We start from the raw sequence: 72,089 nt of genomic DNA on the forward strand, positions 1-72,089 counted from the left end.
AATAGATTCTTGTCACCAGTCATGTGGTTTGTACATCCACTATCGAGGACCCACTCAGTGGCTTTGGGTTGATCATCCTACAGACGAATTAGTGCAGCTTACAAACTCATATACTTCATCAGTGAAGAATATGACATCAATTCATCAGATCAATTTCATCAAGTAAAAGAACTGATAAAGCAATATGAGGACGTGAGAAATGAAAGTTCATTTCTTCATGATTAGCCTGCGTCCTATCAGGCATGCTCAGGTCTCTAGCAAATTCTTCAGACGATTACGTGCGTCTGGAGACCTGACCCTGCAGAAAAGATTAGTTCTTTTTTTCACCACCCACATCTCAAGGGGTGGCAAAGAGTTCATCATTCTGCGAGCTCCATACGAGAAGGATGGCATAGAAGCCAGTCCATTTCGTTTCACATAAGAGGGGTTAGAGTAAGCATAAGAGTATGTAGAGAAATTCTTCGAGGACTTATGGACATAATGATTTGAAGAATAATGCACATATCCATAATCCTTATATCTTCCCTGCGAAACAGACGGGTTACACGATGATGTTCATATGAGGATTTTGATCCATATGAGGAATTTGGTCCGTATGAGGACTTGAATCCATATGAAGAATTTGGTCCATATGAAGAATTTGATCTGGGGTTCCTATTCTTCATAGGTGGCGTCATGATGACATTCACGTGAAGATTTTCAAGGCATCTTTTGGGAACCCAGATTTTCTTCATCGGGGAGCCTTCCTGCAGTTAGTGCCAATATATCTAGCAAATACTTCACCATTCTAATTTTTGAACAGTTTATAGTTGGAATCAATTGACTCATCATTAGAATGAGGAGATTCACATGCAAATCCAAATAAGTTAGATGGATCAACTGGAGGTCCCTTTGCAGCAACCCATGTAGTTTTGGGGTACTACTCAGGCTTCCAATATGTACCACCAGCATTGAGTTTCCTCTCAAAGGCGATACCCTCTTTCCTAGGGTTCTTGTTGAGGATCTGCTTTTTAAGCACATCACAAAGAGCCTGATGCCCTTTGAGGCTTTTGTACATGCCTTTCGTGTACAATTCCTTCAGCCATGCATCGTCAGTGATACTAGCAATGTCCTCAGATGAGGAATTAGTGATAGCAGAGGCATATGAAGAATTTGAAACATTAGCAGCATTTGAACATTCAGGTGAAGAATTAGCAGATTCACGTTCAATGCACTTCAAGCATGGAGGAACAAATTCTTCCTGAGAAGCGCTGATTTGTTGAGCAAGTAATGAATCGCGCTCCATCTGAAGATCTTCATAACTCACTCTTAGCTTCTCAAGGTCTTGCTTTCTTTGAAGAAATTCATAAGAAAGCTTCTCATGATCAGATAAGAGAGTGTTATGTTGATCTTGAAGGGTGTCGTACTTAGTATGAAGTCTCTAAAGACTTTCAGCCAAAGCTTTTGACTGATCCATTTCTTCACCCAACATATCATCGCTCTTGTTTAGCATATAGTGAACTCTTTCCAAAGCTCTTTGTTGTTTAGTGGCAAGGGAAGCAAGTTTGACATAGCTGGGTCCAAATTCATCACCAGATTCATCATCACTAGACTCGGATAGGTAGCATTCAGTTACCTCAGCATCTTTTGCCATAAGGCATGATGCAGAAGATGATGATTCTGGTTCGAATGTCATCGCTTTGAGAGATTCCTTGAAGTCCTCAAACCAAGGACCATGACAGGTTCGATGACCTTCATAGACCTTAGAGAGACGGTCCCAAATGAGCTTCGCATGATCAAGATGCATGATATTCCTGAACTGATTTTGTGACAGACTGGATCAGATGACATCCTTCGCCGTGAGGTTGAGAAGAGTGTACTTGCGAATGTCATCAGCTTCCGCTATCTTGCACAAATCGGTCAGACCAATCTCAGTGACGGTCCACAGCTCACCGTTCATCGCCATGAGGCGTTTCTTCATCATGGCCTTCCAATTGGGATACTCGTGACCGTCAAAGATGGGGCATGTCACTTTTGTCATACCTGCGGTCGACATAACCAAAACTCCAGGCGGTTAAACCAAAATCACACAGAACAAGGGAGTACCTTGCTCTGATACCAATTGAAAGTGCGTTATATCGACTAGAGGGGGGTGAATAGGCGATTTTTATGAAATTCTTCACTGAGGAATTTGTCGGTGAGGAAATTCCTTAGCGAAGAACTACTAGCAGCAGAATAAGTACTCAAAAGTAAACATAACAGAATACAAGCATAGTCATCATGATGAAATGAAGACAGGTACAGAGTACAGGAAGCGCAATCACAGGATAACACGGGATGAAGACAAACAGACTGAAGAAATTGAACTGAGGAAATTGAGAAAGTCTTCAGTCAAAGTCTTCAAACACAGATATGAAAAAACACACAGCACAGTTATGAGGAAATGAAAGAGTTGAGGGAATAGAACCAGTAAGCTTGGTGAAGACAATGATTTGGTAGACCAGTTCCAACTGTTGTCTCAGTTGTACGTCTGGTTGGAGCGGCTGAGTATTTAAACTCGAGGACACACAGTCCCGAACACCCAGTCCTGAACACGCAGCTCAGGACACCCAGTCCTCGCCATATTCTCCTTGAACTAAGGTCACACAGACCTCGTCCAATCACTCGTGGTAAGTCTTCAGGTGACTTCCAAACCTTCACAAACTTGGTCACTCGGCGATCCACAATTCCTCTTGGATGCTCTAGACCATGACGCCTAACCGTCTGGAAGAAGCACAGTATTCAAAGGTAACAAGCGTCGGATCCACGCAGGATCAATCTCTTCAGTGATGCTCAATCACTTGGGGTTTGTAGGTGTTTGGGTTTTGGGTTTTTGGTTTTTCCTCACTTGATGATTTTCGCTCAAAGTCCTCAAAGGATGGGTTGCTCTCAAATGACAAGTGTCGGTTTCTCTTGGAGCAGCCAACCAGCTAGTGGTTGTAGGGGGCGGCTATTTATAGCCTAGGGAGCATCCCGACATGATAAGACATAAATGCCCTTCAATGATATGACCGTTAGGTGGATAGATATTTTGGGATAGCTGGCGCATAGCACAGCAACGGTCGGAATTTGGAGTAGCAAAATCCTCAGGGCTATCATGTTCTTCACTATGTAGGCAATCCGCACTGGCGAATTCCTAACTCCTCAGTCAGGACAAATTCCTCAGAGACCAGAAGAACTTCGTCTCTGTCACTGAAGAAATTGACTGAACTGTATGAGATTTCCAATGGCTTCACTCGAAGGGATTGGTAGGTATAGGATTTTGAGTTGAGCATCACATGGAAATTTTTCCTTAGTATTTCCTCGACCCCCTTTAACAGTACGGTGTTTCCTATGACTCAAGAAAGAGAAAAAACAAAACTATGAAAACGAAAGTCTTCAAGCTTCATATTCCTCGCATGAATATCAAGTCTTCATGGACACACCAATTTCTTCACTTTCAAAGTCTTCATGAAAGTCTTCAGAAATATCAAAATCTTCAGTCGAAGATATTTATTTTTAGGGGTCGATTTTTCTTATAAATATCAAACTCCTCATAGACTTATAGACCTGTGTACACTCACAAACGCATTAGTCCCTTAACCTATAAGTCTTCAATACACAAAAATCACTAAGGGGCACTAGATGCACTTACATACCCTCTTTCCTAGGGTTCCTGTTGAGGATATGCTTTTTAAGCACATCACAAAGAGCCTGATGCCCTTTGAGGCTTTTGTGCATGCCTGTCGTGTACAATTCCTTCAGCCCTGCATCGTCAATGATACTAGCAATGTCCTCAAATGAGGAATTAGTGATAGCAGAGGCATGTGAAGAATTTGAAACATTAACAGCATTTGAACATTCAGATGAAGAATTAGCAGTTTCACGTTCAATGCATTTCAAACATGGAGGAACAAATTCTTCCTGAGAAGCGATGATATGTTGAGCAAGTAATGAATCGCTCTCCTTCTGAAGATCTTCATAACTCACTCTTAGCTTTGCAAGATCTTGCTTTCTTTGAAGAAATTCATAAGAAAGCTTCTCATGATCTGATAAGAGAGTGTTATGATGACTTTGAAGATTGTCAAACCTAGTCTGAAATCTCTGAAGGTTTTCAGTCAAGGCTTTAGTGCGATCCATTTCTTCACCCAACATATCATCACTTTTTTCTAGCATGTTTTGAACCTTTTCTAAAGCCCTTTGTTGTTTTATAGCAATCTTAGCAAGTTTAGAATAGCTGGGCTTAAGGTTTTCATCAGATTCATTCTCACTTGATTCAGATGAGGTATATTTGAGTACCTTGGCACCCTTTGCCATGAAGCAATAGGTGGGAGCATAGTCATCATCCCCTTCATCAGCTTTGTTGGTGAGGTCATTTTCTTCAGTGTTGAAGATAGACTTGCTAACGAATGTAGTAGCGAGAGCTAGGCTCGCCACTCCGGATTCAGACTCCTCAGATGACTCCTCTTCCTCATTTTCTTCAGATTCAGCCTCAGAGTCCATTTCCTTGCCAATGAATGCCCTGGCCTTCTTGGAGCTGCTCTTCTTGTGATATGAAGGCCTTGAGGATTTTGTGGATTTCTTCTTTTTCTTCGCATCATCAAAACTGTAATCCTTGTATTTCTTCTTCTTTGATTTCTTTTCCCATTAAGGACAATCTTGAATGTAATGTCCAGGCTTCTTGCATTTGTGGCAGAGCCTCCTCTTATAGTCACTGGATGAGGAATCACTGCTCCTTGAGGGTCTTCCAAGGCGACCACGTCTTGAGAACTTTTGGAACTTCTTCACAAGCAGAGCTAGATCATGGCTTAGTTCTTCAGGATCACCAAGGCTGCTACCAGATTCTTCATCTTCGGACTCAGATACTGCCTTGGCCTTCAGTGCACGTGTTCTGCCATAGCTTGAACCATAGAGATCTCTCTTTTTAGCAAGTTGGAACTCATGAGTATTTAGCCTTTCAAGAATATCAGCGGGATCAAGTGACTTGTAATCATCACGTTCTTGTATCATCAATGCCAGAGTGTCAAATGAGGAATCAAGCGATCTCAGCAATTTCTTCACCACCTCATGGTTGGTGATGTCAGTGGCACCAAGTGCTTGAAGCTCATTTGAGATGTCAGTGAGGCGATCGAAGGTTTTTTGAACATTTTCATTGTCGAGTCTTTTGAAGCGGTTGAAGAGATTGCGAAGAACATCGACTCGAGAGTCACGCTGAGTTGAGACTCCTTCATTCACTTTGGACAACCTATCCCAGATAAGCTTCGCTGTCTCCAAAGCACTCACTCTGCCATACTGTCCTTTGCTCAGATGACCACATATGATATTATTCACTTGAGAGTTGAGTTGCTTGAATCTCTTCACGTCAGCAGCATTCAGAGAAGGTGTGACTGAGGGAACACCATTTTCCACAACATACCAGAGATCGTTATCAATTGCTTCAAGATGCATTCGCATCTTATTCTTCCAGTAGGGGTAGTCCGTCCCATCGAAGGTAGGACACCCAGCAGAGACCTTGATCATACCTGCGGTCGACATAACTAAAACTCCAGGCGGTTAAACCAAAATCACACGGAACAAGGGAGTGCCTTGCTCTGATACCAATTGAAAGTGTGTTATATCGACTAGAGGGGGGTGAATAGGCGATTTTTATGAAATTCTTCACTGAGGAATTTGCCGGTGAGGAAATTCCTTAGCGAAGAACTACTAGCAGCGGAATAAGTACTCAAAAGTAAACATAACAGAATACAAGCATAGTCATCATGATGAAATAAAGACAGGCACAGAGTACAGGAACCGTAAGCACAGAATAACACAGGATGAAGACAAACAGACTGAAAAAATTGAACTGAGGAAATTGAGAAAGTCTTCAGTCAAAGTCTTCAAACACAGATATAAACAAGTACACAACACAGTTATGAGGAAATGAAAGAGTTGAGGAAATGGAACCAGTAAGCTTGGTGAAGACAATGATTTGGTAGACCAGTTCCAACTTTTGTCTTAGTTGTATGTCTGGTTGGAGCGGCTGAGTGTTTAAACTCGAGGACACACACTCCTGGACACCCAGTCCTGAGCATGCAGCTCAGGACACCCAGTCCTCACCGTATTCTCCTTGAGCTAAGGTCACACAGACCTCACCTAATCACTCGTGGTAAGTCTTCATGTGACTTCCAAACCTTCACAAACTTGGTCACTCGGCGATCCACAATTCCTCTTAGATGCTCTAGACCATGACGCCTAACCGTCTGGAAGAAGCACAGTCTTCAAAGGTAACAAGCGTCGGATCCACGCAGGATCAATCTCTTTAGTGATGCTCAATCACTTGGGGTTTGTAGGTGTTTGGGTTTTGGGTTTTTGGTTTTTCCTCACTTGATGATTTTCGCTCAAAGTCCTCGGAGGATGGGTTGCTCTCAAATGACAAGTATCAGTTTCTCTCGGAGCAGCCAACCTGCTAGTGGTTGTAGGGGGGCGGCTATTTATAGCCTAGGGAGCAGCCCGACATGATAAGACATAAATGCCCTTCAATGATATGACCGTTAGGTGGATAGATATTTTGGGACAGCTAGCGCATAGCACAGCAACGGTCGGCATTTTGAGTAGCAAAATCCTCAGGGCTATCATGTTCCTCACTGTGTAGGAAATCCGCACTGGCGAATTCCTAACTCCTCAATCAGAACAAATTCCTCAGAGACCAGAAGAACTTCGTCTCTGTCGCTGAAGAATATGATTGGACTGTATGAGATTTCCAATGGCTTCACTCGAAGGGATTGGTAGGTGTAGGATTTTGAGTTGAGCATCACATAGAAATTTTTCCTTAGTATTTCCTCGACCCCCTTTAACAGTACGGTGTTTCCTATGACTTAAGAAAGAGAAAATGAAACTACAAAAACAAAAGGCTTCACGCTTCATGTTCCTCGAATGAATACTAAGTCTTCAAGGTCACACCATTTTCTTCACTTTCAAAGTCTTCAGAAAGTCTTCAGAAATACAAAGTCTTCAGTCGAAGAACTTAGTTTTTAAGGGTCGACTTTCTTTGTAAATATAAAACTCCTCATAGACTTATAGACCTGTGTACACTCATAAACGCATTAGTCCCTTAACCTATAAGTCTTCAATACACCAAAATCACTAAGGGCACTAGATGCACTTACAATTATTTCTATGTCAATATTAAAATTTTATCTTGAATCTTTCGGATCTGAACATTCATGCCACAATAAAGAAAAATTACATTAAGAAATATGTTAGAAAGTATTCCACATCAAAAATTCTTCTTTTATCATTTACGTACTCGAGGACGAGCAGGAATTAAGCTTGGGGATGCTTGATACATCTCCAACGTATCTATAATTTTTGATTGCTCCATGCTATTATATTATCTATTTCGGATGTCAATGGGCTTTATTTCACACTTTTATATCATTTTTGGGACTAACCTACTAATCGGATGCCCAACACAAATTGTTGTTTTTTGCCTATTTTAGGGTTTTGAAGAAAAGGAATATCAAACGGAGTCCAAACGGAATGAAACCTTCGGGAACGTGATTTTCTTAACAAACGTGATCCAGGAGACTTAGAGTGGGCGTCAAGAAACAACGGAGGAAGCCACGAGGCAGGGGGCGCGCCTATCCCCCTGGGCGCCCCTCCACCCTCGTGGGCCCCCTGTTGCTCCACCGACGTACTTCTTCCTCCTATATATATCCACGTACCCCCAAACATCCAGGAGCACCACGAAAACCTAATTCCACCGCCGCAACCTTCTGTACCCGAGAGATCCCATCTTGGGGCCTTTTCCGGAGCTCCGCCGGAGGGGGCATTGATCACGGTGGGCCTCTACATCAACTCCATGGCCTCTCCGGTGATGTGTGAGTAGTTTACTTCAGACCTACGGGTCCATAGTTATTAGCTAGATGGCTTCTTCTCTCTCTTTGGATCTCAATACAAAGTTCTCCTCGATCTTCTTGGAGATCTATTCGATGTAATCTTCTTTTGCGGTGTGTTTGTCAAGATCCGATGAATTGTGGGATTATGATCAAGTTTATCTATGAACAATATTTGAATCTCATCTGAATTCTTTTATGTATGATTGGTTTATCTTTGCAAGTCTCTTCGAATTATCCGTTCGGTTTGGCCTACTAGATTGATCTTTCTTGCAATGGGAGAAGTGCTTAGCTTGGGTTCAATCTTGTGGTGTCCTTTCCCATGGACAGCAGGGGCAGCAAGGCACGTATTGTATTGTTGCCATGCATGAGTTTATCCCTCTACATCATGTCATCTTCCTTAAAGCATTACTCTGTTCTTATGAACTTGATACTCTAGATGCATGCTGGATAGCGGTCGATGTGTGGAGTAATAGTAGTAGATGCAGAATCGTTTCGGTCTACTTGTCGCGGACGTGATGCCTATATACATGATCATACCTAGATATTCTCATAACTATACTCAATTCTATCAATTGCTCGACAGTAATTCGTTTACCCACCGTAATACTTATGCTCTTGAGAGAAGCCACTAGTGAAACCTATGGCCCCCGGGTCTACCTTTTGTCATATTAATCTTCCAACACTTAGTTATTTCCTTTGTCGTTTATTTTAATTTGCATCTTTATTTCTCTTTATAATAAAAATACCAAAAATAGTATCTTATCATATCTATCAGATCTCACTCTCGTAAGTGACCGTGAAGGGCTTGACAACCCCTTTATCGCGTTGGTTGCGAGGTTCTTGTTTGTTTGTGTAGGTGCGTGGGACTTGAGCGTGATCTCCTACTGGATTGATACCTTGGTTCTCAAAAACTGAGGGAAATACTTACGCTACTTTGTTGCATCACCCTTTCCTCTTCAAGAGAAAACCAACGCAGTGCTCAAGAGGTAGCAATTAGCCGGCAAGCCGGCCTCGATCTGCCTAGCACGGCGGCTATGTCAGGCGGCGGCAAGGGCGGCCACCACATGCTTCATCTCTGGCGATAGACTATCCCACAGTGCTTTCCCATTGGTGGCCATGGTGGATGCAGTGCAAGGGAGGAGGATGTGGAGGGGCTTGTGTTGCGGTGTGGAGTTAGCCAGGTGTGGCCGCCTTTATACAGCGGATTCCGGTGAGGCGAGGTGTCCCGGTGCGTCAATGCGCGACGCCGGAGTGGGTTTGTCGGACGACGAGCCTGCTTAATAGCGGCAGACGGACAGACACGACATTGAATGGGAGCGGTAGATATATGTCTTGTCCCGTCTAGTCACGCGTCTCCGGCACTGAACAGGCGCGGTCACCGGAGACGCGTCGCGGGCGGCGCCATCGGCCGGCACGCCGCTTCAATGGCGGAGGTAATGAGAGGCCGCGTCCACCCTGAGCCGTCTTCAATGTTGAGCGACATGCTCTACTGCGGCATGAATGCGGGCAGCTGGCGCCGGAGGGGAGCGCACGGGAGGGGGGAGGGGTTCTTGGTGGGCCAGGGTGGTTAGTAGCGGGCTTGGGATCGGTTCGTATTCCCGCACCGCCCCTTCCGTTTGTCTCCGGTTTGCGGGAGAAATCACATCCGGACCACCTCGTGAATCAATACAGGTCAGCGTTGGATGGCTTCTGCGGTCCAGACAGCGCGGTCCGGACGGTTGCGGGAGGTTTACTGGTCCGCCTTGGAGATGCCCTAAGAGCCATGGATCTTTTGTTCCTCTTTATATAAGATTTAGAATGTGCTAACATCTCAACTTCTATTCTAGTAGTAAAACAATATGAAGTGTTGAAGAAGTCCTCTTACAAAGCAGATTAGAAAACCCCAGCCAAATAAATTACAACGCAAAAACAATGCAAAATACATGCACTACCACACACCGGCATCTCAACGTCAAGCATGAGCACAGGAGGAGACATGTCGTAGGAAGAAGTGCCCGCGCACCAAAGAATCAAGAGCCCACGCCTCCCTAAAGGAACATTGTATCGCGCCACCGCGCCCTCGCCAAACTATCATCAAGGAGAACCCTCTGACCTGTCACTCAGGACCAAGGAGCGTCGTCCTTGCCATCGAACATCAAGCATGGAGGACGCAAATGCCACAAGTACGTTTAAAGGATAGGGGGCACCAAGAATGTCATACGTCAGCGCATATGCTTCAAGTTACGGTCCAAACCTGCCTGAAGATGTCGTCGCGGCACGACAAGAAAGGGCCCAAGCTCTAAGATGACGTCCCGAGAATGCCATAAAGCAACGACATAGCAGACAGGGGTTTTCACCTAGAGGACCACATTGACGCAAATAATAGTTTGTTGTAGAATATCACTTTAGGTTTTTGTTGCATTTGGTCCACAATCCTCCAAATATATCTCAGTTCTGCAAACTTATTGATGGAATGGTGTAGCCATGTTTGCTTGGATGTGAAACTTCGTCTACACATCTCTTCTTTGAACTTGTAGGCAATGTGGGAGGTTGGACATAAGGCTTCCTAGTTTGAAACAACCTTCTTTCATGCCTTAATGTCAACAAGTAGAAGATATAGGATTTGTCAAAAAAGAAAGATATAAGAGTAACGGTAAAATGTCATTCTTCATTTTTAGTAGCACAAGGTTTTTGGCTTATATTTTAATTTACATGCGTTCATTCACATCTGATCATTTATATCATTCCCGTATGTAATCTTATTCGTACTAATCGTCTTTGGAGATTATTTATAGAACGGATATTTGTTAGATGTGCTGCCCATATTGTTGTTTAACTTTCAAACACTTTCTGGCTATGGTTTCAAATAGTTTGCTTAACTTCTAGATGCGCATTTTTTTCGAGTTCCGGTATCCATCTGGCGGTTTATCTCATATCTTCATACTGTCACCTTCGCCCAGTGCAGATAATCTGGTATAAATGCTTCGACTCCCACTGCTCAAGAAACATTCATTTGTGGAGGTTGATATATCTGAGGTCTCGCTGCACAACATCATGCACTTGAGTTATCCTGCCCTTGAGTGCTTGCTGCTTGTTTGCAAAATAGACAACCATTGTCTCTGAATAAAGTCACTTAACCTTATAAGCATTGGAATACATTCTGACAAAGGGGGGCTGGTCATCGAGGATGTCCCGTCGCTTCAGAGGTTTCTCCATGATTTTCGTTACTTGTGTTTGCAAATAACCGTCATCTTTAGGCCTAAACTAGAGACCTTAGGCGAAATTTATGATTGGTCTAATGAATTCAAGATTGTGTTTGGCTCCACGATTATTCAGGTACTGTATATTATCATCTACACTTTTTGAATCATAAGATGCATTGATATAAGCTCCATTTAATTCAATCGCATAAGTTTCATATCATCTACACTTTTGACTGATATTATGTTCCATGCTCAATGAAGAGATTGCCCATAAATGGCCTATCAAAGGTGTAGTGGTGGATTCTATCAAGGTCTTATGTATCATCATGAAATGTCTTGATTTGGATAAACTTATTGACTTGATGTGATGCTTTTCATGTTTGAAGAAATTGTATATAAAGGTAATGATTTCACGCATATTGACTGACCATATATAGTGTACCAGAATTAACAGTTCAACCGATCTTTTGACATACTCTTTTTTAGACCTTAAGTGTTTTTATTCTTACTGTCTATTTAGGAAACCATCAAGGTTTTCTCACCTCTCATGACATTCGTTTGAAGAATATAACGCTGAGAAACCATGATGCCACCCGGCAAAAATTGACTTTGTCACATTATTTCTTCTGTATTAAATGGTACTAGAGTCCATCGGCTTTAAGTTTCTCTGCACCAAAGATTTCACGGATGAATATTTCAAAGAGCAACAAAGGGGGCTTCATGTAGGAAAAAGGTCTTGTGAAGGTGCTTAACTTCAATTTACAACAAGTTGTCGTCATATATATTTAAATTTAATAACCAGACATGTTGAATATCCAGGATTGACCAATCCATTTGCTTGTGAGTGCTTAAAATAGGGTCGTTTCAAATCTAGGTTTTGTCCAAACCTGACAAATTAGTCGTCGCACTTTCGTATTATTTGTAAGCTTGTGTTTAAACAGAAATCTTTATGATATGAATGACGTGGTCTTTATTACAAGATTCATTTTGTGTTTGTGGAGCCATGCACGGTTCCGTGGAACAAAAGAAAAGAGTGAGGCAATACACTGTCAAACAAAAGTTTAGTTCCAACAAAGGCCACATTAACCTAAACTTGAACTCAGTTAAGGCAACACGCTGCGGGTGCGTTGCGTGAAGTGTGTGAGTGACCGCACACGTATTTTATCTCTTACTAGCGCAATCTCTGCACGTTACTATGAAATTATATAATACGAGGAGTTTGATCACTGGTTTAGGAAGTCATGAAAATATTGTGTTAGGGTATTTTCAACGGCACCCCGTAATTTTTCTTTATGTATCCGTCCGCAAAAAGAGAAGACCAGTTCGCAGACACGGATGAGGGAGGAGGTCATCCAACACTAGCCGCATACATTTCAAACTCTTTTTCAGCAAACCGGATGAAACTCATGCAAACATGACCGGATTTCATACAAACATGACGGATTACATACAAACACAACGGATTTAATTACATTTCGAACATTTAGAACAAAATGACCCGCTCCTAAACCTATCCTACAGCGGCGGTGCCTAGCGTCCAAGCCCGTATCGTCCTCCTTCCGTCGTTTTCATGAGCACCGGAGACAAGACTGATGAAGTGAAGATGCAGTCTCCGGCGAGGAAGAGTAGAACACGGGTGACGGACCGGCCCACACGGGACACCAGGCCCCGCCGCCTCCAGTGGCCTACTCATCCTTAGAGGAGTCTGCACCTTGTCCACCGCCGGTGGATGTGAGGTCCACGAGGAAAATGGTGGCGCCGGCACTATCGTCGTCCACCGGACCGGCTACTGGTTCGTCGGCAACGCGTAGGAGACGCAACTGGCGTTGTTCTCCTCCGTGATCGCCTGCAGTTGGGCCTCCGGCATCGTAGATGGCACGCTGCTCCGCGATGAAATTTGGGTTCGCCGCGGCCATGGCCTCCTCGCTCGCGCGCTCGCTGTAGATCTTGCCCTCCGCGCAACCGATGCTGCTCTAGGAGAAACAGGTTGTACCGTTGTTCCTCTTGCACTCGCTGGAACGTCAGCAAAGGCGTCGATGCAGGCTGCACCTCTGTCGTCACGGCATCGAAGTGCGCTTGTGCCTGCTTCATGGTGAAGCCGACGTGCACAGGAGGCGCGGGAGCCGAGGCGGACTCTTCGGAGCTCGTCTCCATAGTCGTGTCGTCCTCGTCGTCAGAGACCTCGAGCGAGCTGGCCGGCAAGCCGGCCTCAATCCGCCTGGCATGGCGGCTATGTGAGGCGGCGACAAGGGCGGCCACCGCGTGCTTCATCTCCGGCGACAGACTATCCCACAGTGCTTTCCCGCTAGCGGTCATGACAGATGCAGTGTAAGGGAGGAAGATGTGGAGGGGCTTATTTTTTGGTGTGGAGTTAGCCAGGTGTGGCCGCTTTTATATGGCGGATTTCGGTGAGGCGAGGCGTCCGGGTGCATCAATGCGCGACGCCGGAGTGGGTTTCTCGGACGGCGAGCCAACTTAATGACGGCATACGGACGGAGGGCGGCATTGAACGGGCGTGGTAGATGTCCGTCCCGTCCCGTTCAGTCACGCGTCTCTGGCATTGAACAGTCGCAGACACCGGAGACGCGTCCCGGGCGGCGCCCTCGGCCGGCGTGCAACTTCAATGGCGAAGGCAGTGAGAGGTCACGTCCGCCCTGAGCCGTCTTCAATGTTGAGCGGCGCGCTCTACAACGACATGAATGCGGGCAGCTGGCGTCGGACGGGAACGCGCACGGGCAAGGGAGGAGGGGTTTTGGAGGGTCAAGGCGGTCAGAAGCAGGCGTGAGATCAATCCTGACTCCCGCAAACAAATTCAAAGAATGCCAGGAATCCGACCTTTAAGTCTGGAAATACCAAGCCGGAAATGCCAGGACTCCAGCACGTTTGTCTCCGGTTTACGGGAGAAATCGCGTCTGCCCCGTGGATCAATACAGGACCGTGTTGATTGGTTTTCATGGTCCGGACGGCACAGTCCTAACGGTCGCAAGAGGTTTACGGGTCCACCTTAAAGATGCCCTCGTGCAACCTTTGCGTGTAGTTTACGATTAAAAGAACAAAAATACTATAAAAAATCATACAACGGGCATTGAATAATCTTTAGCGAGCATTGCAAAATATAATATTTCGAATGTTGAAACATATTGGAATAGACAATTAGTAAGTTAACTGTACAAGATATAAGGGTAGGAGTAGGACAATGGCTATCATCGTTTTGGAATTGCAATTTGTTCACTCTTATGATTCTGTGATATAAAACTGTGTTTTTTTTGCGGGGATATAAAACTGTGTTGGATAGCACAAAACATCCGGATCATGCAGTCCGGACGGTTGAGGGTGGTTTGAGGGTCTGATTTGGAGATGCCCTTGTACACATACATATAGTTACTATCTTTTTCAAATAAAAGATCATTTCAAATTGGTGCATTTGTCCAGATCAAAAAGGCAAAATTTGCCGTCCAGTGTGCCAACAGCACAGTTTGTTCCACTTAAACAAAGCAAACCGGTCGTCACGTCTCGGCTTAAACCACGCGTTCCAGAAAGAAGACGGGAAAGGAATCCACCAAAGCCTCCGCCGTTTCCATAGCTCTCGCCAGATCTCGGTGGCGGCGGCGGCATCACGGAGGCAGATGGCCGGCCGGCGCGAGCCCCCCTTGATGCGCACCGGCTTGGGCAGCGGGCAGCCGCCGTCCCGCGGGTCCCGCATCGCGGCGGCGGTGGCCGTCGGCGTTACTCTCGGCTGCGTCTGCGCGTTCTTCTACCCCGACGGCCTCATCTCCCGCTCCACCGACTCCGCCCTCCACTGGCGTCGCCGGGTAATCCATTCCTCCTTTCTTGCTTCCCTGTTCATTTCTTGGTAGACGGAAAGTAGATGACTTGTTGGTTTTGTGATGTATCTCGATTGAAAGGTTTTCTAGTGTTGGTCCGCTTAGTGTGAGATTAATATTCATATATGATTCTTGTTGGAAGCATGCAACCGTGTAACGACAATGGATGAATCTTAGAATCTAAGTCAACCAGGTATGCGTGAGAACTCAGATGTGTTAGGGAATGATGGCGTCCATTTTCCGTTTGGACCAATTATGAGCAGACTGTGGAGAATACTTAAGATGCTCCAGTTATATGAAGGTAATTGCCTAGATTAGCATAAAAAATGTCATAACCTCAGAACGGATACGCGATGCTCAAAGATTGCTAGCATTTTAGCTGTTGTACATCCAAAAATATGATTATTGTAGTGGAAGAAGGCGATGTCTGCATTTTGCTATATTCTTCTGGTTTCTGCTATGCTTTGTGATTACTTAAGGATGTCGTTGGGCTGGTTATTACATCTGCTTAAGTAGTCAGTGGAATGATTGAACACTTGTATGCTGGTCAGCGATGTTGGCAGCACATGCTGCTCGATTTGTGTTGCAGAAAATAATCACCTTTGCACAAGCACTACTATATTTTGCAATGGCTGCAGCCGGTAGCTTGTGCAGGGGTTCCTGTTAGCAACAAATTTTTTCATTATTTTGTCTATCTACGAATAAATGATATTTCGAGCGCTTGTTGTCAAGTGCCTATAGCTGTGCCATACAGTCAGGGTCCTAGCAGTGATCTGAATCAAATAACATAATGGGAATGAATTACACCGTAACAGGCAAAACTGAAAGGGCATTTATGCTCTTGATGATTTTTGGTATTTATGACAACATATCTTAGTGATCTAACCACATGCTCTAGTCTGTAAACAGTGCCACCATAACATGGAAGGATGCATGGATGGATGCCCCTCTACTCGTAAAAGGAAAAAGAAGCATTGCCTGATTTCCATTTTTGTTTACAGAGTTCATAGGGCAACCACATTATTAAGAGGGGGTGCACCCTGAAGATACAGTGGGAATCAACTTCACGTACACGTGCACATAAACATATGCACTGAATCTATTCTTCATGTCCGAGGAGAGAGCTTCTCTAAATCCTATGTTGGCCAGGGTTCTGTGAACCCCGGAACTTCCGGGGTAGGTCCGGCTAGCTTCCGGGGAAACCAGACAGTGCACAATGTGCGCAATCTCTCTGGAGAGCCCAGAACCTGCCCGGAACTTCCGTACTACGGAACTTCCGTTGACAAGTCTGGCCAGTTTCCGGGGTCTCCAGAGGAGTTGCACATACGTGCAATCTCTCTGATTAGCCCGGAACCCGCCCGGAACTTGGCCCGGAAAAACAGGCATGCACCTTGGTAGCAATGAGGAGTGGAAATTGCAAACAACCTGACAAGATAGAGAATAAAACTGTTAGCTTCAGACATCTAGGTGCTCCATGGTTCTCACCTAATTGTCTACACTACTCTGTAAGCCTTGCCCATGTATGTTGTTTTGGCTTTCACCTTCAGATGATTTTCCTTGTTAATTGCACTTTGCAGATTCCTAAAATAAGTGTGTATCTCAGTAGTTATATTTCCCATTATTCCCATTTGTTCTTAGGTTTCAAAGAAACTCCAACTAGTTTTTGCTTTGCCAAATTGCCCGAAGCCAAGCATCCTTTCTTGATATAAAATATTAGATTTTGAAATAACGTTTCTAAAGGCAATGACTTGTGGGACCTTAACCTTCGTGCACCAAAATAGTCATATATCATTGTTATAGGCCTCTAAGAACAATTCTAGCAGATTCCCGAAGTGGCCCTCTATCCCTAATAATTTTAGAGGGCCCTCTAAAAACACCTAACTTGCCTTTATATTTAGGCAGAGTAGGGAAAATATAGTGGGCATTCTATTCTCCTGTTTCTCCCCTCGTGCGCCGTTTTCCATCGCCGCCACTACATGGCATCCGGCAAGCTCTCCGCCTCTCCTGGCGCTCGTCTTTCCTTCTACCCTGATGCCACGCAGATGGAGTCCAGCGAGCTCCCCGCAACTCCCTCGCCATCTTCTGCGCTCCCAACCTTGACTTCTCTCCCCCTCCGCCACCCTCATGCAAACCTCCGACGCCGCTCCTCCTTCCGTGCACCCCTCCTACCCCCGGATAGATGCGCCACACTTGGAGAGCTCCACGCCATACTGCTGCTTGACGGGCGTGCACTCTGTGAAGACCGTAGTCGCGCGACCTGCCCGCCAAGGCCACCTTCGAGCACGTGAGGACCTTAACCCAGAGGTGCCGAGCTCCAGCACCAAACAGATTCAAAATAACGCATTCCTATTTATTTTTTTACAGGGGCATTCAGAAGTTCTGTACATATATCTAGAAATGATGGAAGGCTATATACCTTAAATTATGCTTCCAAAATCTGCACCTTCCAAAATGGCATTCCTAAATTTTGTATGTTCATGTATGGTCAATCCGATGTTCATAATCTTTCAGTTGGCTTGTACATTTACATATCTGTTGTTGATTGTTCAATTATTATAACGAAGGTGTGTTTTTCTTAAGATGTTTTCTTCACATGCTGCTATTTACAATTATATTTTGATATGTTAGGCTGACTCAGTTACTTGTGAGACATCGGAGGAAGTTACCAACCTACAGTCACAGTTGGCATCATTGGAGAGAAAAAATGCTGACTTCAGGAAGCAGATCAATGAACTCTCGATGAAGCTTCAAATGGCTGGGCAAGGAAAAAACCAGGCTTTGTATAGTGCTGGTCCTTTTGGTACCGTGAAGTCTCTTAGAACAAATCCAACAGTCATGCCTGATGAATCCACCAATCCCAGACTGGCTAACATATTGCAACAGGTTGCTGTAAAGAAAGAAATCATCGTTGCAGTGGCAAACTCTAACGTGAAACAGACGCTTGAGATGTGGTTTACTAATATCAAAAGAGTTGGAATCACAAATTACTTGGTTGTTGCATTAGATGACAGCATAGAGAGCTTCTGCAAGTCCAAAGACGTCCCAGTTTATCGGCGGGATCCTGATGAAGGCATTGACAGCATAGGGAAGACAGGTGGAAACCATGCTGTTTCTGCTCTGAAGTTTCGCATTTTGAGGGAATTCTTGCAGCTTGGGTACAGTGTTCTCCTCTCTGATATTGATATCATGTTCTTCCAGAATCCCTTTGATCATCTTTACAGAGATTCTGATATAGAGTCCATGAGTGATGGCCATGACAATATGACAGCCTATGGTTTCAATGATGTGTTTGATGAGCCTTCAATGGGCTGGGCAAGATACGCACACACGATGCGCATATGGGTTTTTAATTCTGGATTTTTCTTCATAAGGCCAACAATTCCTTCAGTTGAGCTTTTGGATAGGGTAGCTGGGCGCCTTTCTCGTGAACCCAAATCATGGGACCAGGCTGTTTTTAACGAGGAACTGTTTTTCCCCTCACATCCTGGTTATGAAGGCCTACATGCATCCAAAAGAACCATGGATATATATCTCTTTATGAACAGCAAAGTTCTCTTCAAGACAGTGAGGAAAAGTGCTCAGCTGCGGAAGTTGAAGCCAGTGATTGTGCATTTGAACTACCATCCTGATAAGGAGGCGCGCATGAAAGCAGTGATTGAATTTTATGTTAATGGAAAGCAGAATGCACTTGATCATTTCCCTGACGGATCAGAATGATAAAACCAAAGCTTATTAGGAACAGCCAATGACCCTTCTTGTTCTCTTGTTGTTATCCATTGTTCTTGAAACTCTGGATGGAAGCCCGTATCAGTAACTACTGTAAACAATACATGATCATTTTGGAACATTGTGCTTGAGATGTCAGACTTTCAGTGAGCATCTAACCCTGATAGTTCTGTAGTTGGTAACTTGAATGTCGATCTTGATACTACCTTGTGTACTTTGTTGGACTTGAACGATTTTATGTCTTGCACACGGGAACGATTTTATGTCTGGTTAATAATAATTAGCAGTATCGCATCTGCATGTGTGTGTGCAGAGTTATGGTTATATATATTTGCCATGAAGTTTTAATGTGGTAATACATGTTGAAGATATAGTTTAGGACAAAAGGAAAATGTGCTCTGGCTAGTTATTTAACGATGGGAACTTAGGGCATCTCCAGCCGTTGGGGGCGCACCGGCGCTAAACCGCGCACTGGGGGCGTAATGCCCCCCAGTCGCGGCCCCCACGGGTTTTTAAAATGTTCAAATTTGATGCAAACACGGGCGAGTTCGTTCAAATTTAAACATATTTTTTAAAAAAGAAAAAAAACTATCGCGGGCCACCCCCGCCGTCTCCCTCGCCGCCCGCCCACGCGGTTCTACATGCCGAGGATGCTGTAGAACCGTGTGTAGTCATCGCCGTCGTCGTCGTCGTCGTCGCCCCCGCCTACGCCTCCGCCGTCCCTGCTGCATCCCTCCCCCGGTTGGCGCGGCGGGTTGGACGGTCCGGGGGCGTCGTCGTCGTCGCTATCGAGGACGATGACACCGTCCCCGTCCTTGCGCCCATGTTTGCAGGCGGCGATCTCCTCCAGGGCCCGGCGCTGCCGGACCATCTCCTCGCGCACGTAGTCATCGCGCGACCACCGCATGGCGTTCTCGTCGGAGAAGCCGTGCCGGGCTATCTCCTCGTACTCCGGGGGGAGGCTGGACTCCACCTTGGGCTCGACGAGGGCGCCGGCGCTGCGGGTACGCGCGCTGACAGGCGTGTCCTGGGGCTCCGGCTTGACGGGGCGGAGGTGGAGGCAGGGAGAGCCGCCGGAGCTGCGGGTACGCGCGCTGACAGGCGTGTCCTGGGGCTCCGGCTTGATGGGGCGGAGGCGGAGGCAGGGAGAGCCGCCGGACGAGGAGGAGGACGCCCCGGTCTCCATGCGCCTCGGCGTCTAGGAGCTTCCCCGGCGGCGTGAGCAGGACGGGGGAGCGGGATACTCGAGGCGCGGCGTGTTGCCGCCCTCGATGTACTCGAGGACGGCCTCCAACGTGCGGCCGGGCACGCCCCACCACCGGTGCCGGCCATCGGAGTTGAGCCTGCCGGAGGGCACGACGCCGTTGGTGGCCTCGAGCTGCTCGGCGTGACGGCGGCGGAAGTAGGGCTCCCAGAGCGGGCTGTCGGGGACGTACCGTGGCCCCTCCCTCGCCGCCCGCGGCAGGGACGCGCGGATGCGTGCGATCTCCGCACGCCGCGTCGCCCCGGTGGGTGGTGGTGGCACCGGCACGCCACCGGCGCTGATCCTCCAAGCCCCGGGCACCCGCATGTCCGGCGGGACCGGGTACTCGGCCTTGAAAAGGAGGCGAGCCTCGTCCTCACGCAGATGACGGCGCCCGAATCCGTTCGCCGCCGCGCCGTCGCCTGGGAAACGTTCGGCCATGCTTTCTCAACTGGTGACAGCGAGAGGAGGAAAGGGGGAGAAATGAGCGCGTCGTCGGTGGATGATCGGGGTGAGCCTCTCCGGCGCGCTTGCAGTCGGCTTTTATAGGCGGAGGCGCCGCGTGGTAGGCTTGGCCGGCGCGTTACGCGTGGCGTGATTGCGTGGCGGCCGAGGGACGCGCCGCCCAGCCTTCACTGCGCCGCCCGTGAGGTATCAATGGAGGCTGACCGGCGCGGCAGCGCGCGGCAGCTTTGGCATTGATTCGCTGCGGGAAACGAGGCGATGAGGACGACGAAGGGGCAAGAAGAGAGTAGAGTCGCTGACGCGGCGGGCCCGCGGCTCTTCGCGCCAAAAACGATTCACCCGGCGCCCCCGAGCGACCCCCAGCGCGTCGGGTTCGGGTTGGGTCCGCCGGCGCCAATTTCGGCCTGAGCCGGTGAAAACTGGGCTCTTGGAGGCGCGACTGGGCCGATTTTTTGGCGCCAGTGGACGAAAAGACGCCTGGGGGGCCTTCTTGGGGGCGCGGCTGGAGATGCCCTTAAGGCCAAGTCTAGCGAGCGGCGGCTGCTCGCTTAGTCTACTCGAGCGGCCGGCCTAAACTGGAAATTTTGTGTCCCTTTTTTAATTAATCATCCTAATTAAGAAAGCTTTTCACCTGGTTCTTAAATGTTTGCACAGTCATCTTTTCGGTGCATGCGTTTTATTCTTTGGTGTATTTAATTCGTGATTTCAAAAATTAAAAAAAAGCATAACTTTTAATTCACATGTCGGAATTAAGATCCGTTTTCACCGCTGGAATCCTTGCGACGTGCTCTTCGAAACTAGATCCCGCATGGGGATGTTTCGACGAACTAGCCTTCCTGCCAACTAAACATCAATGTGTGTGCAACTATACTAGATTGCCGCGCCAACTGAGCATATGTGTGTGCCAAAAAAGTCCTGCCAACTAAACATCAATGTGTGTGCAACTAGACTAGATTACCGCGCCAACTGAGCATATGTGTGTGCAACTAGTGTCCTGCCAACTAAACATCAATGTGTGTGCAAGTAGACTAAATTAGAAGCCAATTGAGCATATGTGTGTGCAACTAGTCTTCCTGCCAACTAAACATCAATGTGTGTGCAACTAGACTACATTATAAGCCAACTAAACATCAATGTGTGTGCAACTAGACTACATTATAAGCCAACTAAACATCAATGTGTGTGCAACTAGACTATATTACAAGCCAACTAAACATCAATGTGTGTGTAACTAGACTACATTACAAGAGGAGGTTGCACATCGACTTTCGTCGAGGCAATAGACTAGTTGCACATCAAAGTTGTCGTGGTTTCTAGATTGCAACCTCATACGAAGGTGCAGCTTCAAACATTAGTTTTGGAAAAAAGTTGCACGATGTAGTAATAAAGTTGCACAATACAGTAATAGAGTTGCACAATATAGCATCAAAGTTGGCATAAAAAGTTCCTTAAAACATACCCATGCGGGATCTAGTTTCAAAGATCTCGTCGCGAGGATTCCAATAGTGAAAACGGATCTAAATTCTGAAGCACGGTTTAAAAGATATGATTTTTTAAAAATTTGAAAACCTGAATAAATGGACATGCGCATCCATGGAATAATGCGGTGTCTTGCCCATGTAACCATCCTAGTAGTACATGCCACGTCACGAATAAAGACAAAATTTAAACCACAAAACTACATGCATGCGTGTGTAAGACCGGCCGCTCGTTACCTTTAATTAATGCGTATGCACTTTTTAGAATTTAGGGGAACTTAAATCTCCATATTTGAGTGAATTTACACCTGCTATAATAATTCCCTACGAGCATAAGTGGATTAGTGAGGGCATTAGTTTGGATTATTAATGGAGTATGGTCATATGGTGGAAGTTGCTCTTCGAAATGTAGGATTCCTCTGATCTCACATCTTTTTTGTGTATTGGATGTCACAGCCGTAGCCATGAGAATGTAATAATTGCATTAGAGATCAATCATGCATCATTTTTAAATGAGCATCTAACCCTGATAGTTAGTTCTGTAGTTGGTAACTTGAATGTCGATCTTGATACTACCTTCTGTACTTTGTTGGACTTGAACGATTTTATGTCTTGCACACGGGAACGATTTTATGTCTGGTTAATAATAATTAGCAGTATCGCATCTGCATGTGTGCCTGTAGAGTTATGGTTATATATATTTCCCATGAAGTTTTAATGTGGTAATGCATGTTGAAGATATAGTTTAAGACAAAAGGAAAATGTGCTCTGGTTAGTTATTTAACGATGGGAACTTAAATATCCATATTTGAGTGAATTTACACCTGCTATAAGAATTCCCTACGAGCATAAGTGGATTAGTGAGGGCATTACTTTGGATTATTAATGGAGTATGGTCATATGGTGGAAGTTGCTCTTCGAAATGTTCGAAATGTAGGATTCCTCTGATCTCACATCTCTTTGTGTATTGGATGTCACAGCCGTAGCCATGAGAATGTAATAGTTGCACTAGAGATCAATCATGCATCATTTTTAAATGTCAACTTATTTATAATTTTTATAGTAAGCTTGGGATGTCTGACACGTCTTAAATGTATCTATAATTTTTGTATGATTCATGTTACATCTATACTACTATTAAAAGACGAAACATGACTTTCCCTACATGCACCCCAAAAAGTGCACACAGGATAACCCCCCACGTCCGATCTGACCCATTAAGTTCCATCCAACTGTCCACGTTACATTCACCATACTACAATCAGATCTACGGTTCAAAACAAATGTTCTGCCGGCAGACTCCCCGCTTAGGATGCTAGACAACCCAACGATGGGAGCCCACGAAATTAAACAGCACGTCCGTGATCAACGCCGCCACCAACAGCTAAATAGAAAAAAAAACACCGCCACCAGGCCACGAACCTGCCCTAGCAGGTGCCGTCTCGAGGAAACCTGGCGCCGTCCCGACGACCTGCCCTAGATCTGGTGTCCATAACGTCCTCGACTCGCTGGCCGCCGTCTCAAGGAAACCTGGCGCCATCCCGACACGCCGCCCTAGCTTCGGTGTCCACACCGTCCTCACCCTGGTGGCCGCACCATCTCAAGGACATTGGTCGACATCGGAGTACTTCCAGCCTGCCACTGCAAGGTTAGATTATTTCAATTTCCACATCTTATGATGAGAAAGAAAAATACAGGAAATTTCACCATTACACTTCTGATATATTATTTGTTACCATCATGTGTGTACAAATTTGATATCTACAGGACACCATGATCTATAATGGGGTAGTGCGGTACGGACTCCATTTCAGGGCCGCAAGCGAACAACGGCAATTCAGGTAAATACATATATCACCAACTCTTACCTACTTGGACCTTGTAAATCCTGAAGATCTCATTTCTCACAGGTCAAAAAGCATATCCAAAAGATTTAAGGAGACAAAGGGAGAGGGAGAGGTATGCATGATATTAAAAAAGGAGACGTGAGGCAAGGGATCATAAGAAAACTACATATGCTATTCTAAATGGAAAGCGCACTCCATAACACCCGTGGGCATACCGCCGGGTTTGTCCATTTTCTCTGTTCTTTATGATACATATGACGAATCACAAGTATATTCATATTGATGATCAATTATTTCTGACAGAAGATTTTCACACTGCAGAGAAGCCCACGGTGCACTCTGCTGTCACCCAACTATGATACAAACCAGTGGCGAAAGGTGATGTTTTTCTAACCAAACATAATAGCTTCATTTATGTGTGAACAACTGACATTGTACAGACAATTGTGATCCTGGCATACCTGTTGATGTGATGATGTCCGATGAGACTCCATTTCATGGTCCAAATTCATTAAAAACACCCCACAGTGCCGTTTCTAACAAGGAAAATGCCAATAATGTCGACTCTGGCATTGAGTCTTCCCATCATACTGGGTGATGAGCGCCACTTCAAGCCTGGAGATGCAGCTTGTCAAAAGGTAAACTGTTGCTCGCGTGGCATGAGCAAAATAAAGAAGAAAAACAATCGTTGCTCATATTGTGCATCGTAGCTAATTTACGTCTATATCATACAGAAGAAAAACAACTGTTGCACATATTGTAGCTAATTCACACTTATATTTACAGAACAAAAGCAAGCACTTCAGAGGGAGAGGGATTTATGAATTTCAGTACAATTGTTCTTGATAACTAGATCTGTTATCGCAACTTGTTCTGACATCGAATGCAACACCTTTGACATCGATAATTTGCTCATGTCATGGATAACTAGATCTGTTATATTTACAGAAGAAAAGCAAGCACTTCAGAGGGAGAGGGATTTATGAATTTCAGTACAATTGTTCTTGATAACTAGATCTGTTATCGCAACTTGTTCTGACATCGAATGCAACACCTTTGACATCGATAATTTTCTCATGTCATGGATAACTAGATCTGTTATATTTACAGAAGAAAAGCAAGCACTTCAGAGGGAGAGGGATTTATGAATTTCAGTACAATCGTTCTTGATAACTAGATCTATTATCGCAACTTGTTCTGACATCGAATGCAACACCTTTGACATCGATAATTTGCTCATGTCATGGATAACTAAATCTGTTATATTTACAGAAGAAAAGCAAGCACTTCAGAGGGAGAGGGATCTATGAATTTCAGTACAATTGTTCTTGATAACTAGATCTGTTATAGCAACTTGTTCTGACATCAAATGCAACACCTTTGACGTCGATAATTTGCTCATGTCATGGATCTTTTTTACATTGCAAGTCTTCAGATTGTAGCTAATTCACACTCATATTTACAGAAGAAAAGCAAGCACTTCAGAGGGAGAGGGATTTATGAATTTCAGTACAATTGTTCTTGATAACTAGATCTATTATAGCAACTTGTTCTGACATCGAATGCAACACCTTTGACATCGATAATTTGCTCATGTCATGGATCTTTTTTTACATTGCAAGTCTTCATATTGTATTAGTTCACCACTATTATGTGCTGCAATGGAGATATAGCTTGTAGACGATGAGTATATCAGCCATGCGACCACAATGCTTTTCACAAAGCTGTGACATTCTCTACCAATGTGAAATATTTCTAATGAAAACTGCAAGCATCTATGACATCTGCGTAATGTATAGTTTTTTTGAGCATGTAAAGTTACTTCCATTCTGACTGAAGTCAAAATTCTTGCTTATTGTTAGGGATAGAGTGTGAAGCAGGTTGTTTATTAAATATCATGATAGCAATTAACTGTAAGTTAATCTATAAGAGCAGGTTGATACATGCAAGGACAGAATTATCGCTGCCCTGGACACACTATGGCCTACATCTTCATGGGAGAGAATTTTTGCTTCTAGGCAGGAAGCAGATACAACTTTTCTTGGTGGGCGTGGTTTTGGAACAGCCATGTCTTCTCTAATTGAGTACTTGAGTTCAGAGTATGGTTATACTTTTGCTTAGGGTAAGTTAACACGTCTCTTTCTACAAATTTTAAATGCTTCTTGTCAGGAAGGCAATTATGTTTGTAAGGATAGTGTATTTTGCAAAGACTTTTGTACTTGCTGTTTTTATGTCTAACTACCAACTGTTTATTCTTAAATAAAAATAGCAGTGTAATTGCTTTTCTTACTGGTGCTCTTGATTATGAAGATGGTCAACTAGACACTAAGAGATATGGTGAGCAATATGCTAGCAAAGGGGAAGATGTTGACCTCATGTTGCTCCCTGAGCAGATACCTTCCTATAGAGATCTGGTAAGCTTGTGCTTCTTTTGAGTAAAAAAATTCCATCCATTAGTGAAATTTTGAAACAGGCCACCGTGGTGCTGTTGCTGTTCAAACAGGAGTATGTGTACACATATTTGCAGGCGAATGCTATCCTAAGATTGACTTACAGTTAATTGCTATCCTTAGATTGACTGAACTTCAGTACATTACTTCTCTTCTGACTTGAAGATGTCCTCGAATGCCAAATTGCTCCGCAGACTTTGAACCCCTTTCATTTTCTTTCATGTAAAGTTTTTTTAAATGGCAGTAGATGTTGAGTAATCTATGCTAGCAATGTGATGTTAGAGAGAGGCGTGTGGAACCGCATCAGGGAGGGAAGGGAACCAAATCTAGCACCGTACCAAATCGAAACGAGGAGAGGGAGGAAAAGGGAGACCTTCCACGACGACCCGACGTCCCAAGAAGAAGAAGCATCCTCCCCCTACATCGAGCTGAGTTGGTGATGCTTGATGGCGTCGGAGCGGGGGCAGGGCGGCGGCGTCCCGAGTTCCATGGCCCTTGACGACGGCGCGACTCTCCTCAATCTGGCGCCGACTGAACCTGAGGTGCTCGTGGTTGTGGGACGCCATGGAGCTCTAGGTCGAAGCGTCCTCACCACGTACACGCAGTGGATCTCAGTTCGCTCCGAGATGCCCGCCCCGCATCACATCCAGCAGCTCACGGCTTGATCTGCGTCGGGGCACGGAGGCGGTAGAGTCCATCTACGGAACACCGGCGGGGTTGGCCATGAGGCGAGGCGAGGCCATGTTGGGGAGAGGAGACGGAGTGCGCCGGCGGGCTGGAGTGGAGGCGGCGTGCAAAGGAGAGGATGCAGCGGGGAGAGCAGGCGGCGGGGAGAGCAGGCGGCGGGGAAAGCGAAGTGTCTGTCTGAGCGGTGAGAGACTGATAGCCTCTCAGTGGCTGCTTTTTTTAGTTGTTTTCTTTTTAATAGAAAATGCTCTTCTTTTTGGAAGTAGCGTCTGTTTATACGCGCAAATAAGAGCATCTACAGCCAACAACAACAACAACAAAGCCTTTAATCCCAAACAAATTGAGGTAGGCTAGAGGTGAAACTCATAAAATCTCGCAACCAACTCATGGCTCTGGCACATGGATAGCAAGCTTCCACGCACCCCTGTCCATACCTAGCTCTTTGGTGACACTCCAATCCTTCAGGTCTCTCTTAACGGACTCCTCCCATGTCAAATTCGGTCTGCCCCGCCCTCTCTTGACATTCTCCGCACGCTTTAGCCGTCCGCTATGCACTGGAGCTTCTGGAGGCCTGTGCTGAATATGCCCAAACCATCTCAGACGATGTTGGACAAGCTTCTCTTCAATCGGTGCTACCGCAACTCTATCTCGTATATCATCATTCCAGACTCGATCCTTCCTCGTGTGGCCACACATCCATCTCAACATACGCATGTCCGCCACACCTAACTATTGAACATGTCGCCTTTTAGTCGGCCAACACTCAGCGCCATACAACATTGCGGGTCGAACCGCCGTCCTGTAGAACTTGCCTTTTAGCTTTTGTGGCACTCTCTTGTCACAGAGAATGCCAGAAGCTTGGCGCCACTTCATCCATCCGGCTTTGATTCGATGGTTCACATCTTCATCACAGCCGGATTAAACAAAATTGACTCACTGTTTTTACGTTTACAGAGCCATGTCTCTCACTTTTTGTACATGTCCGATCACATACATGTGATTGGTGGAGAAGGAGAGAGAGAAAAATATGTTCTATGGGAGGACCCAATCCTATGTGGCGGACGCAGGACCACTGTCCGGGCACGCCCGGGCACTCCTCATACTCATCACATATATGAGATGAATATGAGGGTTGACAGATAGCCTGGGCGTTTAAGGAGGCTTTGAGGGGTCCGGTTGGGTCAACTTTTTGCTATTTTTTTGTTTTTCTCTCCTGTCCGGTCAGTCGTCCCTGCGTCCACCCGATCAATTTGAGGAGTCCTGCTGTACATGCTCTAAGTATAGGCGTTCCTTTGCTTGCTTTGTGTGGCTTGATTAGAACTTCTATAGATGCAATTGCTTCATTTGGCTCGGACGTGCCCGGACACGTCTGTTTTGAACCCTCATTCTCCTTGTAAAACAACCACCCTTCTCATATTGTCCAGTCATATGCATATGATTGGTGAAGAGAGAAAAAGGAAAAGAAAGAAAAAAAAGGTGGTCCGCAATCGGCCAAATCCCTATTGCCTTCCCACATATGGGTTGGCTATGGGGCTTGCCGGTCAGTTCGACGCTTGGACCAGATATGAGGCGTCCGATTGGGTTGTATTTTCTTTGTCCGAACAATTACTGAAGAGCCTATCCTGTGTTTAGAGCGGATATGGGGGTCGATTGTAGATGCTCTTAAGCCATTCAGATTTAACATATTGTCGACTAAATGGAGTATCACGTGTCTCTTTTGTTCTTTGCCCTTTGATCATTTGATTTGTATTTAGCGTTTGGGAGAGAAATAAGATTTAAAATACATGATTGATGTTTTTATCATGTATTAGAATACGTGCGTTGCACGTGCATACTTACTAGTTGTTAGTTACAAATATTTGAGGCATGCTTCTTTATAAATTTCTATTGCACCAATTAATTTCTGGTGTAAGTTCCTGTTTTTGTTGTATTTGGTATTTCAGAGAGAAATCTGAGAAAAGTGATTACCAAGGCCCAACCCTTTGGGGGGTGGGGGGTGGGGGGGGGACAGGGTCTAGGTGCCCACCTTACAGGGGCGCCTACGGCCCGTGGGCACCCTGAGGTTGCCTCGAGTGCTCGATGATCTATATATTCTCCGGAACCCTAAATATCGAGCATTTTTTCGCTAATGCCACATCGCGTTTCCGAGGCAATCTTCCTTTTTAGTCCAGTCCTGATCTGAACTGTCGGAGGGGGGAGTCATCTTCACCATCATCAACCTCAATCCTCGCGCTCAAAGATGAGTTGTGAGTAGTCTACCCCCTGACTATGCCAAAGTTGTAATCTGTCCATCTTGATGTGTTTAAATGATCGATACAATAGCCATACAAGCTTTCCTACATGATTATGGTTAATCTGATGTATCTGTAACAATGGTGTTGATCATGTGATGGATTATTTTTTATGTTCACATTAATGCATGACATCTTGTTTGATCTATAAATGTATATTTCTCTCCAATTACTTGTTTATTCTTGGGCAGTTCAGATCGGTAATCAGTAGTGGGAGAGATATTCATTACTTGGGTTCAATTTTACAAAAGTAAACTACCAGAGCGACAAAAAGTAGAAAAGATTTGTATTGAATTGTTGTCATTAAGTGTTAAGGTTTATTAGAGGGTCCATTGGAATCCCGTAAACACAGCAATATGTCATTTTGCTCAAAGTAATCACCTGGGTTCACACTTAATGTTCAGATGATGCAGAGGATCTTGATCTATGGACGAGCTATTTAGCTATAAGATGCAGAGGGTATCTCAGTCTAGTAATATTACGGATGTACTGCGTATGTAGAATCAACACATTCATATGTTTGACATGAGCATGAAATATTTAATTATGTACCTTATCACATGATTATGTTACCTACCGCACTTTTATGTATTGGAGAATTATACTTGGTGAACATATGAACCACAGTCCAAATTTTAGCATAAGAATCACCTTCCAACAACTTTTACACACACTTTATTTTTAGTTTTGTTTTATTCCAAAAGTACAAAAACATTATTTTCCATCCTATCTTTTTATTGTCTTGTGCAACTGTTGGAAATATGCCCTAGAGACAGTATTATTATATTTTTGTATTCATAATTAAGAGTTTATATTTTATGCTATAACTGCTATGATCCTTATGAAGGAAATATGCCCTAGAGGCAATAATAAGGTTGTTATTTATATTTCCTTATATCATGATAAATTTTTATTATTCATGCTAGAATTGTATTAACCGGAAACTTAGTACATGTGTGAATATATAGACAAACAGAGTGTCACTAGTATGCCTCTACTTGACTAGTTTGTTAATCAAAAGATGGTTAAGTTTCCTAGCCATAGACATGAGTTGTCATTTGATGAACGGGATCACATCATTAGAGAATGATGTGATTGACTTGACCCATCCATTAGCTTAGCACTATGATCGTTTAATTATTGCTATTGCTTTCTCCATAACTTATACATGTTCCTATGACTATGAGATTATGCAACTCCCGAATACCGGAGGAACACTTAGTGTGCTATCAAACGTCACAATGTAACTGTGTGATTATAAAGATGCTCTACAGGTGTCTTTGATGGTGTTTTTTGAGTTGGCATAGATCGAGATTAGGATTTGTTACTCCGATTGTCAGAGAGGTATCTCTGGGCCCTCTCGGTAATGCACATCACTATAAGCCTTGCAAGCAATGTGACTAATGAGTTAGTTACGGGATGATGCATTATGAAACGAGTAAAGAGACTTTCCGGTAACGATATTGAACTAGGTATTGAGATACCGACGATCGAATCTCGGGCAAGTAACATACTGATGACAAAGGGAACAGCGTATGTTGTTATGAGGTTTGACCGATAAAGATCTTCGTAGAATATGTAGGAACCAATATGAGCATCCAGGTTCCGCTATTGGTTATTGACCGGAGATGAGTATCGGTCATGTCTACATAGTTCTCGAACCCGTAGGGTCCGCACGCTTAATGTTCGATGACGATCGGTATTATGAGTTTATGTGTTTTGATATACCGAAGGTAGCTCAGAGTCCCGGATGTGATCACGGACATGACGAGGAGTCTCGAAATGGTCGAGACATAAAGATTGATATATTGGATGACTATATTCGGACACCTGATGAGTTTCGGAACTTACCGGATATATATCGGAGTGCCGGGGGGTTATCGGAACTGTCGTGGAATTGTCACGACAGATGTCCTAGTGAAAGGACTTAGTTGTAGGGCCATCGCAACTAGGAATCTTAAAGGGGTTAATTGGGACAAAGGACACGAGAGGTTTTATACTAGTTCGGCCCCTTACGATGAAGGTAAAAGCCTACGTCTAGTTGTGTTGGTATTGCTGGGGGTTTCGATCACCGAGAGGCTTAACTTGCCGGCTTGGTTATTGATCTCTTGTTTCTTGCCCTAAGCCGCCACCGGGTCGTCCCCTTATATACACGGGTTGACACCTGGTGGCCTATAAAGTCCCGGCCGGCTCATAATCATGTCTGGCTCGGTGACTTCCTTTACATGCCTTTCTTTACAAGTCTTTCCTTACATACGGCGGTTTGCAATATTGGGCCTTAAGCCGCCTCTAGGCTTTTGGGCCTTCTATAATATTTGATAAACTATCATCTTAATGTTTACTGGGCTTCTTGTGTACCCCGCCGTTGGGGATGACCCGGCCCCTCCTAGGCGGGTCATAACTGATAGTTATATCCCCAACATTAGGCCCCAGGTTGACTTTGAACTTCGTTCTTTGTCAATCTTCAACACTTCGACGAAATCCATCTTCTTATCCTCGCAGAAGTTCTTGTAACCCGCCATGACGTCATCTCTTGAAAACGCAAAAAACTTTTATGACGTCATCTCCCAACGGATCTTCATCTTTAATGTCTTCCGAGAATCGAGGCGTCAATGTAGTTGGATAACCATTATTCGGCTCCCCCTCGATTTTTGCACCCGTCTGTTCACATGTTTCCTTATAAATAGGCACGCCTCGGCCTTCCTCATTCTTCTCTCTCTCTCCGTCTTCTTCCTCTCGCAACCCTCCTACTGCTCGAGCCTCACCGCCGCCGCGCTTCTGCTCCGTCTCCGTCGACCTTGGCCGCTGCATCAACCCGAGTCGATCCAGAGAACGGCTGCGACCTCCACAGGAGATCCGTGGTTGTAAGTTTTCTTCTTTTCACTTCTCAGATCCGCATTAGGGTTTCCAGACTCCTTCATGTTCTTCATAGTTCATTGCAGTTCGTCGTAGTTCTTCCACCGCAGGCCTCTTCTTGATCCAAAAAGATATATATGCTTGTGCGGTAGCGTTTTTGTGCCTACTTTTGATGCCCACAGATCCCTTTCTCTGGTTCAAAGATCTCATTAGAACTCACAGACTCATCTGCGCTAAACTTTTTTGGTCTAGAATTTTTCCCATTTTGAATAGCCATTTGATCCAGAATAATACCAAGCATTTAGGAAACTTGTTTGTCTCAACACTTAGCTGAATTTGCTTTTCTCAAATACCTGTAGTCATGCCAGCTTACTGTGCCGGCTTACTTTTCCTTATATGACATTAGCCCTTAACTAAGCCGCCATTACTTCCCCGTATTATCATCATTCAACTGTTAATTTCACCATTGAATTGAACCGGCATGTTGCCTTTCTTTTCAGTTCGTTTTTGAACATCAAGCCGTCCAAAGCGCCAACCATCTGCAACTGGGTTCCCTCAACCGCAACTGAGGAACGTTTGAAAGAGTTCTTTACCATAGGATTTTTGCCAGCGAAAACCGTCATGTCTTACCGTGCTCCTGACCCGGAGGTAGAACGGCCCAATCCAAGAGACGGCGAAGTGATTGTTTTTACTGACCATATGAACCCTGGCTTTTCACCGCCCGGCTCAAAGTTCTTCAGAGATGTCCTCCACTTTTTCAAACTCCATCCTCAAGATATCGGGCCCAACTCCATATCTAATATCTGCAATTTCCAAGTGCTCTGTGAGGTGTACCTTCAGGAAGAGACGACCGTGGAGCTGTTTAGAGAATACTTTTATCTGAATCGGCAGAATGAGTGCACCAACGGCCTTAGCTTGGAGCTTGGAGGCATCTCAATTCAGCGTCGGCAGGGCGCTGTCTTCCCCCTCATAGTCTTACCGAGTCATCCCAAAGACTGGAACCAGACTTGGTTCTACTGTCAAGATATCTCACCAGCAAATGAGAAGCCACTACCGAGTTATCGCGCCGAGCGTCTTGACTCCAAATTTGCGCTCCCTGACAAGCTTACGGCTGCCGAACATAGGAAGCTGATCCCATCCATAAAAAGGATTAACGCCTTATTAGGAAACGACTTGACTGGAGTTGACATGACCCGCTGCTGGATCTCATGGCGGGTTATTCCTGTGAGCCGTCGATCAAAGTTGATGTACGAGTATGGTGGAGGCCCAGACGACTCTCTTCATCACAGCCCCGTTCAATTAACGGAAGCAGATATTGTTTCAATGTCAACCCTTCTGGTGAACTGGAAGTACGAAGATTGCAGTATCGTCGGGTTAAACCCTTTCTGCAAGCTTAACCCGGCGCCAGAAGTAAGGAGACTCTGATCTCTCTTGTTTGTATTTTTCTCAGCCGTATTATTTAACACTTACCTAACCTTTCATTTTGTTTTTACCTTTTTACAAGCCAAATCTGACTTCTGGAAGGTGAAATATGACCACGAAGCTGCCAAGAAAGCAAGAATCGCTGCCATAACCGCCAAGAAAACGACCCGGAGGTCCAAAAAGAAGAAAAGGAGCACTGTTGAAGACATGATGGAACTCGACGAAACTTCTGAGTTGGAGGTAGCCCTTGACTCCCTTGGCCGATTCTTTAATAATCTTATTAACTCTGATCATTACCAGGACGACACGGGGGCCAGTCAGGCCATGGAAGAAGAGGTAACTATTTCCTCCGACTCAACACATTGGCCAAGACAGAAACTTCGAGTCGTAACTCGGAAAGTAAGGTTTTCACACCCTTTGGCTTATCTGGACCCTCACTTTCTTTTGAAAAAGCAGCAACATGAGAGCCGCTGTCAAGCTCGGACGGAAGACAAACCGGCTGTTGCTCTTCAACAAACTCCCCAAAAACGCCGGAATGAGGTTTACTTCTTTTGTCTTTAACTCTGTTTAATGGATCCTTTCCCTTGCATTATTTTAACTTTATTTTATCTTTTCAGGAGGTATCTCGCTCTTCTGGCGACTCATCGCAGACCCAATTTCCGGCCTTTAAGACTGCCCCTGGGTAATGAAAAATCCTCCTTTTTCCGAGTTGTTCAAATTGCATCTTTGTACTGAGTCCTGCAACATTTCTCTTAGTGGCCAAGCTAAGTCCAAGAAGGCAAAGGCAGCTAAACCGGCAGAAGACCCGCCAATCCTTGCATCTGACCCGGCAGGCCACCTTCTCCTCCATTAACTGACGCTCCAGAAGACCCGCCTGTCGATGCAGAAGCAAATCCTCCCGAGCCGTCGTTTGATGAGACCATCGTGAATCCTTTCGCAACTGGACCATTAAGCTTAGCCAACCCGCCATCACCATCTGCACAAGACATTTTGATCACCGGGAGTCGTTTTATTGAACCAGGGAATCCAACCGTGCTGGCTCGCCACACGGTGAAACAAGAGGCATTGGAGAAGCAGAAAGTGCGCTTTGATGTTGCCAATTATGATCATCTAAATGCCAACGATATTTTATCCGGCTATCTCAGCCATGTGCACTCCAGTCGCGACTCCGAGATTGAAATGGTCAAACAGTTGTACCTGAAATACGAGGTATGTTCTTCCGGCTTATCTATATTCCGCCAGCCCCCAAGTCTTCAGATTATAAGAGAACCAGAATGACCTGTAGACTTTATGATATAGGCCAAGACTTTTACCTTTGAAACTTTTCTTGAGTTCAGTAAAATAGAACAAAGCTTCACCTGTAGTCCCCAAGGGCCGGTTCATTTTGTTCATAGATGAGCCGGTACGTTAAATTGTCCTGTCCCGTATTCAAAGAATTTCATAATCCAGTTTAACCTTGAGAAACTTGCTGAATAGCATATATTAGCCCCCAAGTGCCAAGTGTTGTTACTTTGTAAAGTACTTAGGACTTAAAGTATGTCTTTAGAGTCATAAGAAATTGTTTTGGCATACATTAGCCCCCAAGTGTCAAGTGGTTTTTTGTAAAGTACTTGAGACTTGAATCTTGATGTTTGAACCTTTGAGCAAAATCTTGACTCATCTGAGCACGTTTTCTTGCAAAATGCCTTATCTGAACTGAACTCGCAATTGACTGATGCAAAGACCCGGCTAGCAGGTCAGGAAGCAGAAATCAAGTCTGCCAACTCCAAATTGCAAATAAGTCTCTCTGAGACGGAAAATTTGAAGACCAGCTTCGCTGCCAAGAAGAAAACCTGGGCAGAGGAAAAAACGCTTCTGACACAACGCGCCGAGAAGGCCGAAGCAGCCCTTGAAGAGGTTTTGACAGAATTGAACGGTTTAAAGGGCTGGGTGTCTCAAATGGTGGCCGCCATCTTTGGTAAGCCGTCTATATGTAATCTTGTGTACTTTTTTGCTGATCCAGAATATAAGCCGCCAGCTGACTTTGTTTATAAAATATGTGCAGGCCCACGAAGCAAGAATCTGAGCCAAGATCATGTGATTAAACTGAAGGCAGTGTATACTTTAGTAGAGCAACTGTATATTGGCGCACAACAGGCGCTTGCTGCCATCTCTCGTGCCAATCAAGGACCCAACCGGCTCAGCGATGTTTTAAAGAAGCTGTCAATTTTGCCCGCCAGGTTCCAAGAGGTTAAGCGCTCCTGTGCGAGAGCCGGAGCTTTGACTGCCCTGAGCTGCTCCAAGGCTTGGGTGCCAGATCTAGACCCGACTGATGTAGCCAGAGGGTACCCCACGGTAAAGGAAGACGGGTCACTGTTTGAACAGGACAACTTTGTTGCTTGCGTGAGGAGGTGCGACCTCAGGCGACTATTCTTGGAGATGAAACCAACATCGACAAGTACCAGCCGGGTTTTGATGTTGAAAATAAGAAGATGGCAACTCCCTCGTACAAGGTGACGGATTTAATCCCGCATGTTCGTGAAAATACATTTGCCCCGGAAGTTGACCCGGCCGGCCTGATTGATGAAGAAGCAGAATTTGTCACCGTGAATGGTTTTGACTGGTCAAAACCCAGCTTCCAGTTATCAGAGGGCGGTGATCCGACGAGGGAGGAGCAATAACCATCTTCATGGGCTTTAAAAGCCTTGTAATAGTTTAGCTGTGAAAACACTGCATGCTTTGCTTATGCCATCGCGCATAAAACACTTGTATGTGATTCTGTGTTTCCTGATGTCAATATATGCATCATATTTATGGTTATCCCTGTAATACTTCAGCTCTGTTCCTGTAAATACAAGAGAAAAAACCTAGCTTGGCGGCTTAGTACCGAACGGGTTAAAACACCCAGCTTGTAGCCAATATGAAAACAGAAACGGATATAAAAAGAGAACAAGGCTGAAACTAACCCTTTGGTTAATGCAGCAGGCAATTGCATATAAACAACAACCATACTTGTACCTTTGATCCTTAGACCACCGGTTTAAATAATCTGGGTGATGAAGTTTATAACTCAATATTTTTGAGAAGTCAATGCTTCTGAATACTTAATGATCATCATACCTTGGCGGCTTTGTTGTCAAATAGTCCAGCCGGCGAAGAAGATCATGCTAATTATTTGTGAAATCTAAAGAACAAAAAACTAAAAAGCAAAGAACAGGTAATAAGTACGATTTAACTTTCTATTTGGGGGTTTCTGATTCGAATACGATCAGTAAACCGGACCAAAGGGGTTAAGCTAAGGTTCGAATACGACCATATAGCCCCTAGTGGCTTTGGCGTTGCGCTGATCAAGAGGGTACCGACAGCTATGTTCTCTTTGGTTCGAATACGACCTATGTTTGAACAGGAAGCCCCCAAATGACCTTGAGAGGTTTTTAACGACCCTGATTCGAATACGATCCAAGTCGGACCCAAAAGGGGTTAAGCTATGATTCAGATACGATCAAGAAGCCCCCTAGTGAGTTTGGCCTTGAGCCGATCAAGAGAGTTACGACAGCTATATTCTCTTTGGTTTGAATACGACCTATGTTTGAACAGGAAGCCCCCAAGTGACCATGAGATTTGCAGCTAGATTCGAATACGATCATAAGCCGGACCAAAAAAGGTTAAACTTGATTCAAATATGATCAGCTCCTTAATGCTCATTTGAGAATAAGAAATAACAAAGATGCACAATCTTTTGAAAAAGGAAAGAGACCGATGGTCCTGCTTTATTACTTATCATGGTATATACAATGTTAAAGTATTTACATGATGAGAGCCGGTGGCTCAGGTGTAGTATGGCCGAAGTTGAGCAATGTTCCACGGCCGGCGGGTCTCTTCCTCCGACTTACGTGAGTCTTTGTGCTCTCGAACGTCAATGAGGTAATATGACCCGTTGTTTAAGTTCTTGCTGACCACAAAAGGTCCTTCCCAAGGTGGGGATAACTTGTGTGCATCTGACAGATCCTAGATGAGCCGGAGCACCAGGTCACCTTCCTGAAAAGTCCTGGACTTAACCCGCCGGCTGTGATAACGGCGTAGGTCCTGTTGATAAATTGCTGATCGAGCCGCTGCTAAGTCTCGTTCCTCATCTAACAAGTCAAGTGCATCCTGTCTGGCTTGTTCATTATTAGCTTCAACATAACCCGCCACACGGGGCGAGTCATGACAGATGTCACTAGGTAGCACTGCTTCTGCACCATACACCATGAAGAAAGGTGTGTAACCTGTGGACCTGTTAGGTGTGGTGTTGATACTCCACAGCACCGAGGGTAATTCCTCTACCCAAAAACCCGGCGTTCGCTGCAAGGCAACCATCAGCCGGGGTTTGAGACCTTTTAAAATTTCCTGATTCGCTCTCTCAGCTTGACCATTGGACTAAGGATGAGCTACAGAAGAAACATCAAGCCGGATATGCTCACGTTGACAAAACTCCTCCATAGCCCATTGGGATAGATTAGTGCCATTGTCAGTGATAATGTTGTGTGGAAAACCAAAACGGAAGATCACCTTTTTCATGAACTGAACCACCGTGGCCGCATCACACTTACTCACCGGCTCTGCCTCAACCCACTTTGTGAATTTATCAACTGCCACTAAAAGATGTGTTTTTTGTCCTTAGACCTTTTGAAAGGTCCCACCATGTCAAGCCCCCAGACCGCAAACGGCCAAGTGATTGGAATCATCCGGAGTTCTTGAGCCGGCACATGTGCTCGTCGTGCGAACTTTTGACATCCATCACATCTGCTGACCAGATCCTCCGCATCAGCGTGAGCCGTCAACCAGTGAAAACCGTGACGAAAAGCCTTGGCCACCAGAGATTTTGACCCGGCGTGATGACCGCAATCGCCTTCATGGATCTCAAGAAGTATTTCTTGGCCTTCTTCAGGGGAAACACACCGCTGAAACGCTCCAGAAACGCTGCGATGGTATAATTCTCCATCAGAAATCGTCATTGACTTAGACCGCCGGGTTATCTGTCGAGCCAGGGTCTCATGCGCTGGCAACTCGCCTCGGGTCATGTAAGCCAAGAACGACACTGCCCAGTCTGGGATGACATGAAGAGCCGCCACCAACTATGCCTCCGGGTCAGGAACGGCTAGATCTTCTTCTTTGGGCAACTTAACAGACGGGTTATGCAAGACATCCAAAAAGTGTTAGGTGGCACCGGCTTACGCTGAGATCCCAACTGGCTTAGAGCATCAGACGCTTCGTTCTTCCTCCGGTCAATATGCTCCACCTGAAATCCTTTGAAATGTCCTGCAACCGCATCAACTTCACGGCGATAAGCCGCCATGAGAGGGTCTTTGGAATCCCACTTCCCTGATACCTGTTGAGCCACTAAGTCCAAGTCGCCAAGACACCTGACCCGGCTCAGGCTCATCTCTTTGGCCACTCGAAGACCATGGAGCAAGGCTTCATACTCTGCTGCGTTGTTAGTGCAAGGAAACATCAGCCGTAACACATAACAAAATTTGTCACATCGAGGGGAGGTTAAAACAATTCCAGCCCCCGAGCCTTCCAACTGTCTAGACCCATCAAAATGAATAGTCCAATATGTGTTGTCTGGTTTCTCTTCTGGCATCTGCATTTCTGTCCAATCATTGATAAAATCAACCAGTGATTGAGACTTGATCGCAGTACATGGCACATACTTTAATCCATGGGACCCAAGCTCAATGGCCCACTTGGCGACTCGTCCAGTGGATTCTCTGTTTTGAATGATGTCTCCCAAGGGAGCAGAGCTAACCAAAGTGATTGGGTGACCCGAAAAATAATGTTTAAGCTTCCGGCTCGCCATGAACACCCCATACACTAGCGTCTGCCAATGTGGATAGCGTTGTTTGGATTCAATTAATACCTCACTGACGTAGTAAACCGGCCGTTGAACCGGATGTTCCTTGCCAACCTCCTTGCGCTCCACCACAATTGCCACACTAACAGCTTGTGAATTGGAGGCTATGTTAACAACAGCGGCTCTTTCTCAATTGGAGCAGCAAGGACCGGCGGCTCAGCAAGCTGTGTCTTCAGATCTTCAAAAGCAGAGTTTGCAACATCGCTCCAAACAAAATCATCTATTTTCTTCATCATCTAATACAAAGGCATCGCCTTCTCCCCTAGCCGGCTTATGAACCGGCTCAAAGCAGCGACACGAACCGCCAGCCGTTGAACGTCATTGATGCATGTTGGTTTGGCCAGGGATGTAATTGCCTTGATTTTCTCCGGGTTAGCTTCAATACCTCGGTTGGACACCAAAAAACCCAAGAGCTTGCCAGCTGGGACTCCAAAAACACACTTAGCCGGGTTAAGCATCATTTGTAGACCCGGAGATTATCAAAGGTCTCTTTCAGATCTGCGACCAAGGTTTCCTCTTTCCTGAATTTTACCACTATATCATCCACATAAGCATGAACATTACGCCCAATCTGATCATGAAGACAATTCTGCACACACCGTTGGTAAGTCGCCTGGGCACTCTTAAGCCCAAAAGGCATAGACACATAGCAGAAAGCTCCAAAAGGAGTGATAAAAGCCGTCTTCTCCTGATCTTTGACTGCCATCTTGATCTGATGATAACCTGAATAAGCATCCAAGAAACTCAAACGGGCGCAACCCGCCGTAGCATTGATGAACTGATCAATACGGGGGAGAGCAAAAGGGTTAGCCATACAAGACTTGTTTAGATCGGTGTAGTCCACACAAATACGCCAGGTGCCGTTCTTTTTGAGTACAAGCACCGGGTTGGCTAACCACTCTGGGTGAAAGACTTCTACAATGAACCTGGCCGCCAAGAGCCCGGCCACCTCTTCTCCAATGGCCTTGCGCCTTTCTTCATTGAACTGTCGGAGAAACTGTCTAACGAGTTTAAACTTTGGATCAATATTGAGACTATGCTCAGCGAGTTCCCTCGGGACACCCGGCATGTCGAAAGGTTTCCATGCAAAGATGTCCCGGTTCTCATGGATGAACTCGATGAGCACGCTTTCCTATTTTGGATCCAAGTTTGCACTGATGATGAACAGCTTGGATGAGTTGCCAGGCACAAAGTCAACCATCTTGGTGTCATCAGCTGATTTGAACTTCAACACCGGCTCATGCTCTGTTGTTGGTTTCTTTAATGACGTCATGTCTACCGGGTCAACGTGATCCTTGTAAAACTTTAACTCCTCTGTTGCACAAACAGACTCAGCATAGGCAACATCACCTTCTTCACACTCCAAAGCTATTTTCCGGCTCCCATGTACTGTAATGGTGCCCTTATAACCCAACATCTTGAGCTGCAAATATACATAACACGGCTGAGCCATGAATTTGGCATAAGCCGGCTGTCCAAACAGAGCATGATATGGGCTTTTGATCTTAACCACCTCAAAGGTTAATTTTTCTGCTCTGGAGTCATACTCATCTCCAAAGGCTACTTCCAGTTCAATCTTACCAACTGGGTATGCCGACTTGCCAGGTACCACACCGTGAAAAACAGTGTTGGACTGTTTAAGACTCTTATCAGTCAACCCCATCCGGCGGAACGTCTCATAGTAGAGGATGTTGATGCTGCTCCCTCCATCCATGAGTACCTTAGTGAATTTATATCCACCAACCCGAGGTGCCACTACCAAGGCCAAGTGACCCGGATTATCAACCCGGGGTGGGTGATCCTCTCTGCTCCACACAATAGGCTGCTCTGACCAACGTAAGTAACGTGGAATCGCCGGTTCAATGGCATTGACAGCCCTCTTGTGAAGCTTCTGGTCCCTCTTACATAAACTAGTGGTGAACACATGGTATTACCCAGTATTCAGCTGTTTTGGGTTGCTCTGATATCCAGACTGTTGCTGCTTATTACCTTGGCCGGGTTGTGGATTATATCCTCCTTGGTTACCAGGATGGCCCTGACCGTGAAATCCTCCTCCACCTGAACCGGCACCCGGGCCATGGAAACCGCCTCCACCTGAACCGCCACCTGGACCGTGACCTCCATCAAACATGTTTGAATTTTTAAACGCCTTCATGATTGTACAATCTTTCCACATGTGGGTGGCTGGCTTCTCCCGGGTGTCGTGCCTTGGACAAGGCTCATTCAATAGTTGCTCAAGGGTGGGACCTGACCCGCCCGACCGAGGGGGTTGCCTGCCCTTGCGCCGTTGATTTCCGCCCTGCGCATTGGTGTTAGCGACAAACTCATCAGCCTTACGTTTATTACCTCCTTGATTTGCCGGGTTATGCTGGCGACCCTTGCCGTTGCCGTTCTTCTTTCCCTTCGCTGTCTTTTCTTCGTCAGACACCGGGTCTTTGGTACTATCAGAATCAACATACTTGACGAGAGCTGCCATCAACTGGCCCATGTCATTGCAGTCACGCTTGAGCCGTCCCAACTTCTGCTTCAGAGGTTCAAAACGGTAATTTTTCTCCAACATCAAGACCGCCGAGCCGGCATCCATCTTATCAGACGAATGTATTATCTCCTTGACCCGGCGCACCCAATGGGTTGTAGACTCACCGTCCTCTTGCTTACAATTAGTCAGGTCCACAATCGACATAGGATGCTTACACGTGTCTTTGAAGTTCTGGATGAACCGGGCCTTCAACTCTGCCCATGAGTCGATGGAATTGGGTGGCAACCCCTTCAACCAAGTACGAGCTGTTCCATCCAACATCATAGTGAAATACTTGGCCATCGCCGCGTCGCTGACCTCCAACAACTCCATAGCCATCTCATAACTTTCAATCCAAGCCCCAGGCTGTAAGTCTGCCGTGTAATTAGGCACCTTACGGGGCCCCTTGAAGTCTTTTGGAAAACACTCATTACGTATGGCTGGCACCAGGCAAGGGACACCTCTGGTTCTTGTGGTCACCCCTGCCTCAACTGAGGTTGCTGGGTAATCCGGAAAGGTCTGATGAGCCGCCTGCTCTACTGCCAGTTGAAATGCTCGCTCCGCCTCTTGCCGAATCCTCTCCTGATCCGCCAAGTTAACGGCTCCAGCCCGCACCGGCTCATATGTGTGCAGCCGGTTGCAGCGTTGAGCATTGCTTGACATGTCAACTGACTCCATATGCCTACTGTAGCTTGGGCTCCGGCTTGGGCGAGGAGTTGAATGGATCCTGTCTCGACTGTAGGAGTATGCATCCTGCTGTGCCAGAGCTGTTTGAAGAAGTTCTCTCACCCTTCGTGTTTCGATCGTTGCCGGAGAGTCACCTTCCATCGGGAGAGCCACCAAACGGGCCGGAGCTGCAATGAGGTTCTCCAGGGGATTGGAGAAGTGACCCGACGGTGTTGGCACATAAAGAGGCGGAGTGGTGTGTATACGAGGTGGTTCCATGGTGCGTGGCTGAGCTAGTGCTCCGGGCGCCGTGATCCGATTTGCCTCCGGCGGGTTACTTGCCCCGGCCCCGGGTGTATGAAAAAGGTTCCTAGGATCGAGTGTTAGAGGCAGACGTGACTGAGTTTTTTGGTGCCTTCTCCTCATGACCTCGTTCGATGCGTTCAGGTCCACCGAGAGTCGGAAAGTCTCTGCCTGAAGCTGCTGAGCACGTGCGTCCAAAGCTGCCCGCTCCACGGCCATCCTGACCTCCTCTGCTGCTAAGTTTTCCTTGGCTTGTACCATCTCCTCACGTACACGTGCCACCTCTGCATCATGCTGAGCTTGATTCGCTGGTTCTACCACGGCAGTCAACAGGGTCGTCAGTTTATCCATGAGGTCCATCAGGATCTGAGCCGGGGGGCATGCGGGGTCTCCTGACCCGGTGGCGGCCAACCCGGTGGCTGTTGCTACTGCTGCTGTGGAGTTCTGTCTGGGTTGTGTTCCTTCCATCAAGACTCCAGCCCAATTTGGCGGCTCAAGGGGGTCCGGAATACTGCTGCCATCGGAACAACCCCCAAGCATGCCATCCTGCAGCTGATACAAAGAGTCTGTCTCACCTATTGATGATGTAGCGTCAGAACAGATGGCCATTTCAGCACCTTCCACCAATCCTTCAGAGTATTCACTGCCGTGGACGCATCCTACGAAAGCATGCTTCACGCCAGATTGAACATAGGTGGTCCTCGCGCATTGAGCCGTCTCGACGAGGTTGGTGTGGATGTCCGGCTCAGGGCCCGACTCGCTGATCCGGCCGATGAAGACGTGAATTCCACCGAAGGGGACCCGGTACCCGTACTCAATTGAGCCGGCCTCGGGGCCCCAGCCTTCGTCGTCGATGTAGAGCTTGTCGCGAAGACCCTTGGTCATCCGGCCCACAATGTATCCCTTGAGCCCTTCGAAGTTGCCCTTCAAGAACTCAAATCCACGGTGCGCTGGCCCCATGGTGGGCACCAACTATCGTGGAATTGTCACGGCAGATGTCCTAGCGAAAGGACTTAGTCGTAGGGCCATCGCAACTAGGAAGCTTAAAGGGGTTAATCGGGACAAAGGACACGAGAGGTTTTATACTAGTTTGGCCCCTTAAGATGAAGGTAAAAGCCTACGTCTAGTTGTGTTGGTATTGTTGGGGGTTTCGGTCACCGAGAGGCTTAACTCGCCGGCTTGGTTATCGATCTCTTGTTTCTTACCCTAAGCCGCCACCGGGTCGTCCCCTTATATACACGGGTTGACGCCTGGTGGCCTACAGAGTCCCGACCGGCTCATAATCGTGTCCGGCTCGGTGACTTCCTTTACATGCCTTTCTTTACAAGTCTTCCCTTACATACGGCGATTTGCAATATTGGGCCTTAAGCCGCCTCTATGCTTTTGGGCCTTCTATAATATTTCATAAACTATCATCTTAATGTTTACTGGGCTTCTTGTGTAACCCGCCATTGGGGCTGACCCGACCCCTCCTGGGCGGGTCATAACTGATAGTTATATCCCCAACAGGAACCCCTAGGGGAACTAATGGGCCTCTATGGGCCTTAGTGGGAAGAGAGAAAGGGCCAGGTGGGGCTGGCCGCGCGCCCCCCTTGGATCCGAATTGGACTAGGGGAAGTGGCGGCGCCCCCCTTTCCTTCCCTTCCCCCTCTCTCCCTCTTGGTGGATTCCTACTAGGACTTGGAGTCCTAGTAGGATTCCACTCTTGGGGGCGCACCCTAGGGGCCGGCCGGCCTCCCCCTTGCTCCTTTATATACGGGGGCAGGGGGCACCCTAGAACACACAAGTTGATTGTTTAGCCATGTCCGGTGCCCCACTCCACAGATTTCCACCTCGGTCATACCGTTGTAGTGCTTAGACGAAGCCCTGCGTCGGTAACTTCATCATCACCGTCATCACGCCGTTGTGCTGACGGAACTCTCCCTCAACCTCAGCTAGAACTAGAGTTCGTGGGACGTCACCGAACTGAACGTGTGCAGATCACGGAGGTGCCGTGCGTTCGATACTTGGATCGGTTGGATCGCGAAGACGTATGACTACATCAACCGCGTTGTCATAATGCTTCCGCTTTCGGTCTACGAGGGTACGTAGACATACTCTTCCCCTCTCGTTTCTATGCATCACCTAGATGGATCTTGCGTGTGTGTAGGATTTTTTTTGAAATTACAGCGTTCCCCAATAGTGGTATTAGAGCTAGGTCTATGCGTAGATGTTATATGCACGAGTAGAACACAAAGGAGTTGTGGGCGTGAGTATATACATATTGCTTTCCGTCACTAGTTGATTCTTGATTCAGCGGTATTGTTGGATGAAGCGGCTCGGACCGACATTACGCGTACGCTTACGCAAGACTGGTTCTACTGATGTGCTTCGCACATAGGTGGCTAGTGGGTGTTTGTTTCTCCAACTTTAGTTGAATCGGTTTCAATGAACAGGGTTCTTTCTGAAGATCAAAAAGCAATCACTATACTACGTTGTGGTTTTGATGCGTAGGTAAGAACGGTTCTTGCTAGAAGCCCGTAGCAGCCACGTAAAACTTGCAACAACAAAGTAGAGGACGTCTAACCTGTTTTTGCAGGGCATGTTGTGATGTGATATGGTCAAGACGTGATTATATAAATTGTTGTATGAGATGATCATTTTTTGTAACACATTTATCGGCAACTGGCAGGAGCCATATGGTTGTCACTTTATTGTATGAAATGCAATTGCCATGTAATTGCTTTACTTTATCACTAAGCGGTAGCGATAGTCGTAGAAGCAATAGTTGGCAAGACGACAATGATGTTTCGATGGAGATCAAGGTGTCAAGCCAGTGATGATGGTGATCATGACGGTGCTTTGGAGATGGAGATCAAAGGCACAAGATGATGATGGCCATATCATATCACTTATATTTGATTGCATGTGATGTTTATCCTTTATGCATCTTATTTTGCTTAGTTCCGTGGTAGCATTATAGGATGATCTCTCACTAAATTTCAAGGTACAAGTGTTCTCCCTGAGTATGCACCGTTGCTACAGTTCGTCGTGCCGAGACACCACGTGATGATCGGGTGTGATAAGCTCTACGTTCACATACAACGGGTGCAAGCCAGTTTTGCACACGCAAAATACTCGGGTTAAACTTGACGAGCCTAGCATATGCAGATATGGCCTCGGAACACTGAGACCGAAAGGTCGAGCGTGAATCATATAGTAGATATGATCAACATAGTGATGTTCACCATTGAAAACTACTCCATCTCACGTGATGATTGGGCATGGTTTAGTTGATATGGATCACGTGATCACTTAGATGATTAGAGGGATGTCTATCTAAGTGGGAGTTCTTAAGTAATATGATTAATTGAACTTTAATTTATCATGAACTTAGTACCTGATAGTATTTTGCATGTCTATGTTGTTGTAGATAAATGGCCTGTGCTGTTGTTCCGTTGAATTTATTGCGTTCCTAGAGAAAGATAAGTTGAAAGATGATGGTAGCAACTACACGGACCGGGTCCGTAACTTGAGGATTATCCTCATTGCTGCATAGAAGAATTACGTCATGAAAGCACCGCTAGGTGACAAACCTGCTGCAGATGCTGCCGACGACGTTAAGAACGTCTGGCAAGGCAAAGCTGATGACTACTCGATAGTTCAGTGTGCCATGCTTTATGGCTTAGAACTGGGACTTCAACGACGTTTTGAACGTCATGGAGCATATGCGATGTTCCAAGAGTTGAAGTCAATATTTCAAGCAAATGCCCAGATCGAGAGATATGAAGTCTCCAATAAGTTCTACAGCTGCAAAATGGAGGAGAATAGTTCTATTAGTGAACATATACTCAGAATGTCTGGGTACCACAACCACTTAACTCAGCTGGGAGTTAGTCTTCCTGATGATAGTGTCATTGACAGAGTTCTTCAATCACTGCCACCAAGCAACAAGAGCTTTGTGATGAACTATAATATGCAAGGGATGGATAAGACAATTCCCGAGCTCTTCGCAATGCTAAAGGCTGCGGAGGTAGAAATCAAGAAGGAGCATCAAGTGTTGATGGTCAACAAGACCACCAGTTTCAAGAAGAAGGGCAAAGGGAAGAAGGGGAACTTCAAGAAGAACAACAAGGAAGTTGCTACTCAAGTGAAGAAGCTCAAGTCTGGACCTAAGCCTGAGACTGAGTGCTTCTACAATAAAGGGACTGTTCACTGGAAGCGGAACTGCCCCAAGTATTTGGCGGATAAGAAGGATGGCAAAGTGAAAGGTGTATTTGATATACATGTTATTGATGTGTACCTTACTAATGCTCACAGTAGCACCTGGGTATTTGATACAGGTTTTGTTGCTAATATTTGCAACTCGAAACAGGGGCTGCGGATTAAGCGAAGATTGGCTAAGGACGAGGTGACGATGCACATGGGAAATGGTTCTAAAGTCGATGTGATCGCCGTCAGGCACGCTGCTGATGTCTACTACACAACCTTCTTCTTGTAGACGTTGTTGGGCCTCCAAGTGCAGAGGTTTGTAGGACAGTAGCAAATTTCCCTCAAGTGGATGACCTAAGGTTTATCAATACATAGGAGGCGTAGGATGAAGATGGTCTCTCTCAAGCAACCCTGCAACCAAATAACAAAGAGTCTCTTGTGTCCCCAATACAATGGTAAATTGTATAGGTGCACTAGTTTGGCGAAGAGATGGTGATACAAGTGGTATATGGATAGTAGATATAGGTTTTTGTAATCTGAAATTATAAAAACAGCAAGGTAACTAATGATAAAAGTGAGCATAAACGGTATTACAATGCGTTGAAACAAGGCCTAGGGTTCATACTTTCACTAGTGCAAGTTCTCTCAACAATAATAACATAATTGGATCACATAACTACCCCTCAACATGCAACAAAGAGTCACTCCAATGTCACTACTAGCGGAGAACAAACGAAGAGATTATGGTAGGGTACGAAACCACCTTAGAGTTATTCTTTCCAATCAATCCGTTGGGCTATTCCTATAAGTATCACAAACAGCCCTAGAGTTCGTACTAGAATAACACCTTAAGACACAAATCAACCAAAACCCTAATGTCACGTAGATACTCCAATGTCACCTCAAGTATCCGCGGGTATGATTATACGATATGCATCACACAATCTCAGATTCATCTATTCAACCAACACATAGAACCTCAAAGAGTGCCCCAAAGTTTCTACCGGAGAATCACGACAAAAACGTGTGCCAACCCCTATGCATAGGTTCATGGGCGGAACCCGCAAGTTGATCACCAAAACATACATCAAGTGAATCACGTGATATCCCATTGTCACCACAGATACGCACGGCAAGACATACATCAACTGTTCTCAAATATTCAAAGACTCAATCCGATAAGATAACTTCAAAGGGAAAACTCAATCCATTACAAGAGAGTAGAGGGGGAGAAGAAACATAAGATCCAACTATAATAGCAAAGCTCGTGATAGATCAAGATCGTGCCAAATCAAGAACACGAGAGAGAGAGAGAGATCAAACACATAGCTACTGGTACATACCCTCAGCCCCGAGGGTGGACTACTCCCTCCTCGTCATGGAGAGCGCCGGGATGATGAAGATAGCCACCAGAGAGGGATTCCCCCTCCGGCAGGGTGCCGGAACGGGTCTAGATTGGTTTTCGGTGGCTACGGAGGCTTCTGGCAGCGGAACTCCCGATCTATTCTGTTCTCCGATCATTTTAGGGTATATGGATATATATAGGTGGAAGAAATACATCAGGGGAGCCACGAGGGGCCTACGAGGGTGGAGGGCGCGCCCAGGGTGGGTGGGCGCGCCCCCTGCCTCGTGCCTTCCTTGTTTCTTCTCTTACTTACACTCTAAGTCTTCTGGATTGCTTCCGTTCCAAAAATAAGTTCCGTGAAGTTTCAGGTCAATTGGACTCCATTTGATTTTTCTTTTCTGCCATACTCTAAAACAAGGAAAAAATAGAAACTGGCACTGGGCCCTAGGTTAATAGGTTAGTCCCAAAAATCATATAAAATAGCATATAAATGCATATAAAACATCCAAGGTTGATAAAATAGTACTCCCTCCGTTCCTTGATATAAGGTGTATAGATTTTTTAGAAAAAGTTCGAAATATAAGGTGTCTTGCGTTGCACCACTCGTTTGAATATTTTTTTAGGGATTTGATTACATTTACTTATATTAGGCAAACTCCTCTATTTTCTCATGTCAATTAGTCAGGTGTAATCTCGCCCAAAGCTTGTGAAATTTTCACTCCATGTGCGTTCTTTAATTTTAGTGCCAAAAACTATACACCCTATATTTAGGAACGGAGGGAGTAGAATGGAACAATCAAAAATTATAGATACGTTGGAGACGTATCAGCATCCCCAAGCTTAATTCCTGCTCGTCCTCGAGTAGGTAAATGATAAAAACAGAATTTTTGATGTGGAATGCTACCTAACATATTTCTCTATGTAGTTCTCTTTATTGTGGCAAGAATGTTCAGATCCATAAGATTCAAGACAAAAGTTTAATATTGACATAAAAATAATAATACTTCAAGCATACTAACAAAGTAATCATGTCTTCTCAAAATAACATGGCCAAAGAAAGCTATCCCTACAAAATCATATAGTCTGGCTATACTCCATCTTCACCACACAACGTATTTAAATCATGCACAACCCCGATGACAAGCCAAGCAATTGTTTCATACTTCTGATGTTCTCAAACTTTTTCAATCTTCACGCAATATATGAGTGTGAGCCATGGACATAGCACTATAGGTGGAATAGAATGGTGGTTGTAGAGAAGAAAAAAGGGAGACGATAGTCTCACATCAACTAGCCGTATCAACGAGCTATGGAGATGCCCATTAATAGATATCAATGTGAGTGAGTAGGGATTGCCATGCAACAGATGCACTAGAGCTATAAGTGTATGAAAGCTCAACAAAAGAAACTAGTGGGTGTGCATCCAACTCGCTTGCTCATGAAGACCTAGGGCATTTGAGGAAGCCCATCATTGGAATATACAAGCCAAGTTCTATAATGAAAAATTCCCACTGGTATATGAGAGTTATAACACAAGAGGCTCTCTATCATGAAGATCATGGTGCTACTTTGAAGCACAAGTGTGGTAAAAGGATAGTAGCATTGCCCCTTCTCTCTTTTTCTCTCATTTTTTTATTTTTTTATTTGGGCCTTTTCTTTTTTTTATGGCCTCTTTTTTTCTCTTTTTTTTATTTTTTCATCTGGACTCTCTTCCCGACTTATGGGGGAATCATAGTCTCCATCATCCTTTCCTCACTGGGACAATGCTCTAATAATGATGATCATCACACTTTTATTTACTTACAACTCAAGAATTACAACTCGATACTTAGGACAAGATATGACTCTATATGAAAGCCTCTGGTGGTGTACCGGAATGTGCAATGACTCATGAGTGACATGTATGAAAGAATTATAAATGGTGGCTTTCCACAAATACAATGTCAACTACATGATCATGCATAGCAATATGACAATGATGGAGCGTGTCAAAATAAACAGAGCGGTGGAAAGCTACATGGCAATATATCTCGGAATGGCTATGGAAATGCCATAATAGGTAGGTATGGTGGCTGTTTTGAGGAAGGTGTATGGTGGGTGTATGATACCGGCGAAAGGTGCGCGGTATTAGAGAGGCTAGCAATGGTGGAAGGAAGAAAAGGTGCGTATGATCCATGGACTCAACCTTAGTCATAAAGAACTCATATACTTATTGCAAAAATCTACAAGTTATCAAAGCAAAGTATTACGCGCATGCTCCTAGGGGGATAGATTGGTAGGAAAAGACCATCGCTCGTCCCCGACCGCCACTCATAAGGAAGACAATCAATAAATAAATCATGCTCCGACTTCATCACATAACGGTTCACCATACGTGCATGCTACGAGAATCACAAACTTTAACACAAGTATTTCTCAAATTCACAACTACTCAACTAGCATGTCTCTAATATCACCATCTCCATATCTCAAAACAATCACCAAGTATCAAACTTCTCATAGTATTCAATGCACTTTATATGAAAGTTTTTATTATATCCCTCTTGGATGCCCAGCATATTAGGACTAAATTCATAACCAAAGCAAATTACCATGCTGTTTAGGACTCTCAAAATAATATAAGTGATGCATGAGTTCATCTGTTTCTATAAAATAAAACCACCACAGTGCTCTAACAAGATATAAGTGAAGCACTAGAGCAAAGGACAAACTACTCCAAAAGATATAAGTGAAGATCAATGAGTAGTTGAATAATTATGCAACTATGTGAAGACTCTCTAACATTTAAGAATTTCAGATCTTAGTATTTTATTCAAACAGCAAGCAAAACTAAATAAAATAAAATGACGCTCAAAGCAAAACACATATCATGTGGTAAATAAAAATATAGCTCCAAGTAAAGTTAACGATGAACGAAGACGAAAGAGGGGATGCCTTCCGGGGCATCCCCAAGCTTAGGCTTTTGGTTGTCCTTTAATATTACCTTGGGGTGCCTTGGGCATCCCCAATCTTAGGCTCTTGCTACTCCTTATTCCATAGTCCATCGAATCTTCACCCAAAACTTGAAAACTTCACAACACAAAACTTAACATAAAACTCGTAAGCTCCGTTAGCGAAAGAAAACAAAACACCACTTCAAGGTACTGTAATGAACTCATTATTTATTTATATTGGTGTTAAACCTACTGCAATCCAACTTCTCTATGGTTTGTAAACTCTTTTACTAGCCATAGATTCATTAAAATAAGCAAACAACACACTAAAAACAGAATCTGTCAAAAACAGAAAAGTATGTAGTAATCTGTAACTAACGCAAACTTTTGGAACCCCAAAAATTGTAAAATAAATTTCCGGACGTGAGAAATTTATCTATTAATCATCTGCAAAAAGAATTAACTAAATATCACTATCCAAATAAAAATGGAAGCAATTCTCGTGAGCGCTAAAGTTTCTGTTTTTTACAGCAAGATCAACAAGACTTTCCCCAAGTCTTCCCAACGGTTCTACTTGGCACAAACACTAATTAAAACATAAAAACTCAATCATAACAGAGGCTATATAAATTATTTCTTACTAAACAGGAGCAAAAATCAAGGAACAAAAATAAAATTGGGTTGCCTCCCAACAAGCGCTATCGTTTAACGCCCCTAGCTAGGCATGATGATTTCAATGATGCTCACATAAAGGATAAGAATTGAGACATAAAGAGAGCATCATGAAGAATATGACTAGCAAATTTAAGTCTAACCCACTTCCTATGCATAGGGATTTTGTGATCAAACAACTTGTGGGAATAATAATCAACTTGCATAGGAAGGTAAAACAAGCATAACTTCGAAATTTTAAGCACATAGAGAGGGAACTTGATATTATTGCAATTCCTACAAGCATATATTCCTCCCTCATAATAATTTTTAGTAGCATCATGAATGAATTCAACAATATAACTATCACATAAATCATTATTTTCATGATCTACATGCATAGAAATTTTATTACTCTCCACATAAGCAAATTTCTTCTCATCAATAGTAGTGGGAGCAAACTCAACGAAATAACTATCATGTGAGGCATAATCCAATTGAAAACTAAAATCATGATGACAAGTTTCATGGTTATCATTATTCTTTATAGCATACAAGTCATCACAATAATCATCATAGATAGCAACTTTGTTCTCATAATCAATTGGAACCTCTTCCGGAATAGTGGATACATCACAAAATAAAGTCATGACCTCTCCAAATCCACTTTCATCAATATAATCATCATAAATAGGAGGCATGCTTTCATCATAATAAATTTCCTCATCAAAACTTGGGGGACAAAAAATATCATCTTCCTCAAACATAACATCCCCAAGCTTGTGGCTTTGCATATCATTAGCATGATGGATATTCAAAGAATTCATACTAACAACATTGCAATCATACTCATCATTCAAATATTTAGTGACAAACATTTTAATGCATTCTTCTTCTAACACTTTGGCACAATTTTCCTTTCCATCATACTCACGAAAGATATTAAAAAGATGAAGCGTATGAGGCAAACTCAATTCCATAATTTTTTTTGTAATTTTCTTTTATAAACAAAACTAGCGATAAAACAAGAAACTAAAAGACTCGATTGCAAGATCTAAAGATATACCTTGAAGCGCTAACCTCCCTGGCAACGGCGCCAAAAAAGAGCTTGATGTCTACTACACAACCTTCTTCTTGTAGACGTTGTTGGGCCTCCAAGTGCAGAGGTTTGTAGGACAGTAGCAAATTTCCCTCAAGTGGATGACCTAAGGTTTATCAATCCGTAGGAGGCGTAGGATGAAGATGGTCTCTCTCAAGCAACCCTGCAACCAAATAACAAAGAGTATCTTGTGTCCCCAACACACCCAATACAATGGTAAATTGTATAGGTGCACTAGTTCGGCGAAGAGATGGTGATACAAGTGGTATATGGATAGTAGATATAGGTTTTTGTAATCTGAAATTATAAAAACAGCAAGGTAACTAATGATAAAAGTGAGCATAAACGGTATTGCAATGCGTTGAAACAAGGCCTAGGGTTCATACTTTCACTAGTGCAAGTTCTTTCAACAATAATAACATAATTGGATCACATAACTATCCCTCAACATGCAACAAAGAGTCACTCCAAAGTCACTAATAGCGGAGAACAAACGAAGAGATTATGGTAGGGTACGAAACCACCTCAAAGTTATTCTTTCCAATCAATCTGTTGGGCTATTCCTATAAGTGTCACAAACAGCCCTAGAGTTCATACTAGAATAACACCTTAAGACACAAATCAACCAAAACCCTAATGTCACCTAGATACTCCAATTTCACCTCAAGTATCTACGGTTATGATTATACGATATGCATCACACAATCTCAGATTCATCTATTCAACCAACACATAGAACCTCAAAGAGTGCCCCAAAGTTTCTACCGGAGAATCACGAAGAAAACGTGTGCCAATCCCTATGCATAGGTTCATGGGCGGAACCCGCAAGTTGATCACCAAAACATACATCAAGTGAATCACGTGATATCCCATTGTCACCACAGATACGCACGGCAAGACATACATCAACTGTTCTCAAATCTTTAAAGACTCAATCCGATAAGATAACTTCAAAGGGAAAACTCAATTCATTACAAGAGAGTAGAGGGGGAGAAGAAACATAAGATCCAACTATAATAGCAAAGCTCGCGATACATCAAGATCGTGCCTAATCAAGAACACGAGAGAGAGAGAGATCAAACACATAGCTACTGGTACATACCCTCAGCCCCGAGGGTGGACTACTCCCTCCTCGTCATGGAGAGCGCCGGGATGATGAAGATAGCCACCGGAGAGGGATTCCCTCTCCGGCAGGGTGCCGGAATGGGTCTAGATTGGTTTTTGGTGGCTACGGAGGCTTCTGGCAGCGGAACTCCCGATCTATTTTGTTCTCCGATCGTTTTAGGGTATATGGATATATATAGGCGGAAGAAATACATCAGGGGAGTCATGAGGGGCCCACGAGGGTGGAGGGCGCGCCCAGGGTGGGTGGGCGCGCCCCCTACCTCGTGCCTTCCTCGTTGCTTCTCTTACGTACACTCCAAGTATTCTGGATTGCTTCCGTTCCAAGAATAAGTTTTGTGAAGTTTCAGGTCAATTGGACTCCGTTTGATTTTCCTTTTCTGTGATACTCTAAAACAAGGAAAAAACAGAAACTGGCACTGGGCTCTAGGTTAATAGGTTAGTCCCAAAAATCATATATAATAGCATATAAATGCATATAAAACATCCAAGGTTGATAAAATAATAGCATGGAACAATAAAAAATTATAGATACATTGGAGATGTATCAGCTACCTCTACATCTACCTTCAGGATTAGTATTATACCTGAATAATTGTTATTTGGTGCCATCGTTAAGCATGAACATTATATCTGGATCTTGTTTGATGCGAGACGGTTATTCATTTAAATCAGAAAATAATGGTTGTTCTATTTATATGAGTAATATCTTTTATGGTCATGCACCCTTGATGAGTGGTCTATTTTTACTAAATCTCGATAGTAGTGATACACATATTCATAGTATTGAAGCCAAACGATATAAGTTTAATAATGATAGTGCAACTTATTTGTGGCACTGCCATTTAGGTCATGTTGGTGTAAAGCACATGAAGAAACTCCATGCTGATGGACTTTTTGAATCACTTGATTACGAAACACTTGATGCTTCTGAACCATGCCTCATGGGCAAGATGACTAAGACTTCGTTCTCCGGAACAATGGAACGAGCAACAGACTTATTGGAAATAATACATACTGATGTATGCGGTCCGATGAGTGTTGATGCTCGTGGCGGGTATTGTTATTTTCCGACCTTCCGCTACCTCTTGAGCACTGCGTTGGTTTTCCCTTGAAGAGGAAAGGGTGATGCAGCAAAGTAGCATAAGTATTTCCCTCAGTTTTGAGAACCAAGGTATCAATCCACTAGGAGATCACGCTCAAGACCCACACACCTACAAAAACAAATAAGAACCTCGCAACCAACGCGATAAAGGGGTTGTCAATCCCTTCACGGTCACTTACGAGAGTGAGATCTGATAGATATGATAAGATAATATTTTTGGTATTTTTATGATAAAGAGAAATAAAGATGCAAAGTAAAATAAATGGCAATAGAAATAACTAAGTGTTGGAAGATTAATATGATGGAAGATAGACCCGGGGGCCATAGGTTTCACTAGTGGCTTCTCTCAAGAGCATAAGTATTATGGTGGGTAAACGAATTGCTGTCGAGCAATTGATAGAAAAGTGAATAATTATGAGAATATCTAGGTATGATCATGTATATAGGCATCACGTCTGAGACAAGTATACCGAAACGATTCTGCATCTACTACTATTACTCCACACATCGACCTCTATCCAGCATGCATCTAGAGTATTAAGTTCATAAGAACAGCGTAATGCTTTAAGTAAGATGACATGATGTAGAGGGATAAACTCATGCAATATGATATAAACCCCATCTTTTTATCCTCGATGGCAATAATACAATACATGTCGGTTCCCTTTCTGTCACTGGGATCGAGCACCGCAAGATTGAACCCAAAGCTAAGCACTTCTCCCATTGCAAGAAAGATCAATCTAGTAGGCCAAACCAAACTTATAATTCGAAGAGACTTGCAAAGATAAACCAATCATACATAAAAGAACTCAGAGGAGATTCAAATATTGTTCATAGATAAACTTGATCATAAACCCACAATTCATCGGATCTCGACAAACACACCGCAAAAGAAGATTACATCGAATAGATCTCCAAGAAGATCGAGGAGACCTTTGTATTGAGATCCAAAGAGAGATAAGAAGCCATCTAGCTAATAACTATGGACCCATAGGTCTGAAGTAAACTACTCACACATCACCGGAGAGGCCATGGAGTTGATGTAGAGGCCCTCCGTGATCAATGCCCCCTCCGGCGAAGCTCCGAAAAAGGCCCCGAGATGGGATCTCTCGGGTACAGAAGGTTGCGGCAGTGGAATTAGGTTTTCGTGGTTCTCCTAGATGTTTGGGGGATACGTGGATATATATAGGAGGAAGAAGTACGTCAGTGGAGCAACGAGGGGCCCACGAGGGTGGAGGGCGCGCCCAGGGGGTAGGCGCGCCCCCCTGCCTCATGCCCTCCTCGATCATTTCTTGACGCCCACTCCAAGTCTCCTGGATCACGTTTGTTGAGAAAATCACGTTCCAAAAGGTTTCATTCCGTTTGGACTCCATTTGATATTCCTTTTCTGCGAAACCCTAAAATAGGCAAAAAAACAGCAATTTGGGCTGGGCCTCCAGTTAGTAGGTTAGTCCCAAAAATGATATAAAAGTGTAAAATAAATCCCATTAACATCCAAAATAGATAATATAATAGCATGCAGCAATCCAAAATTATAGATACGTTGGAGACGTATCAAACATCCCCAAGCTTAATTCCTGCTCGTCCTCGAGTAGGTAAATGATAAAAAGAAGAATTTTTGATGTGGAATGCTTTCTAACATATTTTTCAATGTAATTTTTCTTTATTGTGGCATAAATGTTCAGATCTGAAAGATTCAAGATAAATTTTTAATACTGACATAAAAATAATAATACTTCAAGCATACTAACTAAGCAATCATGTCTTCTCAAAATAACATGGCCAAAGAAAGTTATCCCTACAAAATCATATAGTCTAGCTATGCTCTATCTTCACCACACAAAATATTTAAATCATGCACAACCCCGATGACAAGCCAAGCAATTGTTTCATACTTTTGATGTTCTCAAACTTTTTCAATCTTCACGCAATATATGTGCATGAGCCATGGATATAGCGCTATATGTGGGATAGAATGGTGGTTGTGGAGAAGACAAAAAAGGAGAAGATAGTCTCACATCAACTAGGCGTATCAACGGGCTATGGAGATTCCCATCAATAGATATCAATGTGAGTGAGTAGGGATTGCCATTCAACGGATGCACTAGAGCTATAAGTATATGAAAGCTCAACAAAAGAAACTAAGTGGGTGTGCATCCAACTTGCTTGCTCATCAAGACCTAGGGCATTTCGAGGAAGCCCATCATTGGAATATACAAGCCAAGTTCTATAATGAAAAATTCTCACTAGTATATGAAAGTGATATCATAGGAGACTCTCTATCATGAAGATCATGGTGCTACTTTGAAGCACAAGTGTGGAAAAAGGAAAGTAGCATTGTCCCTTCTCTCTTTCTCTCTCATTTTTTTATTTTGGCCTTTTCTATTTTTCTCTTTTTGGCCTCTTTTCTCTCTCTTTTTTTGTCCGGAGTCTCATCCCGACTTGTGGGGGAATCATAGTCTCCATAATCCTTTCCTCACTTGGGACAATGCTCTAATAATGATGATCATCACACTTATTTTTACTTACAACTCAAAAATTACAACTCAATACTTAGAATAAAATATGACTCTATGTAAATGCCTCCGGCGGTGTACCGGGATGTGCAATGATGCATGAGTGACATGTATGAAGAATTATGAACGGTGGCTTTGCCACAAACACGATGTCAACTACATGATCATACAAGCAATATGACAATGATGAAGCGTGTCATAATAACGGAACGGTGGAAAGTTGCATGGCAATATATCTCGGAATGGCTATGGAAATGCCATAATAGGTAGGTATGGTGGCTGTTTTGAGGAAGGTATATGGTGGGTTTATGGTACCGGCGAAAGTTGCGCGATACTAGAGAGGCTAGCAATGGTGGAAGGGTGAGAGTGCGTATAATCCATGGACTCAACATTAGTCATAAAGAACTCATATACTTATTGCAAAAATCTATTAGTTATCAAAACAAAGTATTATGCGCATGCTCCTAGGGGGATAGGTTGGTAGGAAAAGACCATCGCTCGTCCCCGACCACCACTCATAAGGAAGACAATCAATAAATAAATCATTCTCCGACTTCATCACATAACGGTTCACCATACGTGCATGCTACGGGAATCACAAACTTCAACACAAGTATTTCTCAAATTCACAACTACTCAACTAGCATGACTCTAATATCACCATCTCCATATCTCAAAACAATTATCAAGTATCAAACTTCTCATAGTATTCAATGCACTTCTATGAAAGTTTTTATATTATTCCTAAAATAAAATTTCCATGTTGTTCTAAAGGACTCTTAAAATAATATAAGTGAATCATGAGAGATCAATTATTTCTATAAAATAAAATAAAACCACCGCCATGCTCTAAAAGATATAAGTGAAGAACTAGAGCAAAAACTATATAGCTCAAAAGATATAGGTGAAGCAGATAGAGTATTCTAATAAATTTCAAATCATGTGAGTCTCTATCAAAAGGTGTGTACAACAAGGATGATTGTGGTAAACTAAAAAGCAAAGACTCAAATCATACAAGACGCTCCAAGCAAAGCACATATCATGTGGTGAATAAAAATATAGCTCCAAGTAAAGTTACGGATAGACGAAAGAGGGTGCCATGGTGTCCTTGAGTTTTACCTTGGGGTGCCATGGGCATCCACAAGCTTAGGCTCTTGCCACTCCTTGTTCCATAATCCATCAAATCTTTACCCAAAACTTGAAAACTTCACAACACAAAACTCAAAATAGAAAATCTCGTGAGCTCCGTTAGCGAAAGAAAACAAAACACCACTTCAAGGTACTGTAATGAACTCATTCTTTATTTATATTGGTGTTAAACCTACTGTATTCCAACTTATCTATGGTTTATAAGCTCTTTTACTATCTATAGATCATCAAAATAAGCAAACAACACAAGAAAAACAGAATCTGTCAAAAACAGAACAGTCTGTAGTAATCTGTAGCTAACGCAAACTTCTGGAACCCCAAAAATTCTAAAATAAATTGCTGGACGTGAGGAATTTATATATTCAAAAATAATTAACTAAATATCACTTTCCAAATAAAAATGACAGCAATTCTCGTGAGCGCTAAAGTTTCTGTTTTTTACAGCAAGATCAAAAAGACTTTCCCCAAGTCTTCCCAACGGTTCTACTTTGGCACAAACACTAATTAAACACAAAAAACACAGCCAAAATAGAGGCTATATAAATTATTTATTACTAAACAGGAGCAAAAATCAAGGAATAAAAATAAAATTGGGTTGCCTCCCAACAAGCGCTATCGTTTAATGCCCCTAGCTAGGCATAAAAGAAAGGATATATCTAGGTATTGCCATCTTTGGTAGGCTATCCATAAGTGGCTCTCATAATAGATTCATATGGTAATTTAATTTTATTTCTAGGGAAGTGTTCCATGCCTTTCCTTAACGGAAATTGGAATCTAATATTCCCTTCCTTCATATCAATAATTGCACCAATCGTTCTAAGGAAAGGTCTACCAAGAATAATAGGACATGAAGGATTGCAATCTATGCCAAGAACAATGAAATCTACGGGCACATAGTTCCTATTTGCAAAAATAAGAACATCATTAATTCTTCCCATAGGTTTCTTAATAGTGGAATCCGCAAGGTGCAAGTTTAAAGAACAATCATCAAAATCACGGAAACCTAGCAAATCACACAAAGTTTTTGGAATCGTGGAAACACTAGCACCCAAATCACACAAAGCATAACACTCACGATCTTTAATTTTTATTTTTATTATAGGTTCCCATTCATCATAAAGTTTTCTAGGGATAGAAATGTCCAACTCAAGTTTTTCTTCATAAGATTGCATCAAAGCATCAACGATATGTTTAGTAAAAGCTTTACTTTGACTATAAGCATGAGGAGAATTTAGCATGGATTGCAACAAGGAAATACAATCTATAAATGAGCAATTATCATAATTAAATTCCTTGAAATCCAAGATAGTGGGTTCATTGCTATTTAAAGTTTTAACATCTTCAATCCCACTTTTACCAATTTTTGCATCAAGATCTAAAAACTCCAAATTTTTGGAATGCCTTCAAGGTAAAGGTGGATCATATTCAGTCCCATAACTATCAAGATTCATATTGCAAAAAAAATATTTAATAGGAGACACATCAATCACTTTTAGATCTTCATCTTTATTATCGTGAAAATTAGAAGAACATGGTTTCACAAAGCAATCTTTCTTAGCACGCATCCTAGCGGTTCTTTCTTTGCACTCATCAATGGAAATTCTCATGGCTTTGAGAGACTCATTGACATCATGCTTAGGTGGAGAGACTCATTTATATCATGCTTAGGTGGAATAGATCTAAGTTTCAAAGAATCAACATCAAGAGAAATTCTATCAACATTCCTAGCCAATTCATCAACCTTAAGCAATTTTTCTTCAAGCAAAGAATTGAAATTCTTTTGCGAATTCATAAACTCCTTAACACTAGTCTCAAATTTAGAGGGCATCTTATTAAAATTTCCATAAGAATTGTTGTAGGAATTACCATAATTATTAGAGGAATTACTAGGAAACGACCTTGAATTAAAATTACCTCTATACACGTTATTACCAAAATTGTTCCTACCAACAAAATTCACATCCATAGATTCATTATTATTCTCAATCAAAGTAGACAAAGGCATATCATTAGGATCAGTAGGAGCACTCTTATTAGCAAACAATTTCATAAGTTCATCCATCTTTCCACTCAAAACATTAATTTCTTCTATCGCATGCACTTTTTTACTAGTAGATCTTTCAGTGTGCCATTGAGAATAATTAACCATAATATTATCTACGAGTTTAGTAGCTTATCCTAAAGTGATTTCCATAAAATTGCCTCCCGCGGCTGAATCTAAAAGATTTCTAGAAGCAAAATTCAATCCGGCATAATTTTTTTGTATAATCATCCAAAGATTCAAACCATGTGTAGGGAAATTACATATCATTAATTTCATCCTCTCCCAAGATTGTGCAACATGTTCATGATCAAGTTGCTTAAAATTCATAATATCATTTCTAAGAGAGATGATTTTAGCGGGAGGAAAATACTTAGAGATAAAAGCATCTTTGCACTTATTCCATGAATCAATACTATTTTTAGGCAAAGACGAAAACTAAGCTTTAGCACAATCTCTAAGTGGAAAAGGAACTAGCTTCAATTTAACAATATCATTGTCCACATCTTTATTCTTTTGCATATCACACAAATCAACAAAGTTATTTAGATGGGTAGCGACATCTTCACTAGGAAGGCCGGCGAATTGATCTTTCATGACAAGATTCAATAAAGCAGCATTAATTTCACAAGATTCAGCATTGGTAAGAGGAGCAATCGGAGTGCTAAGAAAATCATTGTTGTTGGTATTGGTAAAGTCACACAATTTAATATTGTCTTGAGCCATCGTGATAAGCAAGCAATCCAACACACGAACAAACAAGAAGCAAGCGAAAAAGAGGCGAACGGAAAGAGAGGGAGAGAGGAAAAGAGGGCGAATAAAATGGCAAGGGTGAAGTGGGGGAGAGGAAAACGAGAGGCAAATGGCAAATAATGTAATGCGAGGGATAAGAGTTTGTGATGGGTACTTGGTATGTCTTGACTGGTGCGTAGACTCCAGCAACGGTGCCAGAAATGGCTCGTTGTCGGGAGTCAAATCTTGACTTGACTTGGTGCGAATCTCCCCGGAAACGGCGCCAGAAATCCTTCTTACTACCTCTTGAGCACTGCGTTGGTTTTCCCTTGAAGAGGAAAGGGTGATACAGCAAAGTAGCGTAAGTATTTCCCTCAGTTTTGAGAACCAAGGTATCAATCCAGTAGGAGATCACGCTCAAGTCCCACGCACCTACACAAACAAATAAGAACCTCGCAACCAACGCGATAAAGGGGTTGTCAATCCCTTCACGGTCACTTACGAGAGTGAGATCTGATAGATATGATAAGATAATATTTTTGGTTTTTTTATGATAAAGAGAAATAAAGATGCAAAGTAAAATAAACGGAAATAGAAATAACTAAGTGTTGGAAGATTAATATGATGGAAGATAGACCCGGGGGCCATAGGTTTCACTAGTGGCTTCTCTCAAGAGCATAAGTATTACGGTGGGTAAATGAATTACTGTCGAGCAATTGATAGAAAAGCGAATAATTATGATAATATCTAGGTATGATCATGTATATAGGCATCACGCCCGAGACAAGTAGACCGAAACGATTCTGCATCTACTACTATTACTCCACACATCGACCGCTATCCAACATGCATCTAGAGTGTTAAGTTCATACGAACAGAGTAATGCTTTAAGTAAGATGACATGATGTAGAGGGATAAACTCATGCAATATGATATAAACCCCATCCTTTTATCCTTGATGGCAACAATACAATATGTGTCGGTTCCCTTTCTGTCACTGGGATCGAGCACTGCAAGATTGAACCCAAAGCTAAGCACTTCTCCCATTGTAAGAAAGATCAATCTAGTAGGCCAAACCAAACCGATAATTCGAAGAGACTTGCAAAGATAAACCAATCATACATAAAAGAATTCAGAGGAGATTCAAATATTGTTCATAGATAAACTTGATCATAAACCCACAATTCATCAGATCTCAACAAACACACCGCAAAAGAAGATTACATCGAATAGATCTCCAAGAAGATCGAGGAGAACTTTGTATTGAGATCCAAAGAGAGAGAAGAAGCCATCTAGCTAATAACTATGGACCCGCAGGTCTGAAGTACACTACTCACACATCACCGGAGAGGCCATGGAGTTGATGTAGAGGCCCTCCGTGATCAATGCCCCCTTCGGCTGAGCTTCGGAAAGGCCCCGAGATGGGATCTCTCGGGTACAGAAGGTTGCGGCGGTGGAATTAGGTTTTCGTGGTGCTCCTGGATGTTTGGGGGTACATGGATATATATAGGAGGAAGAAGTACATCGGTGGTGCAACGAGGGGCCCACGAGGGTGGAGGGCGCGCCCAGGGGGGTAGGCGCCCCCCTGCCTCGTGCCCTCCTCGATCGTTTCTTGACGCCCACTCCAAGTCTCCTGGATCACGTTTGTTGAGAAAATCACGTTCCCGAAGGTTTCATTCCGTTTGGACTCCATTTGATATTCCTTTTCCGCGACCCCGCACTTTAATAGATATGGTGCGATCTATGATGTCTCTTACTGATTTACCGCTATTATTTTGGGGTTATGCTTTAGAGACGGCTATATTCACATTAAATAAGGCACCATCTATATTCGTTGAGACGACACCTTATGAACTGTGGTTTGGCAAGAAACTCAAGTTTTTGTTTCTTAAAGTTTGGGGTTGTGATGCTTATGTGAAAAAGCTTCAACCTGATAAGCTCGAACCCAAATCGGAGAAATGTGTCTTCATAGGATACCAAAGGAGACTGTTGGGTACACCTTCTATCACAGATCCGAAGGCAAGATATTCGTTACTAAGAATGGATCCTTTCTAGAGAAGTAGTTCCTCTCGAAAGAAGTGAATGGGAGGAAAGTAGAACTTGATGAGGTAATTGTACCCGCTCCCTTATTGGAAAGTAGTTCATCACAGAAATCAGTTCCAGTGATTCCTACACCAGTGAGTGAGGAAGCTAATGATGATGATCATGAAACTTCTGATCAAGTTACTATCGAACCTCGTAGGTCAACCAGAGTAAGATCCACACCAGAGTGGTAAGGTAATCCTGTTCTGGAGTTCATGTTACTTGACCATGACGAACCTACAAACTATGAGGAAGCGATGATGAGACCAGATTCCGCAAAATGGCTTGAGGCCATGAAATCTGAGATGGGATCCATGTATGAGAACAAAGTGCGGACTTTGGTTGACTTGTCTGATGATCGGCAAGCCATAGAGAATAAATGGATCTTCAAGAAGAAGACTGACACTGACGGTAATATTACTGTCTACAAAGATCGAATTGTTGCACAAGGTCTTCGAAAAGTTCAAGGAGTTGACTACGATGAGACCTTCTCACCCGTAGCGATGCTTAAGTCCGTCCGAATCATGTTAGCAATTGCCGCATTTTATAATGAAATTTGGCAAATGGATGTCAAAACTACATTCCTTAATGGATATCTTAAAGAAGAGTTGTATATGATGCAACAAGAAGGTTTTGTCGATCCAAAAGGTGCTAACAAAGTGTGGAAGCTCCAGTGATCCATTTATGGACTGGTGTAAGCCTCTCGGAGTTGGAATATATGCTTTGATAGTGTGATCAAAGCATATGGTTTTATACAGACTTTTGGAGAAGCTTGTATTTACAAGAAAGTGAGTGGGAGCTCTGTAGCATTTCTGATATTATATGTAGATGACATATTGTTGATTCGAAATGATACTGAATTTCTGAATAGCATAAAAGGATACTTGAATAAGAATTTTTCAATGAAAGACCTCGGTGAAGCTGCTTATATATTGGGCATCAAGATCTATAGAGATAGATCAAGACGCTTAATTGGACTTTCACAAAGCACATACCTTGATAAAGTTTTGAAGAAGTTCAAAATGGATCAAGCAAAGAAAGGGTTCTTGCATGTGTTACAAGGTGTGAAGTTGAGTTAGACTCAATGCCCGACCACTGCAGAAGATAGAGAGAAAATGAAAGTCATTTCCTATGCTTCAGCCATAGGTTCTATCATGTATGCAATGCTGTGTACCAGACCAGATGTCTGTCTTGCTATTAGTTTAGCATGGAGGTACCAAAGTAATCCAGGAGTGGATCACTGGACAGTGGTCAAGAATATCCTGAAATACCTGAAAAGGACTAAGGATATGTTTCTCATTTATGGAGGTGACAAAGAGCTCGTCGTAAACGGTTATGTCGATGCAAGCTTTGACACTGATCCAGATGACTCTAAGTTACAAACCGGATACGTATTTTAATTAAATGGTGGAGCTGTTGATGTCTACTACACAACCTTCTTCTTGTAGACGTTGTTGGGCCTCCAAGTGCAGAGGTTTGTAGGACAGTAGCAAATTTCCCTCAAGTGGATGACCTAAGGTTTATCGATCCGTGGGAGGCGTAGGATGAAGATGGTCTCTCTCAAGCAACCCTGCAACCAAATAACAAAGAGTCTCTTGTGTCCCCAACACCCCCAATACAATGGTAAATTGTATAGGTGCACTAGTTCGGTGAAGAGATGGTGATACAAGTGCAATATGGATAGTAGATAAAGGTTTTTGTAATCTGAAAATATAAAACAGCAAGGTAACTAGTGATAAAAGTGAGCACAAACGGTATTGCAATGCGTTGAAACAAGGCCTAGGGTTCATACTTTCACTAGTACAAGTTCTCTCAAAAATAATAACATAATTGGATCATATAACTATCCCTGAACATGCAAAAAAGAGTCACTCCAAAATCACTAATAGCGGAGAACAAACGAAGAGATTATTGTAGGGTACGAAACCACCTCAAAGTTATCCTTTCTGATCGATCTATTCAAGAGTCCGTTGTAAAATAACATGAAGCTATTCTTTCCGTTCGATCAATCATAGAGTTCGTACTAGAATAACACCTTAAGACACAAATCAACCAAAACCCTAATGTCACCTAGATACTCCAATGTCACCTCAAGTATCCGTGGGTATGATTATACGATATGCATCACACAATCTCAGATTCATCTATTCAACCAACACAAAGAACTTCAAAGAGTGCCCCAAAGTTTCTACCGGAGAGTCAAGTCGAAAACGTGTGCCAACCCCTATGCATAAGTTCACGAGGTCACGGAACTCGCAAGTTGATCACCAAAACATACATCAAGTGGATCACGTGATATCCCATTGTCACCACAGATAAGCACATGCAAGACATACATCAAGTGTTCTCAAATCCTTAAGGACTCAATCCGATAAGATAACTTCAAAGGGAAAACTCAATTCATCACAAGAGAGTAGAGGGGGAGAAACATCATAGGATCCAACTATAATAGCAAAGCTCACGATACATCAAGATCGTGCCACCTCAAGAACATGAGAGAGAGAGAGATCAAATAGATAGCTACTGGTACATACCCTCAGCCCCGAGGGAGAACAACTCCCTCCTCGTCATGGAGAGCACCGGGATGATGAAGATGGCCACCGGAGAGGGATTCCCCCTCCGGCAGGGTGCCGGAACGGGTCTAGATTGGTTTTTGGTGGCTAAGGAGGCTTCTGGCGGCGGAACTCCCGATCTATTCTGTTCCCCGATGTTTCTAGGGTATATTGATATATATATCTATAGGTGAAAGAAGTCGGTCAGGGGAGCCACGAGGGGCCCACGAGGGTGGGGGCGTGCCTAGGGGGGTAGGGCGCGCCTCCCTGACTCGTGCCTCCCTCGAAGCTTCCCTGACGTAAACTCCAAGTCTCCTGGATTGCTTCCGTTCCAAAAATAACTTTCCTGAAGGTTTCATTCTGTTTGGACTCCGTTTGATATTCCTTTTCTTCGAAACACTGAAATAGGCAAGAAAACAACAATTTGGGCCGGGCCTCCGGTTAATAGGTTAGTCCCAAAAATAATATAAAAGTGTATAATAAAGCACATAAACATCCAAAACAGATAATATAATAGCATGGGACAATCAAAAATTATAGATACGTTGGAGACGTATCAACTGTCAGTTGGTGCAGTTCTAAGCAAAGCGTCGTGGCGGGATCTACGTGTGAAGCGGAATACACAGCTGCTTCGGAAGCAGCAAATGAAGGAGTCTCGATGAAGGAGTTCATATCCGATCTAGGTGTCATACCTAGTGCATCAGGTCCAATGAAAATCTTTTGTGACAATACTGGTGCAATTGCCTTGACAAAGGAATCCAGATTTCACAAGAGAACCAAGCACATCAAGAGATGCTTCAATTCCATCCGCGATCAAGTAAAGGAGGGAGACATAGAGATTTGCAAGATACATACAGATCTGAATTTTGCAGACCCGTTGACTAAGCCTCTCTCACGAGCAAAACATGATCAGCACCAAGACTCCATGGGTGTTAGAATCATTACAATGTAATCTAGATTATTGACTCTAGTGTAAGTGGGAGACTGAAGGAAATATGCCCTAGAGGCAATAATAAAGTTGTTATTTATATTTCCTTATATCATGATAAATGTTTATTATTCATACTAGAATTGTATTAATTGGAAACTTAGTACATGTGTGAATACATAGACAAACAGAGTGTCACTAGTATGCCTCTACTTGACTAGCTCGTTAATCAAAGATGGTTAAGTTTCCTAGCCATAGACATGAGTTGTCATTTGATGAGCGGGATCACATAATTAGAGAATGATGTGATTGACTTGACCCATCCGTTAGCTTAGCACTATGTTCGTTTAGTTTATTACTATTGCTTTCTCCATAACTTATACATGTTCCTATGACTATGAGATTACACAACTCCCAAATACCGGAGGAACACTTAGTGTGCTATCAAGCGTCACAAAGTAAATGGCTGATTATAAAGATGCTCTACATGTGTCTCTGATGGTGTTTGTTGAGTTGGCATAGATCGAGATTAGGATTTGTCACTCAGATTGTCGGAGAGGTATCTCTGGGCCCTCTCGGTAATGCACATCACTATAAGCCTTGCAAGCAATGTGACTAATGAGTTAGTTACGAGATGATGCGTTACGGAACAAGTGAAGAGACTTTCCGGTAACGAGATTGAACTAGGTATTGAGATACGGACGATCGAATCTCGGGCAAGTAACATACCGATGACAAAGAGAAGAACGTATGTTGTTATGCATTTTGACTGATAAAGATCTTCGTAGAATATGTAGGAATCAATATGAGCATCCAGGTTCCGCTATTGGTTATTGAACGGAGATGAGTCTCGGTCATGTCTACATAGTTCTTGAACCCGTAGGGTCCGCACGCTTAACGTTCGATGAGGATCAGTATTGTCACGACCGGTTTTCCGGACATAAATTTCCAGAAATTGGCCGTTGTGCTCACCAGCCCCAGGATTACTGTTAGCTGATGAGGCACCAACTTGTTACAGAAATTCCAAGCAAAAGTACAAAAATGTGTAGTACAAGACCATTGTGGCCTATGAGTACAACAATTGGGTTTCTAGTGGTCGATGGCGGAAGTGGTTTGTGAAACATCAGTGTCTATGGGACTCCATTTCCCACAGGAACAGCTGACCAGGATAACTCCTATCTTCGCGAGGCTGCTATCACCGTTGCTTAGTTTCCAGGGCTGTCACCGCAACGCTCCTCTCCATGCAGAAATCTGGCCAAGACAATAGCCAGGGACAAGATAGTGAGTACTTTGAATGTACTCGCAAACATTATGAACATTGGGATAATATAATTGATAATCATGCACTGAAATATTCTATGTTCACATTGTCAGTCACAAATAAAATATCTTTTATGCATGCAAGCAGGTTATTTATATGCAACATGAATAAGCAATAATAGAGTGGGAATAAAATGCCGCAGTCGGGCGTCTGAGCGACACCACATAAAGGGCTTTTAAAGAAATGCCACAGTCGGGCGTCAGAGCGACACCACATAAAGGGCTTTAAAAGAAATGCCATAGTCGGGCGTCTGAGCGACACCACATAAAGGGCTTTTAAAAGAAATGCCACAGTCGGGCGTCTGAGCGACACCACATAAAGGGCTTTTAAAAGAAATGCCACAGTCGGGCGTCTGAGTGACACCACATAAAGGGCTTTAAAATAAATAACAAGCATTGCCACAGTCGGGCGTCTGAGCGACACCACATAAAGGGCTTTTAAAGAAATGCCACAGTCGGGCGTCAGAGCGACACCACATAAAGGGCTTTTAAAGAAATGCCACAGTCGGGCGTCAGAGCGACACCACATAAAGGGCTTTAAAAGAAATGCCACAGTCGGGCGTCTGAGCGACACCACATAAAGGGCTTTTAAAAGAAATGCCACAGTCGGGCGTCTGAGCGACACCACATAAAGGGCTTTTAAAAGAAATGCCACAGTCGGGCGTCTGAGCGACACCACATAAAGGGCTTTTAAAAGAAATGCCACAGTCGGGCGTCTGAGCGACACCACATAAAGGGCTTTAAAATAAATAACAAGCATTGCCACAGTCGGGCGTCTGAGCGACACCACATAAAGGGCTTACAAAATAAATAATCACAATGAATATCCAGGAGGTAGAACCGTCCCAGGGATACTCAATAATACAAATAATGCAACAGGTTAGTCCATCACAAAATAATGATCATGGTCCTCACAAGTAACCAGTCGATATCCAAGTTTGGTTTAACAATATCTCCTCTGAAGACCGACACTAAGACCAACACTTGACCCATCCCAGACTGTAATCCTTAACCATGGACACGGCTATTCGAATAGGTTTTAATCTCTGCAGAGGGTGTACTCTTTACCCACGAGTAACGGATTTCTTTAGTCCATCGGGACTAATTCCGTTTACGGTCTTTTAGTTGAAAACACGCCTAACTTGCACACACCAGCTTAACTCATCGGTGTCTGGAATCACCCACGACACTTGTTAAGCAAAACTCTAAGTGGGGAGGCTACAACCTTGCGTAGCATGGGATCAAATTTATATCGCGCGCTCTAAGGGGTGGCCTCCCCTCTCGGTCTCAACCGGAAACACCCATGCCCCCGGACCAGGTGGCATGCCTACCGGCTACAACCGATATCTTCCACCATGGCCTCTCTGTACGGTGTGTGCTTGAAAGGGGTTGACGACTTACTGAACCATACTCTACCTGCGGCAGGGACAAGTGGTAGTACATAGCAAGTATGGGGTTACTGGAAACAAGACTCGGTCTACGGTCGACTCAGGAGGTTTATAAGTTCCCTGCATGACATGTAAACAAATATATTTCAATCAACAAAAATCACCACTCAATATACCTTACCATGCCATACCGGACATAACCGTCCCGACGGGGACCGGCGACAAGCTCACGCCTACCCAAGGCCGAGGCTTTCCCGGATTCCTTTCCGGCATGCATGCAAGGCACATGAGGATGATTACCATCACAATTATATTCATTTCCAACAGCAAGGAAATCACTAATATGCTTCCATGCAAATGATCATGTCACATGAAATAACAAGTCCTCTGAAATAAGGTGGTGTTATAAACGTGTCAAATAACACACCAAAAACATTATGCCAGGGTTCAGAATGCTTGCCTTTAATGGTGTGGAGAGGTGGGGATGCTCTCCAAAATTTTTGAAAGCTTCCTTCTCTCCCAAAAATCCTATTTCCAAAAATATGCAAATAACACATATTTCAAAAACAGTACAAAAAAGTTGTTTGGAAAATTTTCAAATAAATCTTAAAATAAACTAGACAATATTTGAGAGATGTAGGAAAAAGAATTAATTCATTTGGAGTTATATTTAAAAAGTTATAGCCAGTCAAAGTTCTGGTCAAATCTGTTTTTAAATTAAATGTATAAAAGAAAACGCTTCAGATAGAATACGCTTTCGGTGCAGGGTAAACGTACTGGGGGGATTACGCCTTCGCTTAATCCCACGTGGACAGGCACGGGGTCGCTGACAGTGGGTCCAGAGGGCCCACTAGTCAGGTTTGACTAGTCTCTCTTTCCCCCTCCTTCCCCTGTCCCGAGCGGAGGCGGAGCTCAGGCGATCGTCGCCGGCGACTGGCAGCTCTTCGCGGGGCCCCGAGGGCGGGGATGGATGCGCCACTCCAGTGCGGTCCTCCCGGTGGTTGCCAGGCCGGTGGGGACGGAGGGAGCTGCCGGCGGCGAGCTTCGCGGCGGAGGAGGCTTCGGGGGCGGAGTGAAAATTCTTCCGCAGTGAGCCCCGATCAAAATCGAGTAGTGGGAATGGTTCACTGGAGGATGAGGAAGCTCTTGGTGGAGAGAACGGAAAGGAGGAGGCCCTGGTGGTGCCGAATTGGCCAGGGCAGTGGTGGCGGCTGCAGTTGCCGGAGGTGGGGAGGAAGACCTCCCCCGGGTCGATTGGCTGCCATGGGAGAACTAGGGGAGCATTCTAAGGTTGCCTGTGTGCTCGGGGAAGCTCGGGGGCCTCCTTTTATAGCTCGTCGAGGTCAGTTCCGCGGCGGCCGGATAAGCTCTCCGGCGAACCGCCTCTCTGTAGCTTGCAGGGCAACGTGGCGTGGCTGGGGATGACGGCAGGAGCTAGCGGACGAGTGGGCACTGCTCCAAGGGCGAGCTGGCGAGCGGAGGTGGCTTTGGCGGCGCCGACCGTGGCAGAGGCGCGCTGCGGACGCCGGTGTGCCGCCAAAAGCTCTGTCGGCGTTGCTGTAGGCTGCCAGTGCGGCTTGGCGCGTTGCTGCGAGGAGGGGAGCGCGTGGCGTGGTGCTGCAGAGCGGGCCAAAACCGTGGGGGCCAGCGTGTCGGCTCGGCGCACGGGTCGTGCAATACGCGCGCTCTGGGCGCGTCCCGTGCACGCACTGAGTGTGCTCGACGAAATGCTAAAGCATGCTAGAGGTCGCAGTTGAGGCTGGGTAGAAACAGGGCTAGGTTTGGGCTTGCAAGGAGATCAGTGGACAAGCTGGTTTGGTCAGGGGATCAGGTTCACAGTGCAAACCAAAAATTCATGCCAAAACAGATCCTGCCCATAAGGTGTTTGACAAAATGCTAAGGGCACTTAGGTAGGTCTTGGAGTGGCCAAAAACTCCAGATGGTGGTCTCTTTAGATGTACAAGAGGGTGGTGAGGTTAGTTTGCCAAAAGCAGAAACTTGTTAGTGCAAGTTTTGCAAAACTACAATTCTGGACAGGAAATAAATGACATTATTTCATGAACCAAAATTAATCCAATGGGTACATGCTCCTGGATTTAGGGGTTTTGTAGGGCTATCTACAAGTAGGAGAAAGCACAAGATCATTGGAGCAAAATTACATAGGGTTGCAGTAGAAATCACAAGGCTGGACCAGAATGGAAAAGAGGTTGATTCACTCAAATTTT

The 72,089-nt window shown here is 44.0% G+C and overlaps 1 protein-coding gene and 3 long non-coding RNA genes across 4 annotated transcripts; 3 read left to right on the forward strand and 1 right to left on the reverse strand.

Annotated features, from left to right (window-relative positions):
- The first annotated feature begins 14,552 nt into the window (after window positions 1–14,552).
- Window positions 14,553–18,839, forward strand: LOC125536502 (arabinosyltransferase RRA2-like). The gene is made up of 2 exons (XM_048699727.2): window positions 14,553–14,871; window positions 17,512–18,839. The coding sequence occupies exons 1-2, from the start codon at window positions 14,686–14,688 to the stop codon at window positions 18,598–18,600; spliced, it is 1,275 nt and encodes a 424-aa protein (XP_048555684.1). The 5' UTR covers window positions 14,553–14,685; the 3' UTR covers window positions 18,601–18,839.
- Window positions 18,840–22,874: 4,035 nt separating this feature from the next.
- Window positions 22,875–26,983, reverse strand: LOC125536500 (uncharacterized). Its single transcript, XR_007295060.2, has 3 exons — window positions 26,466–26,983; window positions 24,104–24,257; window positions 22,875–23,436 (listed from the first exon to the last, which is right to left on the reverse strand). It is a non-coding gene; the product is annotated as an uncharacterized LOC125536500 (long non-coding RNA).
- Window positions 23,297–24,095, forward strand: LOC147984356 (uncharacterized). Its single transcript, XR_015615960.1, has 4 exons — window positions 23,297–23,443; window positions 23,563–23,636; window positions 23,706–23,863; window positions 23,964–24,095. It is a non-coding gene; the product is annotated as an uncharacterized LOC147984356 (long non-coding RNA).
- Window positions 24,144–26,459, forward strand: LOC125536501 (uncharacterized). Its single transcript, XR_007295061.2, has 3 exons — window positions 24,144–24,280; window positions 25,578–25,764; window positions 25,953–26,459. It is a non-coding gene; the product is annotated as an uncharacterized LOC125536501 (long non-coding RNA).
- Window positions 26,984–72,089: the final 45,106 nt, after the last annotated feature.

This window comes from Triticum urartu, chromosome 2A (genome assembly GCF_056163025.1).
Source record: "Triticum urartu cultivar PI428250 chromosome 2A, HENAU_Tu73, whole genome shotgun sequence".
Taxonomy (NCBI): Eukaryota; Viridiplantae; Streptophyta; class Magnoliopsida; order Poales; family Poaceae; genus Triticum; species Triticum urartu.

Excerpts from the sequence above, each read along its gene's own strand:
- LOC125536502 (XM_048699727.2), top strand. The coding sequence starts at position 14,686 with ATGGCCGGCCGGCGCGAGCCCCCCTTGATGCGCACCGGCTTGGGCAGC. Across the intron at positions 14,872-17,511 it reads CCCTCCACTGGCGTCGCCGG|GCTGACTCAGTTACTTGTGA; the intron begins GTAATCCATTCC and ends TTGATATGTTAG.